Genomic DNA, 72089 nt, shown 5'->3' on the forward strand with positions numbered 1-72089 from the left:
GCCAGTACCATGTTTTTGTTGCTATAGCTCTGTAAAATACGTTGAAATCAGGCATGGGAATGCTGCAGCCTTCCCCCGCCCCCCGCCCCACCTCAGGATTGCTTTTGGCTATCTGAGCTATTTTGTACTTCCAAATGAATTTTGAGATTACTTTATTTTTTCTTTTACTATAAAGAATAGCATTGTAATTTTGATGGAAATTGCATCAATCTAAAGATTTCATTAGTCAAATAGCTATTTTCACAATATTGATTCTTCCAATCCATGTGAATGAGTCACAGTTTTCTAATATCTTTTGCAATTTCTTTTTTAAGGATTTTAAAATTTTTATTTAAAATTTCATTTCATTCTTGAGGGTTTAAAATTTTTCATGTCTTTTGGGCTGGAGAGATGGCTTAGCGGTTAAGCACTTGCCTGTGAAGCCTAAGGACACCGGTTCGAGGCTCGGTTCCCCAGGTCCCACGTTAGCCAGATGCACAAGGGGGCACACGCATCTGAAGTTCGTTTGCAGAGGCTGGAAGCCCTGGTGTGCCTATTCCCTCTCTCTCCCTCTATCTGTCTTTCTCTCTGTGTCTGTTGCTCTCAAATAAATAAATAAATAAATAAATAAATAAATTTTTTAAAAAATTTCATTTCTTTGGTAAGATTTATTACAAAGTTCTTTCTTTTTTGACAAGATTGTCAATGGGGTTGTTTTGGGGATTCCATCCTCAGTATATTTGTTATTGGTAATATAGGATGGTTGCTGATTTCTGTGTGCTAATTTTGTATTATGCCTCTTTGATAAAGTTTTCTGGTGTGCTCTTTAGGATCTTGCATAGAATCATGTTATCTGTAAATGAGGATAATTTAACTTCTTCCTTCCTTATTTGTATTTTTTTTCATTTACTTTTCTTGTCTTACTACTTTAGCTAAGACTTCCAGTACCATATTAAATAAGAGTGGATAAAGTGGATACCCTTGCCTCATTCCTGATTTTTAAGGGAAATGCTTCGTTTTCCTCATTTAGTATAATATTGGCTATAAGTGTACCTTATAAAGTTTTTATTTTGTTGAGATATTTCCTTCTATTCCCAGTTGCTTCAGTTACAAGTTAAAAATATTTTTATTTCTTTATTTGAGAGGGGGGAGTAAGGAAAGGCCAAAGCTTCTTGCCACTGCAAATGAACACCAAACACATGTGCCATGATGTGCATCTGGTTTTATGTGGGTACTGGGGAATTGAACCTGGCCTGGTAGGCTTTGCAAGCAAAGGCCTTTAACTACTGAGTCGTCCCTCTGGCCCTTTAAGACTCTTATAATGAAGGAATTTTGGATCTGATCAGATGCTTTTCTGCATATATTGGAATGATTGTGTTATTCTTTTCTTGAGTCTATTTATATGATTCATTGCAATTATGGATTTGTGTATGTTGAACCACACCAACTGGATCCTTGTAACTGATCTTTCAGATGTGTCCCTGTATTCTGTTTGCAAGTATTTTGTTAAGTATCTGTGTTCACCAGGAAGAATCGTCTGGAATTATTTTTTTGGTTTGTTGCATCTTTATCTGGTTTTGGCATTGGGATATTACTGGCCTTATTAAAGAAGTGTAGTAGTATTCCTTCATTTCCTACTTTATGCAATAGTTCAAGAAGCACTGGTTAAGATTGGTTAACATTAGTTCTTTGAAGATCTGGTAAATTAATCCATCTGGGCCTGGACTTCTTTTAGTTGAGAGATTTTTTTTTTAATTTATTTATTTGAGAGAGAAAGAGAGAAGTAGAGAGAGAGAGAGAATGGGCATACCAGGGCCTCTAGCCACTGCAAACAAACTTCAGACGCCTGCACCATCTTGTGCAGCTGGCTTTCCATGGATAATGGGGAATTGAACCTGGGTCCTTGGCTTGGCAGTCAAAAGCTTTAATTGCTAAACCAGATCTCCAGCCTGAGATTTTTTTTTTAATAATTACATCAAATTCATTGCCTGTAATAGGTATGCTTAAGTGATTTATTTCATCTTGTTTTAATTTTGGTAGAGCATATGTCTCTAGAAATTCATCCATTTTGTTTTAGATTTTCCAATTTACTAGAGTATATGCTTTTAAGAGTTTGTGAATGTCACTGGTATCTGTTTTGTCTCCTTGCTTTCCTTAATTTTATTAATTTAGATTTACTTTATATTTTTTGGTTATTTCCACTATGTGTTCATTGATCTTACTTATCCTTTCCAATAACCAGCCCTGTTTAACTGATTCTGTGCAATATTTTTGTTTATATTTCATTCATTTCTTCACTGATCATGATTCTTTCTTTCTTTCTACTGAGTTTATTTTATTTATTTGAGATTTCTCTGATTTCTTAATAAGTGCTTAGAGCTATAAACTTCCCTCTGAAAACTGCCTTCATTGTGTCCCATAGGCTTGGGTATGCTGTATTTTCATTGTCATTTGATTCCGTGAATATTTTTAATTTTCTTCTTGATTTCTTCAATGGCCTATTCATCATTCAATAGTACATTGTTTAATTTCCATGAGTGTGTGCATACTATATCATCTCATTTGTTGTTGATCTGTTGTTTTTCTTTCCATTGTGATCAGACAGAATACAATTTTAAAAACCTGTTTCAGTTTTCCTATATATGTCAGGATTTGCTTTGTGCGCTAATATATGACCTATTTTTGAGAAAGTTCCAAGTGCTGCTGAGAACAATGTTGTTCTATAGTGTTTGGATGGAGTGTCTGGAGATGTCTATTAGCTTTAATGCAGATTACTGTTTATTTTCCTTGGGATGACCTGCCACTTGGTGATAGCAGGGCATTGAAGTCACCCACTATGATTATGTCAGAGTTAATCTGTGACATCCAGTAGTATTTGTTTTATGAAACTGGGAGCACCAATGTTCAGTTTAAAATTGTAGTATCCTCCTATTACATGGTCCCCATAATTAACATAAAGTGTCCTTCTCTATCTCCTCTCACTAATGTTGGTTTGTAGTTTATCTTGTCACATATTAGAACAACAACACCTGAAGGCTTCCTAACCCCATCGGTTTGAAATTCCATTTTCCATCTTTTTACATTAAGGTAGCATCTGTTTATTCTGACGAGGTGTTTCTTACAAGCAATAACAAAAGAATCCTGCCTTTTAATCCATTCTGCTAGTCTGTGTGTGTGTGTGTGTGTGTGTGTGTGTGTGTGTGTGTGTATTTCATATATATGTTTAATATTTATTTATTTACAAATAGAGAGAAAAATGGAGAGAGACAGAATGGACATGCCAGGGCCTCTTGCAGCTGCAAACAACCTCTAGATATATGCATGCCACTTGGTGCATCTGGCATTACATGGGTATAATGGGGAATAGAACCCTGACTTTCAGGCATTGGAAGCAAGTGCCTTAGCCACAGAGCCATTTACTCAGAACATCTGTGTCTTCTGGTTGAGAAATTGAGGCCATCAATAGAGTTCTTAAAGTTCTACATCAATTTCTGTCATTCCTGTGGATTTTGTAGTGCTCTGTGTTTTTTCTATTCCTCTCTTGCATTAACTATTTTTCAAGCATGGTTTCTTTTCCTGTGGCCTCATGAATGTGCATTACCTTCTCTTAAGTATAGATGATTCCTTCAAGTATGTTCCATAGAGCTGGCTGAGTCATCATGAATAACTTTAGCCTGTTTTTATCATGAAAATTTCTTCTTTACTCTCAAATCATGACAGATAGCTTTTCTAGACATTGTCTGAGAAATCAAGCTGGAAGCCTCCTCCCTGTTAACTAGCTGTCAGGATGCTAGAAAGACTTATGCAGCCTCTTGTGGGAGAAAAATCATCAATGGTCTTAACCAGCAGTAGACCCTGCAAGCTTTACAGATAACCATCCAGGCCAAATATATCAACTGATGCAGGGCTAGCATGTCTGTTATGAGGGAAACCAATTGTTCTATGATTGGACTTCCCATTCCATGGGAAGGAATTCCTGCCTGGTACTGAAAGCTTAATTAAAAGCCTATGACTAGAGAGATCTTAAGTCCTAGAGGAGAAACTAACTACTACTGTTGTCTAACTAAATGGATATATTATGCTCCTCAAACTCCCTCTAAATACTTGTGTTTATGCCCATATATTGATTCTGCTCTCACTTTTGGTTAGAAAAGTTTCTTTTCTCAGCTGGCAATGAGCACTGGAGAGACTTAAAATTTACCAAAGTTCTGAAAAGAAGTGACAATGGGGTGTTCAACATGAGTGATATATCACACCATCCAAGGCTCAGGGGCCATTTTGGAAGAGGCAGCAGAAATAATGCAAGAGCCAAAGGAAGGGGAGGAGTGCTTTTCAATACTGTCTTCAAGACACAAAGTGGCTGATACTACCTACACAAGACCTGCTTAATAGGAGGGGAAATGATGACATCAAAACAGAAGAGAGACTAGTTTGAAAGAAGTGATTCAGGGGAGGTGGCTATTCTAGAGAGGAAAACAGAGGGCGGTAGTAGGGGACTTGCCTTGAAATAAGTTCTGGCTTTCATAGTTTCTGTTGAGAAATCCATTTCTGTTCTGAAGGGCCTGACTTTATAAGTGAGTTCTCTCTTGCTGCTTTCAACATACATTATTTGGCCTGTTGATTTAGTAATTTAATTATGATATTATAATGGGGTGGTTCTTTTCTAGTCTTGTCTCTTTGGTGTTCCAATTACCTCCTGTATCTGTATTTTTATTTCTTTCCATTGAAAATACCTACTAAGCTTTTAGATTGAAATTCTTCTTCTTCTATGCCCAGAGCTCTTAGATTTTAACTGCATAGTGTCTCAAATGTCTTGTACTCCCCACTGTGCCTTTGTATGAATTTATCTTTCTCCTCATTAGAATGTGTCATTTCTTTCACTTTGTCTTTAAGCTCAGCTATTCTATCATTTCCTCAATCCAGTCTGTGGATGAGGCTTGCCTTCTTTGGAGATTTTTTTTTCTTCTTTTTTTATTTTTTAATTTTTATTAACATTTTCCATGATTATAAAAAAGTATCCCATGGTAATTCCCTCCCTCCCCCTCCTGACACTCTCCCCTTTGAAACTCCATTCTCCATCATATTACCTCCCCATCTCAATCATTGTATTTATATGCAATATCAACCTATTAAGTACCCTCTTCCCTTCCTTTCTCTTCCCTTTATATCTTCTTTGGAGATTTTTATTTGAATTTTCATTTCCAGTAGTTTAGATTGGCTTCTCTTCAGTGTTTCTCTTCAGTGAATGTCTCCTTCATATTCTTTATTGACTTTATAAATTTCAGTTGATTTTCTGTGTTCTCTGGGATGCCTTCAGGGCTTTGTTTTCTTGTTTCCATTGTGCGATTTCCTTGAATACACTTATATTTTTCTGAGTTCTCTGGGCATTTTATTTTGTCTCATTCACTCTCCCTGGAGGTGGTTACTGTGCGGTGTTGTGAAGACCCTTCCCTCCCTGCTGACCACCAGCTTGGAGTGACCGGCTCAGTACCGCGCCGAGCAGCGGCCACTTGGAGCCGGTGGCTTCCTGCAGTTCTGTTTGGAGTGCTGGTGTGTGAGGCAGGGGAGGTTGTGGAAAGTCACTGGTGGTGTTCCCAGAGGTCAGCTGTCTTCCTCATCTTTTATTTTTAATTTTCCTGGTCTTGCAAGACTGGTATGTGTTGGGAAAAGCCCTTCCTCACTCAAGAGCTGGGCAGGGACAGTTGTGTGTGAGAAGCACTTCCTGTGGGGGGCCTGCGCCCATCTCAGTGGTTAGTGGCAGCTTCGTCTTGCTTCTCTGTGGAGATCCCACCTGGCTTAAGTTCACATAGTGTGTAATGTCCTGCTGTGGGGGTTTGATTCAGGTGTCCCTCTGGAAACTATGTGCTCTGAATGCTAGGTCCCCAGCTGATGGCAATTTGGGAATTGAATTTTCCTGAAGGCAGAGTATTGTTGGGGGCAGATTTATGGGTGTTATAGCCAGCTTCCTCTTGCAACTATTTGGCATACTCTCCTGTTGCTGTTGGCCAGGAGGTGATGTGCACCCTCTGTTCATGCCATCATTTTTCCCTGCCATCATGGAGCTTCCTTTTGAATCTGTGAGTTAAAAAAATAAAAATAAAAATAAAAACACAAGTTGCTTTTGGTCAGGTGTTTTCTGCCAGCAATATGAACCTCACTGCAACACCTGCCTTCTTCCTTTCCCAGCCATGGTTCAATTCCCCAGGACCCACATAAAGCCAGATGAACAAAATGGCACATGCATCTGGAGTTCATTTACAGTGGCAAGTGGCCCTGGTGTGCCCATACACACACTCTATCTTTTTCTCTCTCTCAAATAAATAAATAAAACAAATATAAATAAATAAAAGTATGTTTCATTGAAATACTTCAAAATGAACACATGGACATATATATATTGAATCAGAAACTTTACCTGAAACAAACTAGGGTTCTATGTGCTACTGTGACTTGGGAGGCTACCTGGTACTTCCAACATGCTGCCTTGATATTTTCAAATGCCACTGAAAATATCTGGCTATTGGTCTGCTGGACACAGCCTTTTAGCTGCTGCCATGGGTCTAAATGAACCTGTCATGGAAGTGATTACCTTTACAGACATCCCCAGGAAGAGTATGGATAAGGCTGTATGTTCATGATTTACCTTTATTCCATAAGGATAAATGCCTCATATATAACTTTTCTTCTAATCCAAATAATTTACATGATGTAAGAGTCCATATTTCCTTAAAAATTGTTTTAAATTTAATTCCATTTTCTGGAAAAATCCAAAACCTTATTATATTTGACCTTTTAGATAACATATCCAGAGGTAATTCTATCTTTTATCTTTAAAAAGCTAAATTGGAGTTAATGTATTAACTATTTTTAAAACTCGTGGGTTAAGTAGATTCTTAAATAAGGCATAGTGCTGAAAAGAGCAAAACCTGTAAGAACCATCTTCAAAAACTAGTTAAGGGGAAAATATCTCTACAAACAATTGTAACATGTCATAAAGTCAAGTAAGTCAGTGTGACATTACCAAAAGCACTTCATTCAAATACATGCTATGATTTCCTATGATAGTCTGTCTCATAGGGAGGAACTTCTTATCTACCCACTTAGCAGTCAGTACTGTGACTGGGTCTCCCATCAGAGTCACAGCTATGTAGCCCATGATAATGTTCTCACATGCCCATCAGCCATGATAGTTACCACCATGAGGGCTGTCATCTCCATGGATGTCTCAATGGAGAGTTTTCATGCCCCCCCCAACCCTGCCCCGTGTGCTTTCATCCAGGACCCAGTGCTTGTATGGCTGCCTCCAGCAGACAACCTCAGCCAGTGTCTACAGGATACTCCCTTCCTAGTCCCCCAAGTCTCTCATGGGAGTTTTTCTGTCATTTTCTTAGAGAAATCCAACATTTGGAAGATTTTCTTCTGCTCTGTCCCCATCCCTGAGCTTTGTGGTCTCTCCTTGCTGGTCTACTTGTCTCTGCTTCTTGTGCTTTGGAGTCCCCTGCCTTCCCTGGCCTGCTACTGCGACCATCGGGGATCCAGAGATGTATGTAATGAACTTTTAAGAGCTATATGGTATTTCAGTGGGATCTTGGATGAGGAAGATGTCTTTACATGAAGACACAGTCCACTTTCTTGAAGAACTCTTTTCTGTTATGTAATCAAATCAATACCCTTCCCCCCCCTCAAAACATGAGTTCTTTCTTTGCTATTGACCTATATTTTTCCTAATATGTAAGATATTGTTCCACTACTATTCTTCGTAATTACTTTTTTTCTTAAAAGAAACTTAAATATGCATATTGATATAAATATTTAAAATATAGTAATTTTAAAAAGTGGCAGGTGATTCATTTGTTTTAAAAAGAAAGAGGTATTTTATATATAGATCACTATACATTCTACATTGTGTGTGTGTGTGTGTGTGTGTGTGTGTGTGTGTGTGGCTGGCATCTCACTCTAGCCCAGGCTGACCTGGAATTCCTACAGTGTCCTCCTACATCAGCTGAATGACAGGCATGAGCCATCACACCTGGCTCAAAACATTATATACTCTTTTACATGGATAGAAGATTTGTGGGAGGCCAGAAATCAGAATACTAATTTTTTGAGTGATAAATGGGAAGAAAGCAGAGGCAAAAGAGGAATTTCCCCTTGAGAGTGGAGGGGTATGGACTCAAAGCAGCAGTCTCCTTCTTCAGCCAAAGACCAGGTGAGGATCAGCTCACTCCGGCATTTCATGTGCCCAGAAATAAAACCACAACCACAACAATGCTCATGGGCTGACTCCTCTTTTTTTTTTTTTTTTTTTTTTTAAGCAGTTAAATTGCTTTAAGTCATACTAAATGCCAGCACTGCTCTAAGAGTTTGGTGTGTGCTGATTACTCGGTTCTCACAATAGCCCTGTGCAGCCAGTACTACTCTTCACAACTTTAGATATAAGTAAACTGAGGCACAGCACAGTTAGATAAACTTTCCCATGACAGAGTCAAAGTGTGACTCCATTTGATCTGGTAATTGAAGACCGTGCTTACGCACCATGCTCAGCTGCACAGCCCGGATGAACCTCGCTTCCTGGACTCCCTTGTGCCCTTCTCAACCACCAGCACTGCTGACAGTACAACCAGTAACCCCACTGTGGAGTGGAGAACCTCACTTTGAAGAAAAGCCAGTATAATCTAAACATAAGTACTCTTTCCTCAGCATCGATCTAAAATTATAATGAGGAGATGAAGAATCACCAAATACTGAGGGAAGAAGCCACCAGTAGAGAAAGCAGAAACCCAGCTGAGTCCATTCCCAAGGGAACAGAATGGATAGATGGAGCAGAGGAAGACACTGTCTAATTCCCATTTTCAGAGATTGCAAGGTGCTGTGTCACACAGATACACAAGTCAGAGTTCTTTTGGGTGCTTCTTACCCCAACACTTTCAAATCCATTTAAATACAGTGAATAAACAGTCACTATTTTCTTTTTTTTCCCCATTTTTCCTGTTACCTATCACAGAAATTTGTTTTAAGCAATTTTCTTACATAATGATGGGGTGGGCAAGTTCCACTACACAGGGTGGGGACTCCGGAAAGAAGATAGTGCAGTCTTGAGAGCAGACGATGTTCTGGGCAGGTGGGATAGGCTTGGTCTTTGCTCAGAACACCTCCAACAGATTAGATGAGGCTGCTCATTTGGAAAATGCTAGCCTGCTTTGTCAAAGTCCACCAATTTGAATGTTTCCTTCACAGCGAAATCTGAATTGGCATTTAACCTGAGAAGCAGGTACCATAACTTAGCCAAGTTGACACACAAAATTAATCATCATAATCTCTTTTCACAATCTTTCATACTTCACTGTAGTCTGCCAAAAGCTTCCTTGTAAATATTAACCCTTCACGGCAGCCTTTGGTCCTCCCCAAGAATGTCCCACAAGGATGGCTTTTGGGCCAATGCTTTTCTCTAGTCCCTGTCATCTCCCTCTAGACAGACACATGTTCAGCTCGCCCTGTAAGTAACCCCCTCCCTCTAACACACTCTGTGGCTACCACTCTTAGGTCTCTTTATCTTCATTCTCAAGTATATTTTAAACTTTACTTACTTTAAAAAATTGTCACATTTTCCCATAATTTGGGATTGTCTGAACTTTGTAGGTTTTCTGTAAATTATCCACATGAAACATGGATTCTTTAAAGTTAAATCTTAGGGGCTGGGATGATTACTCAATGATTAAAGCCTTTACTTACGAAGCCTTTTGGCCCAGGTTCAATTCCCAAGCCTCCCACGTAAAGCTGGATACAAGTTTGGCAAATGTTTGGTGTTCATCACATGCAAATAAATAAAAATTTAAAGATAAATCTTACAATGCCTTTTTAGTACCTTTGTCATGGCATATTTATTCATATGAGGGTATCCTCCATCTTATAGATTCATCTGAAATCCAAGGCACTTAGATGTTCACAGCTTTAATGAAAGGCGTGTTCAACAACCTTAGCTGACATATAGTGAAACACAGCATCTGCTATTGTTTGTCATGGATATTAGGCAAAATCCAAGGTTTACAATGAAGCAAGACATTTTTATGTTAATTTTATCATTTAAAATAAAGAAAAACTGGGCTGGCTCAGTGGTTATATGCTTATACTCATGTATGTATAATTTTGTTTATCTTTTTGGAGGCAGTGTCTCTCGTTGGCCTAAAGCTCACCGATTAGGCTACACTGACTGGCCAGCAAGCCTCAGAAATCCTGTTTCTACCTCCCTAGCACTGGAATCACAAGTGTGTGTCACCACTTGGGTGTTTTCATTTGGGTACTGGGAATTAAACTGAGGGCCTCATGCTTGTGAGACAAGAGCTTTCCCACTGAGTCATGACCCCAGGCTACAGTGTTATTTTTAACTTCCTTTTTGATCTATAATTTGTTCTCTTTTCTTTTTCTGATGTTTTGGTCTAGAGGGAAGGCCATGATTGAATGACCAGAAAGGGAACCAGTCCCAAGTGCAAACTTGATCCACTAAAATGCCACCCCCCCCAAAAAAAAAAAAACCCACAGCTTTATTGCACTCAAATGTCAGAACAGAGAAATGGAAGAATGGCATGGCCAATGGGCCAGAACATGGCATTCAAAAGCTACCTTCATTTTCAGGGCAGGAATGACATGATAGGAAATCTTACAAACAGAGGCCCATCCTAGCTCACTACTGACGAATAAACATGTGCCAATCAGGACTGCCTTCATTTGCATAGTAAGAATTACATTCCAGGAACTTGTGAGCAACATGGGTAATTCAACAAGATCTCTTCCAAAGTGGAGACCATACTTCTGATGCATATAACCCATCACATACACAGGTGACTCTTCTGTTCTGGCCACACCTGCTACTCTCTCTGACGTGTGTTAATCTTGTTTCCTTTCTATTCTAGGCTAAACAGTGAGTTCTTTCACCAGTTTACCAAATCCCCTACCATGTTGCTACACGTTCTCATTAAAGTTCTCTAGTCTTGCCTATCTTTGTAGCTCTTAGAATCAATTTCTGAAACACTAGTTAAGATTTATTGATGAAATTAACTAGATTAACTTTTATACCTTAATAATTTCAGATTATCTCTCCTTTCTGTCACTTTTCTAGTTTGCGGCATTCATTTCTTTAGTTCTCCTCCCTCTATTCTATAGCAAAATCACCTGCCTTTTCCTTTGGTAACTAGTTGATATTCATCCTATAAGCTGGCTTAAGTGTTATTCTCATTTATTTCCCATAATTTGTATTTGCTTTTATTTCTACACATTTTATTTTCATATTTCTAGAGGCATGCTTTTTATTTTTATTTTATCTTTTTATTATTATTTAGTCAGGTAGTTGAGAGAGAAAGAAGAGAATAGATGTACCAGAGCCTGTAGACATTGCAAACGAACTCTAGATGCAGGCACTATCATGTGCATCTGCCTTACGTGGGTACTGGGAAATTGAATCTGGGTCCTCAGCCTTCACAGGCAAGTACCTTAACCAATAGCCATCTCTCCAGCCCTAGATCAGATTCTTAAAGCAACCAAGGGCTTTTTAAAAGTATGTCTTTCATTGCGAATCTTAACTTTCCTGCATTCTGTTCAGGGATCACATCTTGCTGGTACTTTTCTGTCCATTCCATTGTTTCCCATGCCTGGGTGTTGTGCTATGCTGGGTGACCTTCTCATAAACAAAGCTGCAGGAAGACTTGTTCCAACATAAGAATAGAGGAATTTAGCCCACAGATATATTTATTAATAATAGCAATATTTTTATTTGTTTACATGCAGCAAGAGATATACAGAGAGAGAGAGAGAGAGAGAGAGAGAGAGAGAGAGAGAGAGAGAGAGAGAGAGAGGTAGCAGGAGAGAAAGAGAGATAGAAACAGACGATGATAAAGGGCACAAGAGCATCAAGGTCTCTTGACATTACAGGCAAACTCCAGAGGCATGTGCCATCAGTAAAGCATCTAGCTCTACATGGGTACTGGTGAATCAAACTAGGGCCAGAAGGCTTTGCAAGAAAGCACCTTTAACCACCAAGCCATCTCTCCAGGCCCCAATTCCATATTTTCATGTAGCATTCTTCTTTTGGATCTCATGGTTTTGTGTTTCCACTTATGACTCTAAATGACACTTTCAGCTAATTGCCTGGTAGTTTGTGTGTAGTTTCTCTCTCATGGGTAGCAGAATTGACTGGAGCACCATATTACTGGGTGCAGCCTGCTTCCTAGGTGGTTTCCCTTGAAGGTGTGTGGGCACAGAGCAACAGCAGCAGCAGTCCCAGTTGCCTTACAGAGAAGGGCTTTCCTGTGGCTGTCAGCAGTCCTCCTCCCTCCTTGGGTGCTCTCCCTACTGGCTTGTCTTTGGAATGTCTTGTAGACTTTAGCCTTGGATTAGTGCTGCTTTTCTAATTCATTTGTCCCCTTAAATTATCACTCATCTTCGGTAGCATTCCTTTGCTCTGTCCAGGTCTTAGCTTGCTCTATGTTTAGAATTCCAGTGGATCTACTTTTGTGTGTCTTTTTACCATGCATATATGTTGTGTGTTCCTCACTACTTGTCAATCTAAGCTCATTGATGTTTTGTAATATCTCCGCTGAGCCCTGGCTGCCCTAGTTGGCTGGTGGGGACTTTTCTTGCCTGCCAGTGCATGGCTGTGCATGCGCACACGCTGCTGCCAGTGCGAGGATTTGAGTGGGTGTTTGCAGACACTGAGTACAGTTCCCAGCTTATCCTTAAAGCTAGTCATTTGCCGAGGTCATTTTAATCTCTTACTTCAAGCCACAGTATTATTAGCCTGTTCTGAAAAATGTTACATTGACTCTTTTCATAACTTAAATTCTATTTACATTTTCAAATAATAAATTAACATATGACTTTTTTGTAAAAATTCAGCTAATGGCAGCAATCCAACATCATCCTTATCTCTTCCTCCTGTCCAAGTCAGTGTTATCAGCTTTCACTGACTGCTTTCAGGACCCTGTTTGTTTAAATGCTAAATAAAAGCACATTAAAACATAAATGAAATTATGTTAATTTTCTTTGCAAGTGCTTTTTAAAATTTAATAATATCTTAGATCTCAAAAAGCCAGAAGTTGGCAATGCAGCTCAATGGTAGAACAATTGACTAGCATGCAGAGTGCCTGCAACTAGTCCAATCTCCAAACCACAAAATAATTAAGGACAATATAATATTTTAGAAATTTACTTATGATTATAAAATATACCTTATTCTTTTTCATTGCTGCATAATGTATACTATAATTTATCTTCATGTATTAGTTTTGCAGTTACAATATTGTCACAACAAATGCCCTTGTTCATTGACTGGTCCAGTGTTTAATTGAACAAGAACTGATAATTCTGGTTATAAGGTTATGTACATTGAAAATTCCCTACAAAGCACACCTAAATTCATTAAAAAATTATCTTTATCTTAGTTCATGAAATGATTATAGATGTAAAATATGAAATATTTTAAATGTAAAATATGAAAATGCTATAGATGTAAACTTTTTCTCAGGACTCATGAATATGATGATAACTTCCTAAAAATATAAAATATGTGAAACATTATGTATGTTTTGAGGGCCATATGCAATATTATACTTAGAACAGTGGGGTTGGGAAGATGCATCAGCAGTTAGAGGCAATTGCTTTCAAAGCTTGGGTTCAATTCCCAGGCCAGTGACATAAGACATGCAAAATGTGGTGTAACCATCTGGTGTTTGCAATTCCTAGAGGTCCTGGTACACCCATACACACACACACACACGTGCACGCGCGCGCGCGCACACACACACACACACACACACACGTAAATAAATTCATTTATTTTAGCTTTCTTTTGTAGCACTTTGGGCAGAACTGGGAGTAAGCAATTGTTTCTTCAATATTATAGCCTCAACCATATAAACCCATGATACCTGCTGACCATAGTTTCATCCTCTTTGGAAAGATCCATCCTGGTAGAAGGTCTTTTTCTTAACAGAATTGCCCAGCAGAGCCAAATCTGTCTGCTAGCTTACAAGAGGAACTAAATGGAGCAGGAGTAAGGCAAATTTCCAGTAGCCCAAGGGAACCTTACCAGGAGAGAAAAGGCTGACTTCATTTCTGGATCATTCTCTGACATAAATTTCTCAGTCATAAGATATTTCAGGTAATTTTAAATAAAACACAAGAGAGGGCTGGAGAGATGGCTTAGTGGTTAAGCACTTGCCTGTGAAGCCTAAGGATCCCGGTTCGAGGCTCCATTCCCCAGGACCATGTTAGCCAGATGCATAAGGGGGCACACATGTCTGGAGTTTGTTTCTGTGGCTGGAGACCCTGGAACACCCATTCTCACTCTCTCTCTCTCTCTCTCTCTCTGTCACTTTCTCTCTATATAACTCTCAAATAAATAAGTAAAAATGATAAACAAAAAAATAAAAAATAAAACACAAGAGAGCTACATTCCACCTACATTTGATCTTGACAGAGACACGTGTTGTGACATACACACATATACTTTCTATTATATGTACCAGGAATGGATAATCTCCAGGTGGAAATCTGGGAACTTGTTGGATTTCTCAAAACAGAAACTGCAACCGGGTGCGGTGGTGCGTAATTAATCCCAGCACTCAGGAGGCAGAGGTAGGAGGATCACTGTGAGTTCTAGGACACCCTGAGACTACATAGTGAATTTCAGGTCAGCCTGGGCTAGAGTGAGACCCTATCACAAAAAAATGTGTATGTCATGGTGTGTGTGTTTGCACATGCATGCATGCATGCATGCTCACGTGTGTGTGTGTGTGTTTAGCTGGGTTCTGGTAAAACTGAATGGTGAAGAAATGTTCTTTTATAAAATAATTTCAGAAAATCATTGGTATTTTTATGTGATGATCTTTAACTAGCAAATCACCAAAATACATGGACACCCGGGACCACCATCTAAAGAATATACTAGGGTTGTAATTTTAAGATTATAATGCAAGTCCACAAATGTACAGCTAAAAACACAAGCTTTTGACATGAGCCAGAAAAAAAATGAGTGATGTTTTACTTGGTTAGCTATTCTTTCTGAGAGGAGATTAAAGCTGCCTGTGAGATGTCTGTGATTCGTGACTCACTTAATTCATTTAGACATTGCCAGCAGAGCAAGCTATGACAGAGAAGATCCATTTTAACAAGCTCACTTCTGGATGTCCTCATCAGAAAAAAATAATAATAATAACTGAATTGCTGATTTTTATTTTTTTTAAAAAAGCATTCAAGCATTTGAGCACTTGGCTTCATATATCAAATAAACATAAAAATATTTATTACATCATCTTCTTTCTCTGAGTGAATGGGACATACCCCACAGCATTAGATCCAGTGAAGCACTGAAGCATCTCCCTAATATTTGTTTGTTTTAATAATCTGGCTTTGAAATTGTAATCTCAGTGTCTGGTTGGGAGGGAGCATAGTGTGAGCACATGGCTGTCCCTCAGATATCTGACTGTACTGTTGTTGAACATATCTGGAGTTAACTTTCTTCTCCAGGGTCACACAGCAGAAAAGAGACAGCCACTGTCAGAGGGCAGTAAGTATGCAAGATGAAGGAGTAAGATGGTGACTGAAGACTTGTTTTATTCAACCTCAATACTCTCTATAAAAAGAAATCAGCTAAGAACAAAGAATAACATACAATGTGAAAATGCCATCATGAAATCCATTACTCTGTATGCTGACTTAAAAAATGTTATTTGAAATTTTTATTTTATTTACTTATTTTCTTTTGGTTTTCTGAGGTAGGGTCTCACTCTAGCTCAGGCTGACCTGGAATTCACTATGTAGTCACAGGCTGGCCTCGAACTCTTGGCAATCCTCCTACCTCTGCTTCCCAAGTGCTGGGATTAAAGGCATGCGCCACCATACCTGCCTGAATTTTTTTTTTAATCAACATAGTAGTGCACACTTATAATGCCAGCACTCAAGAAGTAGAGGCAGGAGGATCATCAGTTCAAAGTCATACTCAGGTCATAGTGAGTTTGAAGTTAATCTAAGCTACATGAAATCCTGTCTCAAAAAAACAAACAACAACAACAAAAAGCTCGGGCTGAAGAGATGGCTTAGCAATTAAGACACTTACCTGCGAAGCCTAATGACCCAGGTTCAATCTCTCTCCAGATCTCACATAAGCCAGACACACAAAGGTGAGGCAAGCACAAGGTCACACATGCCCACTAGGTGGCCCAAGAGTCTGGAGTTTGATTGCAGTGGCTGAGATCCTGACATGCCAATTCTCTCTCTGTCTGTCTCTCTTGCTCTCTAAAAAATAAAAATAAATCATCTAACATTTAAAGATTAGGAGACTCCACATAATTATCATATGTTTCATATATATATATATATATATATATATATATATATATATATATATATATATATATATATATATAGTTTCTTGAAAATATATAAGAATGGGCTGGAGAGATGGCCCTGGAGTTAGTGTGCTGTACTGCAAAGCCTAATGGCTTGGGTTTGATTCCTCAGTACCCATGCAAAGCCAGATGCACAAGGTGGCTAAAGGCCCTGGTATGCCCATTTGCTCTGCCTCTCTTTTTGCTTATAAATACTACACACACACACACACACACACACACACACACACACACACACACACACCTTACAGGGAGCCTCACTTCTAATCTTCGAGAAGTGAGCTGTATATCTGTCTCGAAGTGCTTACGGTATATGGAGGTGGACTTCCCAAGCTGCCCTCATTGAGACTTTCTGCCTCCACCTACTTCACAGGCTGTGTATCATCCATTAAACTGAAGCTCTCCCGTAGCTGCAGCCATGTAGCAAACCTGACCCACCACGGTCTGGGTTAGCATGAGGGGAGGCTGTTATCATTACAGTTGCATCTAGAATTTAGAATTTTAGATATTTTCTAATGCAAACTTCACAGCGAGATCAGACACTAGGTATTTACAAGTTAGGAAGGTTAAGTTAAAGGAAGTAAAACCAATCAGTTGATGCTAAACAATTACTACACAAAGACTAAAAAATCCATGTTACCATTTTCTCATGGCAGTGGAGAAGTATCCCCTTGACAAAATGAAAAGAATGTTCAAGCCAGAAGACTCTCAGAACTATGAACTAAATGAATGATATCGTTTTTATAATGTTTCTGATTTTGTGGGGGAATACTGTCTCATGGTACAATATTTCAAGCTTTGAAATATAGAGGACTTTTAAACGGAAACTTTTTATTAACTTCCTTATTTGGCAACAGATATAACAGAGACCCAAATTAACAGTGGCCCAATCACATTAGAATTACTTCTCTGTTAACATAATGATCTAGGAATAGGTATTTCACAGCTGGTTTAGTGGGTCCATGTGATCAGGCCTATTTCTCTCACTCTACTACCCTAGAATGATGCTCTCATCCCATGTACAAGGCAGCATTCTACCAAGTGTACAACCCAGGAACAGACTGGAGGTGGGGGAGGAAAACTTACCCTTCCCTTTCAGGATATGATCCTGAAGTTGGGCACATTATTTTCACTTTCATCTCCTTAACGGGATCTTTTAAAAAAATATTTTATTTGTTTATTTGAGAGACAGACAGAGATTGAAAGAGAGACAGAGGTAGATAGATAGAGAATAGGTGCACCAGGACCCCCAGCCATTGCAAAGGAACTACAGATGCATGCACCACCTTGGACGTTTGGCTTATGTGGGTTCTGGGGACTTGAACTTGGGTCCTTAGGTTTTGCAGGCAAGTGCCTTATCTGCAAAGTCATCTGTCTAATCCCTTGAACAGAATCTTAATAAAATAGCCACATATAGGCATAAAGAAGCCTGGGAAGTAGGGCCATTAGCTAAGATGATATACACATAGCTAATATTTTATCATGGAAGGAGGAGGAGGAAACCAAGACTGTGAGGGCACTAACCACTGGGAACACTGCTTAAAGCTTATGAAGGAGTGAGAGCCAATCCACATGGCTTCTTTCTGCTGTGGGTCATACCTACACGCATTATAACTTTTGATTTTCATTATTGATGTCAAAGACTTTAGTCTTCTCAAAAGTCTTCCTATGGGCTGGAGAGATGGCTTAGCGGTTAAGCGCTTGCCTATGAAGCCTAAGGACCCCGGTTCGAGGCTCGGTTCCCCAGGTCCCAGGTTAGCCAGATGCACAAGGGGGCGCACGCGTCTGGAGTTCGTTTGCAGAGGCTGGAAGCCCTGGCACGCCCATTCTCTCTCTCTCCCTCTGTCTTTCTCTCTGTGCCTGTCGCTCTCAAATAAATAAATAAAAAACTTAAAAAAAAAAGTCTTCCTACTTTGATCATCAAATCAAAATATGATTGTGTGAACTGCATGGTTTATGACCATTCAAAAATATTTTTCCTTCTTTCACAATTCTTAAAGAAGGAGAAAATAAAAAGAACAAATCTCCCTAGGAATATACTCAATAGCTGAGGAATATCAACCTATCACGTAGTAAAGAGTTACAAAATTGCATCTAGTTGATTAGGTAAGATAGAAGCAGGCCTCTGTGGGAGAAAAAGTCTGAAGTTTGAGGCATACCTTTTGTTTTTGAGGCAAACCCAAGATACTGGCCTTTTATTATATAAGAGAGAGAGAGTAGGGGCAAGAATTGGCATGCCAGGGCCTCCAGCCATTGCAATCAAACTCCAGATGCTTGTGCCATCTTGTGCGTTTATGTAACCTTCCACACTTGCATCACCTTGTGCATCTGGCTTATGTGGGAGCTGGAGAGTTGAACATGAGTCTTTAGGCTTTACAGGCAAATGCCTTAACCACTAATCCATTTCTTGGGCTGGAGAGATGGCCCTGGAGTTAGTGTGCTGTACTGCAAAGCCTAATGGCCTGGGTTTGATTCCTCAGTACCCATGCAAAGCCAGATGCAGAAGGTGGCTAAAGCCCAAGCCAAGGTATACTTTTTTTGTGAAAGGGTTTTAAGAGAGACTTCTGGACCAATGCAATGGTGATTCATGAAGAAACATAAGAATTCTCAACACCATAGGACAGTGGCTTTGTTGTCTCTGAGGTTTAAAGATCATCCCAAAGGCTAACAAGATGTGTGACTCTATTGCAGCCTGATTTCTCAATCTGGAGAGACACAGACTTTTAGTCCTAGGAAAGGTGGCTGACTATAGTCTAAACTCTCAAAATATCTGCCAAACTCCTAGGTTTATTTATTTTTTGAATTCCAAAAATAGATATCTGTAGCTTTCCTGTAACACCAGATAAGGTGTGATGACTTATTATCAAGGAAAGAGGAATTCACTCCAAGTTTTTGTCACAGGAAAATATATGTCACTCCTTGTTATGGTTTCAATCCAAAATGTCTGCCATAGGCTCACATTTTGAACACTTGTCCACCACCTGGTGGCAGTTTTTGGAGGCTGAAGAACCTTTAGGAGGTAGGGCCTGGCTGGCAAAAATAGGTTGTTGGCAGTAGACCTTTGAAAGTATAGTCCACACCTTGTTGCAGTCTTAGCTATCTGCTTCCTGCACCATATGAACATATCACATGCTCCCACCATCATGAAATAAGGGGCTCCACTATGTCTTCACTGTCCTAAACCTGACAGTGCAGTTAAACTTTTGCTACTTGTTTGCTTGAGGAATCTGGGAACGTTTAGAGATGTAGGCTATAAATGCCCTAGAATGCTTAAAGTAGAGCTCCATGGGCTCTTCTAGCCAGAGTTCAAAAGACCAGATTACAACGTAGATAGTAAAGATGGCACGCATGATATTTCAAATGGGAAGAGGACTTTGTTGGGTATTAGACTAGAGATCATTCACATTACATTTTAGCTGAGAATTCTTTAAAAAGAGAATGATTATGGAGTATTCTACACACACAGGGACACCTTGGCAAGTGTTCACCCAGGTTGAATCATGCTGGTACTGGGGTCACTTTAAAAGGAGAATGCCCATGGGGTGCTCTACTCACACAGGGGCACTTTGGAAAGTGTTCTTCCAGGCTGAGCCACACTGCCGCTGGGGACACTGACCATGATCCAAGGAGACCTGACTATGGCTCAGACTAAGGGCAGGAACTTGCCATTGTACCCATGGTGCTCCTGTTGCAGGCATGCGAAATGCAGGTGTTAAAGAGGAATGGAATCTTCCATCAAAGTTTTGAGAAAAGCCTGTGGGACTATGCTAGTGACAAGGTGCTATGGGTGGGGCTTTCCGAGCCTATCTGAGCTCCCATCATTGGCACCACGTGCTCTGGATGCCAGAGGTAAGGTTATGATATTTAATGTTTGCCACGCTGGATTTCAGTATTGCTTTGGTCCACTTGCTCTGTCCCTGTCCCTCCCTTTTGGGACATAAAATGTCCAAAATAGACTGAAAAGAAGTGTTGGATATGGATGACTGGGGTGATTTGAATATGAACTGACCTCCGTAGCCTTATGTGTTTGTGATTAACCCTTGTACTTAATCCCCACCTGTTGAGGAGGAGGTATGTCCCTCGGGGCGAGCCTTGAGGTTTTTAGTCCAGTCCACTGGGTATTGACAACTCAACTCACTCTGACAACTTCTTCCTCAGCTGATATGAGGAGATATGACACCTGCAGTCTGTTTTTGCCATTCTGTCTCCACTGTGATGAATCTGTCCCCAGAGACTGTAGCCCTCCTTCCAAGCTGCTCTGGCAAGTTGTTTTTTCTCAGGTAGGGAGTGGGCAACTGTGACAATTACTAATAGAATGCTGGTCATTTTACTGAGCTACAGGACTCTTGACAGTGTGACATTTATACCAACATGGACAAATAGTAGAACACAAAAGAGAATCCAGAAGTTGGCATATGTATTCATGAATGTCACATTTTCAACAAAGGGATAAAAGTAATTGAGCAGAGAAAATACTTTCTAAATAAATTATATTGAAATTATTAAACATACTAAAAATGAATTTTGAACTATACCTTGTTTAATATACAAAAATTAATTCAAAGCTGGGCATGGTGGCATGCACCTTTAATCCCAGCACTTGGTAGGCATAGATAGGGAGACTGCCATGAGTTTGAGGCCACCCTGAAACTACATAGTGAATTCTAGGCCAGCCTGGGCTAGAGTGAAACCCTATCTCAAAAAAACAAAACAAAAAAATTAATTCAAAATGGGCCACAGACCTAACTGTTCAAATGTGGGATCCATGAAAGAAGAAGGTGACAGATGAGACTTTGTGAAAATTAAAAACTTAGGTCTTAGGCTAGATACATGACGTAGTGGTTAAGTGGTTAAGGCACTTGCCTGCAAAGCCTAAGAACTCATATTCAAATCTCCAGGTCCCATGTAGCCAGACACATGTGACACAAGCATGAAATGTCACACATGCACACAAAGTAGTACACACATCTGGAGTTTGTTCACAGAAGGATGAAGGTCCTGGTGCACCCATTCTCTCTCTCTCTCTCAGAATTACAATAATAATAAAATAAAATAACTCGGGTCTTCAAGAGATTCCATTGAGTTGTGCATAGTGACACTTGCCTATAATTTTAGCACTCAAAAATCAGATCTGTTCATTTTACTGGGGGTGGAGCTGTTGGAAAGGGCTCCCTGCGAAGGGACATGAGGAGGAAACACTTGGGAGTGATGAAATTGTCTGTTTCCTGATGGTCGTAGGCTGTTTACGTATTCTATTTGACAAAACTTGCAGGACTGTATTACCACCATGAAATCACAGCTTAAAATTAGCTTCCAATGAATAAATTGATAGATCCTTGTATACTAGAAATAAAATTGATTTTAAATGATAAAAAGTCTAAAACACAAATTATTTTCCTTTCCTGCTGGCCCATGGCCCCGCTGTGGTATGGTGCTGCCATGTTGTAATTGCTGCAGCCCAGGTAAGGGAGGGATCTAGCGATTGCAGCTGTGATAGCACCAGTTCTCGTTTGGGTTTTCTGCTCTCAGGCCGTAGCTAAGCCAGGAGACTGGCAGGTAGCCACCTTGACCATTAGGTGTCAGCATACAAATGAGACAGCTGGTGACCAGGACTTTTGCCTCCAAAGTTGATATCTGGAAGCTGAGAACACATCTTCTAGAACTTTCATTTGAGTCACATCTCACAGGAACTTCACACTTGAAAGTCTTCACTCTATAATAGCATCACTGGCTATTGGTGTTGCTCTGGGACAGTCCTTCATTGCTGAGAGTATGATGCCATTTCAGGTCTATTTGAGTGTCTCCTCTGAGGGACCAGCCTTCTGGACCAGGTGGACAATTTCTTCTGTGGACACAGAGTGAGTTCACTGCTTGCATTCTGTGAACAAGTGATTTTATTTTATTTATTTTTGCCTATATTTTCATACATTTCCTTTGTTTATTGCTTTTTATTCTGTTTTTGTGTTTATGGTTACAAAATGGTTAATTCTGGGAACTTTCTTTGTTTCACTTGTCTGCCCCTCTTGGAGGAAAATTACATAGTCCATGAGGGCAAGTTGCCATCAGGCATTGGGAAACTGACCACCTTGTTAGTCCAGCATGACAGCCACAATACAAGCATAGTTTAGGGGAAAGATACAAGAGGTTTTATTTGCTCCAAACACAGAATTTCCAATCTAGCAGATTTAGGAAACTACTTCTAGGCACTGCCTACACAGGTATTATTCTTATAACAACACATATCTAAGTATTAAGTGGCTGAGAGTTAATTGCATGAACATGTAATACAGATATTATATATTATCTTGCATAAGATAAGGAAAATAACTGGAACACAGCTAATGAATCTGACACAGAATTTCCTTGGAACATAATGGTCTACACCATAAAACAAAGAGGTGAGTAAGATCTATCTAACAGAACTCTTCACAGGCACATTCTCCTCATGATGAAGTATCAATGGAAAAGCAGATAAAAGTGATGGATAGGTGCTTCAGTTACATGGAAATCTTCACATTTTAGTAAAAAATGTACAATTGCTTGTATTTGAGGGGCTCTAGGATTCGGAAAAATATGATTAATTCAATTTTGAAACTATTCACTGCAAACAGCTTGTGCCAAACACCATGATAAATGTTTGAGGTAGATCCATGAGCAAAACAACATTTCACAACTTCATGCAGTTGCATCCAGTGTAATTTAGACTCTCCACCATAAAGCATAGCCTCCATGATTGTAGGCTTAAATCACTGCAAAGCAAATCTGACTACAATATTCTCTCTCCATTCCCTTCCACTTGATGCTCTCTCAAATGCATATGGGATATCTACATACTTATTTGCATAGCTTTATAAAAATTAAGGTTGCCAGGTAAAATAAAGTGTTTCTAATTTTACTTTCATATAAACAACTTTTATTATAATATAAGTGATTTTCACACTAAAATGCTCTGTTTATATAAAATTCAAGATTAAATAAATATCCTGCCTGCTGTAACTTTGGATTAAATCTAGCAACTCCAATGTCTGTGTGTGTGCTTGTCTGTCTATCTCCTAGCTATCTGGTGTATGTCATGTCTTCTTAAGCAATTTAACTTCTCAGAGAAACTTCCAAGGTAAGCTCTGTGTAAACTAATCTTCTAAGTAAACATAATGATCAATGATATGAAGTTATTGATATAAGCTAATTAAGTACTAAAAGCAAGCACAAAAACTTATGATTTTCATTTAAAGTGGATAAATTAAGCCATTACCATTGGCAACAGTGGGTTATCACATGAGTTACCTCGGGCTACTGAGAGCTCAAGAAAACCGACCTAGTATTACAGAGGAATTCTAACAAAAGTGGATAAAACCCATAAGCCATAGATTTTAAAAACGGGAAAAAAGCAAACCAAAATCTTCTCTGTTTTACTCTACTAAAATTAATGTCTTCTATGCAAAGAGAGGATTCTAGAAAGTGACTACTGCTACCCACGTTTCTATTCCACCCACCAGCTTCCATATATCTCCATTGTATTGAAGAGCAATGTAATCCAGTGCAGGGCTGGGTGGTTAACAAGGTCCCAGTTCTGGGGTCACACTGGGAGAATGATTTCAGACCATTCCTGGGACTGGGAAGAGCCTGATTCCTGCTTCAGACTGCTCAGGACAAGTGTAAGAAAGAAAAGGCTGGAGAGAGGATAACCTCACAATCTGCATGCAGAGGGACAGGTGATGTATGCCCCTTAACAGACCTGATCTTCCCCACAAGCCAAGAAATCCAGAATGAGTTGGCAAGTCCTCCTATTCCTTCTTCACTGATAACTAGATGATTGATATTGTTTTTGTTAACCTCAAATATCTAATCATCTTGCCTTTGCCTCCAAACTGGAATTCCAGGTATGTGTCACCATATCCTACAGGTTTCTTATACCTGAGGTGGGAAGTTAGAAAAGTTGAGTAGTCTGGAGGGCATCTTTTGATGCCACCTGGCCTTTGCTTCATCAGCTCCTATGATCAACTGTCACCATCTGTCATTCACCACACTGCCACAACTCAGAATGTGCCTTCGACCAGCTCAAGCAAGTCAATGATGTTGAACCCTAGTTTAGGGCCCAGAAGCTGGAGAGTAAGATCAGTCAGGACAAATACACACTCCAAGGGGAACAGAACTGCTCTGAGAGAAGGATGAGGTGCCCAGCATAGGAAGATATACCTATAATCCCTTCTCAGGAGGATAGGCAGGCAGTTCATGTGTTCCAGAGGAGGTTGTATTAGATAGTAAGACCTGTTTTCAAAAATTTAAAAAAAAAAAATCAAAAACAAAAAAACACAAGGAAGCCGGGAATGGTAGTGCATGCCTTTAATCCAAGTACTGGGAAGGCTGAGGTAGGAGGATCACTGTGAGTCCCTGAGATTACATAGTGAATTCCAGGTCAGTGAGGGCTACAATGAGACCCTACCTCAAAACAAAACAAAACAAAACAAAACAAACGAACAACAAAAAAGCCAAAGGAAAAACAACTTAGTATATGATCAAAAAGAATGTCCTAAAAGACTGTGGAATAGATCAAGGGCTAAGGATATACCTTAGTAGAAAAGCATGAATAAGGTTTTGGGGTTGAGCCACAGAACCACTTATAAAAGAGAAAGGAGTGCTGAAGAGCTTAGCAGTTAAGGCACTTGCCTGTGAAGCCTAAGGCCCCAGGTTCAACTCCCCAGAACCCACATAATCCAGACACACAAGAAGAGGCATGCATACAAGGTAGTACACATGTCTGGAGTTTGATTTCAGTGGCTAGAGGCCCTGGCACAGCAATTCTCCATCTCTCTCACAGAAAAATAAAAATAAAAATAAAAAATAACTTTAAAAAGGAAAGAAAGGGCTGGAGAGATGGATTAATAGTTAAGGCTTTTGCCTGCAAAGCCAAAGATCCCGATTCTATTCTCTGGGACCCACGTAAGCTAGATGCACAAGGGAGTGCAAACATCCGGAGTTCGTTTGCAGTGGCTGGAGGCCCTGGCATGCCCATTCTCTCTCTTTCTCCACCTGCCTTTCTCTCTCTCAAATAAACAAATAAATAAAACATGTTTTAAAACAAAGGAAAGGAAGAAAGGGAGGAAAAAAGAAAAAAAGAAAAAAGGAAGGATGAATGTACGAAAGAAAGGAAAAGATGAGAAATTCTGAGAGTAAACATATAAAATCACAATAGAAGTCATAAGGGAACAATAGGAGAATTTAAGGGCTAACTTAGTAGGCACAGCAGGTGGTAGGGATTCGTGGAAACAAGCAGGTTATTAAGTGAAAAGTAGAAGCTCTGCAGGCTGAAAGCTGAGGCAGCCACAAGCTGGAAGAATCCAGTGATGGCATAAAATCAGTGAGAAGAAGACATACTTCAGCCTGTTAAGGTAAATTCTAGAAACCCCAAGATAACAAATTCTAGACAAGTTTCAGGAAGAAACAGCAACTTATCTATTGGAAACAATGATAGCATAGGAAAAAAAATCATCAGAACTGTTTACTGGAACAAATATTATGGGAGGAGTAGAACATAATGTCCACAGTAATGAATGAGCAAATAACACAGTCAATAAGTTCATCAAACCGGCTAAAGCAAGAAAAAATTGAAAAGAAAAAAGAATGCACATTATAAGGTTGGGTAAAAAGGAAGCATATTGATTATCACATTAAAAATAAGTCAGCCATGGTGGTTTAAACCCTGTCTCAAAGCACTTGGGAGGAAGAAGCAAGTGAATCTCTGTGAGTTTGAGGCCAGCCTGGTCGACATAGCAGTCTATACCAGCCAGCAGCCAGGGCTCCATGGCCAGATCCTATCTCCAAAAGAGAACAACAACTAGAGCTGAGGGTAGCTCAGTGGTATATCACTTGCCTACCAAGCATAAGGCCCTAGGTTGGATTCTCAGTGCCACCAAACAAACAAACAAAAGAGCAGGAAAATATTTAGCTGGTCATGGTGGTCCATGACTGTAAACTCAGCTCTTGGGGTAGTATATAGGCCAAAAGATCAGAATTACAAGGTCATCCTCAGCTACATAACATGTTCATATATATACATATATACACAGCCAGCATGAGCTACAGGAGAGCTTTGTATGATGAAAATGATGAAGAAGAAGGAGGAAGAAGAGAAGGGAGAAGAGAAGTTGGAGGAGGAAAATGACTGCATTCTTCACAGATTTCAAACTAATGAAAAACTAAAACTCTACTGCAAACCACTTAGAATAAAGGAGTAAAGAAATCATCTTAAATGGAAGTCTAGGGCTAAGGAGATGGCACGGTGGGTAAAGTGCTGCTGGACCTCCGCTCAGACCCCAGCACCCACATAAAATGCCAAACGTGGAAGTGCACATCTGCAATCCCAGTATTGGGAAAGCACACATAAGGAATGCCTGGGCCTCACTGGTAGCTGGTCTAGCTGAATCAGTGAGCTCCAGGAGCATCAAGAGACCTTGTCTCAAAGAGTAAGGTACAGAGCAATCAAGGAAGACACTTGATGTCAAACTCTGGCCTCCCCACACACATGTACACACATGTGCACCCACCCACATATATACATGTACATCTTACAGATGCAAAATACATAAATAAATAATGAAATAAGGATATCCAGGCATGAGGCTTATACCTATAATTCCTGTACTCAGGAGATTAAGGCAAGAGTACGGAGAGTAGAAGGACAGTCTGGGTGACAGCAAAACCCCATCTCAGAAAATCCCAAATGTTAAAATAAAAGGATAGACAAAAATATCAATTAAATGCAAGCAAAAAAGCAAGGTTGATTAAAATGAAAGGCATTTAGGATTACAGGACCTTATGCAATGATTAAAGGTCCGATATGATTATGATTATTGTGTTTTGGAACACCAAAACTAATCACTGAGATAGCAGACTGAAATGAGGAAACAAAAGTATCCTGAGCATGGCTGGCAAAGAAAGATAGGAGATGGTTTTCTGCAGGCCCACAGATGACAGGAGGAGGCGGGGCAGGAACACAGAAGCAAGGGCCTGCAGTGGCTGTCTCAGGCCTTTGCCTTTAAAGTACAGACAGCACAGAATTCCCCCACAGTGTTGGCCAGTGGTTTCTAAGAACAAGAATGTGAAGAAGTGACAGAAACCTTGTCTGCATCAGTTCCCAAACTCCAACGAAAGTCACATAATATGGCAACAAAAAATATAGACCAAAAGTTATCAGAAATGCAACAACTTGTTGGGTGTGGTGGTACACACCTGAATCCCAGCTCTGGCAGTAAAAAGGAAAGAGGGTCTGAAGTGCAAGGCCAGTTTGGATTACATAGCAAGACTATCAAAAAAGGAGGAAGACAAGGATAGAAGGAAGGAAGGAAGGGAGGGAGGGAGGGAGAGAGGGAGGGAGGAAGGGGGGAAGGGAAGGCGAAATGCAAGGAGGATTTATAAAAATACAATCACAAAAAGGTTTAAATAGTTCTTTTGGAGTTGAATACATCTAGCTGGCAAATCAATAGCTTTTATTTAATATATCCAATAGATAACATATTTTCTCCAATTCATTCATGAAACACATACAAAATCAATCATGTATTTGGCCATAAAGTAAAGCTTAGAAAACTGGAGCTACAAAAAAGGAAATAAAGAAAAAATGTGCAGGTTACATTCCCCAATCATGCTTTGTTAAAGACGAGATATTTCAGCATTTGGAAAGTGATTCCATGAATCACAAAGGGAGAAACAGACACAGCAAACTTTGCCAGAGCAACATCAAGAGGGAGAGCAGAAGCCACCCTCAAAGTGAGCTTACTGCTTCAAAGATGGAAGCCAAAAACAAGGTCAAACAAAACAGAAAATCCTAAAGCCAGTTTTTGAGGCCAATAAAGCAAATAAACTCCCTATGTATGTAATTACAGAGAGAAGGCTCACGCTGGGCACATAGACAGAGCTTCCAAAGGTTTGCACGACTCAAAGTGAAACAAAACCAAGGTACAGGTAGGATCCAAAAGCTTATACTTCTATTGCTACAAATTTTAAAAGACAGAGTAGAAGATACTGGGATGATGATTAAGAACACATTGTGGAAAAGGGCAAAAAGACCAGATGCGTTTAATCTTTCAAAGAACAGATGACTCAAATATGATTTAAACATTTCCAGACCATGGGAAAAATATTCCCTCAGTTCATTTTATGAAGGCAGATTAATTTTAATTCCAAAGAGTGATGTGGTATTAAAAGAATATACAAAACCCATCCTACTTAAGAGTGCAGATATAAATCTCTTAACTAAAATATTAGCAAATAAAATGCAGCTATCTTTCTGTCTTAGGTCTGGTTCCCCAGTAGACATTGAGGCTTATTGAGGCCTGCTCTTGTGATCACCTATGGAATAGCAAATTAAGAGGCCAAGGCCAGCAGCAGGGAGACAAGGAGAGAAGTTCAACAGAAGCTTATAAGCATCCTATCCCTCCAGAGTTGACAAATCGGGGTTGTGAGCTGCTCCTTGACTGGGAAGGGAGCTCAGCTGCAAGCCATAGCAGCCCCAACACTAAGATATCTGGGAAATAAACTTCTCACTGCTGGTGGTCTCTGAGCAGGACACCCTAGCACCTATCAGACTAGTGACTCTAGTTCAAAGGATATAGTATGAATGAACAGAATCTATTCTTGACTGCAAGCATGCTTTGCTATCAGTCTATCTTTCTAATTCTTTATATCAACAAATAAAAAAGTATAAGGACCACATAATTCAGGTTGGAGAAATAGCTCAATGGTAAAGTACTTCCTACCATGTGCAAAAACCCTGGGTTTGAGTCTTAGTACCACAAAATACTAATAATAATTATAATCAGATGCTAAAATATGTTAAATTTCTCAATTTTAGATAGTTCTGATGCATCTGTAGTTTTACATAGTGCAGATATGTGAATATACTGTATATTCTGATTTTAAAGGATCTTTTTCATGGAGCTGGGGAGATTGCTCAGTGGTTAAAGGTACTTGCTTGCAAAGCCTTCCAGCCTGTGTTCATTTTTCTAATACCTACATAAAACCACGCACATAAAATGGCACATATATCTGGAGTTCATTTGCAGCAACAAGAGGTCCTTGCATGCCCATTCTCTCTTTGTCTCTGTCAAATAAATAAAAAAAGTAAATAAATAAATGAAATCTTTTTCTTTCTTTATTGGCTTTCTCTCATAATGTTGGAAGCAAAAAGAGAGGAAGGAAGGAAGAGAGGAAGGGAGGGAGGTAAGGAGGGAGAGAGGGAGGGAGGGAAGGAAGGAAGAAGGAAGAACAAATAACTATAATATCCTGGCTCTAAAGGCAAAGACTGAAGTTTGTCCCATGTTTGTTTCCAGAAGCAGCCTATACTACTAGGTTCCCTTTTGCATATCCATGTATTGGAAATTTAAATTTGATTATACCTGTCTATCTCCACAGCCATTTTCTTGCTCTCCATTTAAGTTGCCACTAATATCCCCTGAAGACACTTGACTTTGGAAGGATAAACATAAAAATGTTTAAAAGGTATCAAATTGAGCATTGCAGAGAAAAGCACACATCTTGGGAGAGGGGTTGACTGTAAGTACAGTCAAATCAGCACCTGGCCATCAAGGCGTTGAGTTATGTCTGCTTGTACTCGACCAGTTAATCCATCATTAGTGATGGGAACCAGTTCACAGCAATCGTGGGCCAAAGCAATCTCTAGAGGCTGTTTTTCCTGACTAAATGTTCTAGAAGATTCTGATTTACTATTTTATGGACTGTTGAGGGTGTTTACTTTCTACTTATAGGCAGAGCTTGCTGAAAATTCAAATAACAGTAGTTTTCTTGCTATTGGCTCAGAACAGGGGACCAATAACATTTGATGCTTAGTGAGTACAAGGTAAGCCATACAGATGCACTTATCTGCAAATAGACTGATGCCCAGTGTGATCTGAGAACTGTGGTTCTGGCAACTGAGACCACTTCTCTGGATAGAACCTGGCTAAGCCATCAGTTTTTCCTCTCTAATTTTATGTTTTCCTTCCTTTTTTATTTTTCGCTTTTTAAGTCTTGGTAATCCTATAAGTTGGCCAATATATATACATATAACATATATGTATATATATAAAAGTTAGCAAGTTATTGATGAACCAGAAGTTTCCCTAGTATTCATAATATGAAAAATAGTGTAAAACACACTGAAAACTGTATCTGGCATATGTAATAGGTTAAACACACTTTTTGTTTCTTGCACTTCTTTTTGTGGAGAAGAAACATCCCATAAGTGGACACATCCCACATATGTCAAGTGGTTGAAGAAGTCATCTGGGTTACCTAGTACACATCTTCTGGCTGAGCTTTTGTGTTCTCTTTCAGTTTCACAGTGTGGAACTCATGGGCCAAAAGACACCTTGTTGTTATAGGATGTTCTTCCATTGATAGCCAGAACATTTCTAAAGAAATGTAAAATAATTCCAAAGTTCAGAAAATCTCTAACTCATTATAAGAAACAGATTTTTTTGGACCTTAAGATAATTAATTTCATATTTTCCATCCATTTGTGTTATTTTCACAAGCTTTTCTTTTCATCTTAATTTTCCATGAATCCTTTGTCAGAAAACTGCAGTTGAACTTAACCACAAAGAAGTGGCTGGATGGTGTATACTCATAGTTTATTTTCTTATTTCTTTTTGTGGAGGCAGTTATTTACTTACTGGGGGAGTGTTTTGTGTCTATTAAGATATCTGTATATATGTGTGTGAGTATGGACGCAAGTTCCACAGTGCATATGTTAGGTCAGAGGACAACCTACAGCTGTCAGTCCTCACCTTCCTTGTGTGTCAGGTTGCTTTTTTGTCAGGCCAGCTGCCCCTGGGCTTTTGGTGGATTCTTCTGTCTCCATCTTCCTTCTTGCTCATTCACAGTGTCTGGATTTTTTGTTGTTGTTGTTGTTTTCTTGAAGTAGGGTCTCACTTTGGCCCAGGCTGACCTGGAATTCACTATGTAGTCTCAGGGTGGCCTCAAACTCACAGTGATCCTCCTACCTCTGCCTTCCAAGTGCTGGGATTAAAGGCATGAGCCACCATGCCCATTTTTTTTTTTTTTTTTTGATCAACATAGGTGTTGGAGATCCAAACTAGAGTACTCATGCTTGCGTAGCAACCTCCTTAGCTTCATTTTATGTATTAATGATTGTTTTGATCCCATTATTAAATCAGAGAGATATATCTTTATTGACCAAAGTCAATTTGGTTAATTTGTCATGGTCAAAGAATTAAAAGCATATTACATTGAATCAATTTTTGCAAGCATGCTTGCCTTTTGTGTATAATTTATTCCTTTAAAAATAAACAATGCAATGCCGGGCATGGTGGCACATGCCTTTAATCCCAGCACTCAGGAGGCAGAGGTAGGAGGAAGATCACTGTGAGTTTGTGGTCACCCTGAGGCTATATAGTGAATTCCAAATCAGCCTAAGCTAGAGTGAGACCCTACCTTGAAAAACCAAAATAAATAAATAAATAAATAAATAAATAAACAATGCCAGCCATGATGGTATACATCTATAATCTCAGCACTTGGGGCAATGTGGCAGAAAGATCACAAGTTCAAGGTTAGCCTGGACCACCTGGTAAGTTTGAGGCCAACCTCAACTACATAGTGAGACCAGAATACAAATAAACAAACAAATCAAAGACAAACAAAATACCTGATAATCTCCATATATTAAGTGGCACTGAATCAATGAACAATTATATAGTTGGAGACTTAGCAATGGTAGTTGGCAATTTCCCAAAGGTAATTTGGTACTAAAGAGGAAGTTTGATTGGTTATTTTGTCACTATAACAAAATGACTTACATAAACAATTTAAAGGGTTTACTTTATATTATGGTTTGAGAATTTTCAGTCCTTGGTAGAATGGCTCATTGTTTCTGGGCTGTGTTGGGGCAGAACACCATGGTGAAAGGGCATGTGGAAAAGCATTGTTCACCTCATGGCAGCAAGGAAGCAGAAGGAAGAAGAGAAAGGGTCTAGAAACCAGATACCCCCTTCAAAGACACACGCCCCATGACCTCCAATCGAACCCACTTCCTAGTTTTCATCACCTCCAACACTGCTATCACATTATGATTCATCAATGGATCAATTCACTAAAGGAAGCCCTCTGGATCCAATCACCTCTCGTGGGTCAGATATACTCCCTCGGGACCAAGCCTTCAACACATGAGCCTTTTAAAAGACAATTCCTATCTAAAGCATAACAGATGTTTACTGTATCATGGGGTCCTAGAAATGATTTTGTGGGTAACATCTTCACATCCATAATGAACTAGAATAAGATAATTGGTAAGTTTATCAGACATGATCACTCTAAATGATCAATGATTTTTATTTCTTTGTCCAAGATGATTATTTTTCTTTCCACTGATACAAATGTCAGCCAATGTTCTTTTCACCCAACCTAGACTACAAATACAGTAATTTCTTCTCCTTGGTAGGGCTAGATGTTTTATATAAGAAACATACAAATGTTGTCTGCTTGGTGTTGGGAATGGGGAGAAGCAAACACAGTTTTACAGATATGTATTTTCACTAAAAGTAGGACTATAGAGGTGACTGAGATTATGTTCATGATGTTGATGTAAAAATGACACTTCCTACACTTGTAGAAGTCAAGATTCCTGGGAAAGAATCACATCCTACTCTGAGATCAGACTAGCTGGATAAAATATAACTAAACTCCAGCAGCTAGAGGAGGAAGGAGGGAATGAAGTATGGTTGATTGCAGCCATACGTGTATCTTTTTGGAAGATCTTTTCTCATTAATACTACAACTTAAGACAGGGTATGGTGTATTACAATTTATACTTATGAGTTATAATAAGTAAGCAAATGCTTCTATGCTTCTGTAGTGAGAAACATATTTATTCAAGATACACCCATGAGGATCTACCATAAGATTGTTGTGTGGCAACAAATCTGTTACTGATCTTCACCCACTTAACACACAAATCCCTGCATGGTTTCCAGGTGCGTATGGTACAGAACTCTGTCTTCTTCATGTGTCATAACAACTGCCCTCTTAAAATCAGAACATACTTGGGACTCTTGCAAGATTAGTCTATTTACGGAATGAGGGATGGGGAGAGTCATTAGACCTTTGCCTGAGATTCTAGCAACTCACTCACTCCTGCCTTCCAACTGCACATAATCCCGCCCTTACATGTGGTCTTGAGGAGTATGCAGTATGTAGGATGTAGAAGGTTTACTTAAAGGAAGAACTCCAATGAAATTACCACCTATCCTGGGGTGGGCTTGTAAATGATACAGCTGTGAGAGTCTCCTATGTTCCTGTGTAACCCCTCCTTTAAGTAACTCAAATAAACTCACTGGTTAGGAGGTTTGGGTGAAACTGTTTCTTTGGTCTGTAACTTCCCTCTCTATCTGAGGTGAACAGAAATAGATTCCTTAGGAAATATTATGAACAGCTATTATCTGTGACCAAATATGTAACAATCAATTCATGGTGGTTTGAATTTAGGCCTTCCCAATAGCCTCGTGTGCTTGACATTGAGCTTCATATCTCCAGCAGGTGGAGCTTCTGGGAAGTAGAGACTTGCTGGAGAGGGTGTGTCTCTGATCGACTTCCGATTTTATAATGTAGCCTCACTTCCCAGTGCTAGCAAGCCCACTCTTGCTGCTCCCTCCAAGCTGAGCTGGCAAGATGTGATGCAGCTATGTTTGCCCTGCAGCCATGAAACTTCCCCTTGAGTAGTAAGCCAAAGTAAACCTTTTCCTTCCATAAGCTGCTCTGCTCAGGTGTTTTGTCCCAGCAGCAGGAAGGTAACTGCTTCAGGGACATGCAGTGATTTTATCTCACAGTTTCAGAATACAGTCAATCATGGCAGGGAAGGCCAAGGTAGAAAAAGGCTGAGTGTGTGTCAAGTTTTGTCAATTGAGAGTGAAGCTTCCCTCCACTTCCACTCTGTTATGTCTGAGTCACTTCTGTGGAAAACCCTTTTTAAAAAGAACAAATTGGGGATGGAGAGATGGCTTAGCAGTTAAGGCACTTCTCTTTGAAGCTAAAGGATCCAGATTCAATTCCCCATTATCCCCATAAGCCAGGTACACAAGTGACACATGCATCTGGAATTCATTTGCAGTGGCTACAGGCCCTGGCAAACCCATTGACTCTCTATCTGCCCCCTTTTTTCTCTCTCTCTCTCTCTCTCTCTCTCTCTCTTTATCTCTCAAATAAATAATAAATAAATAAATGAGACTTTGTCATCTCAAGTTCTGTGGCCAATGCTGTTACCTCACTTGTCAGCTGGCATGCAGAGCATATGGCTCAGTTTGATCTAGTGTGTACAATGTCAGAAAAAGGGAAAGTTAGGAAGTGAACACCTGCAATGATAAACAAAGTAGAAGACAGACTTTAAGCCTGCGTGGAGATATTGGTTAGACTGGCTTGGATTCCACTGCTCCGTTCACTACTTTCTCTTTCCAAGTTTGGATCTGTGCAGTCCCTTAGTGCTCTGCTGTGGACATCCTCTCGCTCAGACTTAGGCTTACCTCCCTTCCCACATGCTCCTCACACAGACCCCACATGCTCCTCACACAGACCAATCAATGTGCCTTACGTACTTAATGCAGCTTCCAGAATGGTCACCCAGAACCCAGTAACCTACCTGTGGTGCTTTGAATAGAAAAGATGGCCCCCAATATATTCAGTTGTTTGTAGTTTGCATCTGCTGGCTACCTGGCTGGAGGCAATGTCACTGGGTGATCTTAAGGTGTGGTGGTGGGTTTCAGATTTCAATCTAAAGATATGCAAAGTGTGCCTAGCTGGAGTTCCTGAAGTGTGCTGTGGCTTTTGACCTTTAGGCTTGTGCTTCTCTTTGTCTACTTGGGCCTGTGAAGGCAGGCCAGCTTCTTCTGCCATTATGGAACTTCCCCTGAATCTGTAAGCTTCAATAAATCTCTTCCTCCATAACTGTGCCTGGTCTGAAAGTTCATCTCAGCGAACCTGAGCTGTCTGCTAAACTACCCAATACTGCACTGCCCCTGGGTGGCCATAGGTTGTCTCACTGGCTAGCAAACAAAAGGCCAATCAGCTAAGAAAGGAACAAAAGTGACAGTTCTTGTGGGGCATGGTGACAGATATGTGTGACCTTGACACTCAGGCAGCTGAGGCAGGAGGATGATGGAGAATTTAAGAACTGGGCTATGGAGTGAGTTCCAGAGCAGCGTTGGCTCCAAAGTGGGGTCCTGTCTCAAAAAAAACTACACAAATGTTTTAAAAGTGATAATTACTATCATCCCCTCAGCACCAACTGTATCTTCTACTGTAGCAACAATCCTTTAGGATGCTTCCATTATCACAGATGAAGAAACCCTAGTAAGGAACTTGTTTTCTTTTCAAAACAAAGACATCCCTTAGCCTGTCAGTCTGGAGCCCTGGGGCACACCTGGGGCCCATTGACACACTGGTCAAAGGGGATCCATCAATCAAACACAGACCTCTTACAAAGTGATCTAGCATTTAGAATGCCACTAGATATTTAGCAAATATTTTCTTTCACGGACTATGGTAAGAAGTAATTTACATTATGGAGGCAATCATTTAATCATTACAATTAGCCAAATTATTACCTATTCAGCTAATTCTCTATAAATTATGTAATTAAACAAATGAACATTATATTATTCTAACTAGTGCCAAATTCTTACTTTGCAATTTCCCATTGAAAAATGCAATTTACAATATGGTACAATATAATTTCCTACAGAAATTAAGTCTCATTTTGTTCTTAATTACAGGATAAATCTCTCCATAACTCCCATGACCTGTACATAACCAATGAAGAATTTGGCCTTTCAGGAAGATGTAATTATACAAGGTAAAACAAAAGCCATCAGTGGAGTTCTTCTAGACATATTAAGTGCTGGCTTTCCACAAAAAAAACAAACAACAACAACAACAACAAAAAACCTTTTCTTAGCTCCCCAGCAAGTGGCCTAAACATCTGTACCTGGAGCTTTTAAACAACTACCAAACAAGCACAAGTGACCTTATGCCCAGAGGTCATGATGGGATTCAGATGTAACTCATCTGCGGTGGGGCCCACTGGATCTTAAATCTCTCCCCAGGTAACACACATGCACAGCCAGGGCTGTGAGTCACTAGGAAGGTATTGCCTTTACTTGTGTGTTGGAGAATTGTTGCAGACACTGAGTCAAGAACATTTCTGTTGTGCACAGGGAACACCATGGCAACATGAAGAGGGTGGCTACAGGAGAACCCAGGGAGCCAAGAGGGTTTCTCTAATTCCCCCTGGTCTTGATCTCTGGGTTCCTGTGTTCCCCAAAGAGAAGAACTCACACACAGGCCCAGTTGTAGATCAAGCAGTCAAATGTTCACTTGGAGCAAGCCAGGAAACAGGCACACACTCTGTAGAAAAGAGCAGGCTGAATCTGGTGGAATGGCTTTGACCCTGGCAGGCCTGAGGCTTATATTTCTCTTCTTCCTGTAGTTCCCTCCCTCTTCTCTCACCTAGAGTGGACACTTCTAGAAAACAGGTGAGCTTCTTCAGAAGCTCATTTACTTAGAATTCACTCTGCTTTTAAGCAGATGTAGAGGATCTAAGCATACGCATAGGGGTTGAATAGCCTCGAGGCTAAACGTTTGCTTTCAAAGGGTACTCGCACTCTACACACGCTGCTCTGAGGGGGCCTTGGGTTGCTTTCATCTGACCAAGTTAGCTTGGACCTTTTTTTTACCAGGTGCCTTACATCCTGTTTTGGGGCCCCTGAGCTGGCCCATTTGGAGTTGAACCCTGTCACTATCTTTTTATCTTGGCCAACAGTGGACTATACCATTTGCTACTACTATCTCATTTCAGGACCTTGTGGTGGCCCATCTGTAGAGGCCTGTTGGTCAGTCCCTGCCAGACCTAACCTCCTGCCCAACAGCTCTATGGGCTTATCCACTACACAGTTGAAGTCTGCAGTGTGAAAAAGGATAGCTTTGGTTATAGACCAAGTCTCCAGCACCAAGTCAGGGACTTGCAAATGGTCAGTCATTTAAGTAGATAACTTACCTGTTGTAAGACAGTGCATCTGGCATCTGAAAGCAAATGTATGCGCCTAGTAAAATCGTGGGGCACACCACTATGAGTTCAGAGCAGTTACTTAAGAACTTAGAGCTGAGACTGGTAGTGCAGTCCTGTCATCTCAGCTAATGATCACAGGTCTAAGACCTACCTGAGCTAGAGAGGGCAGTCTGGACAATTTTGTGAGATCTTGCCTCAAAATAATAAAAATTTAAAACTGAGGGTGGAGGTATAGTGCATAGTGGTTAGCTAGCATGCCTGAAGACCTAGGTCCAACCTCAGTACTGTAACTGGCAAAGAATCTTCCATGGCATGGTGTCCATGCTCTTTATGTCTTGAACAAGTAAGTTATTCAGAAAACAACATTAAGGATATAGATTTATCAAAAGCGGAAGTGTAAGAAAGAGATAATGAGAAAAAGGAAGGACTGAAGAGATGGCTCAGCACTGCTGGCCTGAGTTTCAATTCCCCAGTACCCATATAAAGCTAGATGTATAAACTGTCACATGCATCTGGAATTTGTTAGCAATATCAAGAGGCTCTGGAATGCCCATACTTTCTCTTTCAAAAATAAATAAATGAATGAATAAATATATATATATATATATATATATATAATAACTAAATATATATATTCATCAATTAATTTTTTTTCTTTTTTCTCAATTTTTATTAACATTTTCCATGATTATAAAAACTATCCCATGGTAATACCTTCCTCCCCACACTTTCCCCTTTGAAATTCCATTCTCCATCATATCCCCTCTCTATCTCAATCAGTCTCTCTTTTATTTTGATGTCATGATCTTTTCCTCTTCTTATGATGCTCAATAAATATATTTTTAAAAAACAAAGAAATTAGGAAGAATCAAAGAAAACTTTAGTACATGAAGCTTTTTAAAAATATTCTTACCAATTCTCAGAGGAAAGAATACTAATAGAATGGCTGTCTTACAGGATTTCATTCCTAGGACAAAAATCACAGCCTTTGGCTCTCCTAAGGAGCATCACTTTGATTCAAGTGGTATATTTAATGAGTTAATACACGAGATTTTTCTTGATTTCCCCTAAGTTCTCATAGAGTAAAAAACACTTGAATAAAAATTTCTGTAGTGGGGTGGGGGGCTGCAGAGATGGCTTAGCTGTTAAGGCGTTTGCCTGTGAAGCTTAAAGTCAAAGATTCCATTCCTCAGGACCTACGTAAGCCAGAAGTACAAGGTGGCACATTTGTCTGGAGTTCATTTGCCATGGATACAGGCTCCGGTGTGCCCATTCTCTCTCTCTCCCCCTTCTCACTCTCCCCATGTCATAAATAAATAAATAAAATACTAAAAGAATTCTGGGCCCAGATAAAGCTGTTAGTAGATACATACCCATAATTCAGAACACTATTAAGGCAATACAGAAAGACAGGAAAATCAAGAAGGCACTAGAAGGAAAAGAGACCCTCACCACCAGGATCTGGTTTAAGTCTCCTGTAGCTGACAATCAAGAATTTCAACCCATGTGACCAACTCAGCTGCAAAGGCACATCTTTCCTTTTCTGAGAATATTTTAAACAATAATGTTCAAACAACTAATGAGCTGGGCTTATGCATGTGAATTTTAGATTTAGCCTTATTCCTTACTCATTAACCTAACTCTTTAAACCTGTACTTTTCTGAAATAAAAATAAATAAATAAACCACACCTTACTAACAAGATGATGACCATGTTTACAGTCAGAGCATACACCTTGCACTCCAAGTGACCTATATATAGATGAGAATTAACATATAGTTAAGAATTTATCTTATCTATGTAATATAAATAATATTTTCTCTATCTTATAAAGAAATAAGAAATCTTTGGCCCTTAAAAAATTATTTATTTGAAAGAGAGAGAAAGAGGAAATGGGCACGTCAGGGCCTCCAGCCACTGCAAACGAACTCCAGACACATGTGCCACCTTGTGCATCTGGCTTTATGGGTCCTGGGGAATCAAACCTGGGTCCTTTAGCTTTAAGGCAAGCACCTTAACCTCTAAGCAATCTCTTCAACCCTCTTTTGGACTTTTTAAACCTATTTTCATACTATCAACATTTATTTCTTATTGCAAATCTGTATAATATACCTCATAACCTAGAAGGACTTATACTCAAATATTCTTAGAATTTTAATAAATCCTAACTGGGATAGTCCAAATGCTTACCAATGACTGAAAGGCTAGATTAAGGCAGTATATATGCATAATGAGTATCACTGTGCAACAGAAACAATGGAGCAATACAGGTGACCACACACATCTATCTACCTTTGGTATGACTCTAGCTGGAGCAGCCCTACAACTGCCCCTTGCCTTGAGTGTGCACTGTCCTTCAACGTCACCCTATTAGCACCCATGTTTAAATCTAAGCCTGTGCTATCTTTTTCTTACTAAACCCCATATTTCCTTTTCTCAGTAAATCTTTTCTTTAATAAACTCCACTGTTGCTTCACTTTAACTCATGCTAAAATTCACTTCTGCAGCAACAGGCAAAATCAGGTTGTACCTGAGTGGAGATCTCGGCAAAGAACTTCATAGGCTGCATAGCTGGCACCATCAAGCTGTGTCTCCAACTACTGGTGACGTGATGATCCCAGTACATTCATTTCAGCACACACATACATGCTTGGCACCTACCAGGCCCTGAATAAAATACTTCCACCATCACGAGACTCAGTGCTAAATGGTTTCTAATCCAGGGAACTCCCAATCTAGTGATGTCCTCATACTTTTTGACACTGGTTGGAAAAAGAATGAAAGAGCCTTGGCTAGAGATCAGTTCAGTTCTGTGTGGTAACAGCATGCATGGAAGCTGGTCTTCAGCGCTGACAACATTCCTATGAGGGAAGCTCAATGGTCACAAAATTCCACACACTAAACCACTCATTCCAGATGTCATGTATATACCAAGGGTAAGAAAACACTTCAAAGGAGCCCTGTGTGTGTTAGTTCATAACATAAACAAAGACAACAAACTTTATTGAGACATATCTGATACACTGTTTCAGCTTTAAGTATACAATTTCATAAGTTTGATACACCCACAAAACCATCTCCACCTAGCAGTATCCTCTTGTACCTGGTATTAGAATATGTCACCCCAACAAAGGTCACTTTGAAGTTTTCTTTTAAGCTGAAAGCACTTGAGAAACACAACATATAGGAAGTTTATCTGACCATCCGTTCTCTACCTAAAATCAGGTAATAAAATTTCCCACAAGAAAAGCCCTTCCCTGTACCAGGAAGACAACAATCATATCACTGGGAGTCAAACACTAAAATAAGAAATAAACTTTACCTTCCATTAGTTTCCCCCACACCTTAGTCACTGTCCTATAATTGACTGCCCCTGGCCTAAGACCCTATAGCTTGTCACATGTTCATAATAAATTGCTTTTCATTTAAAGGTGTATGTCTGAGATTCATGGCTTTTTAAAAACAATATTTTTATTTATATATTTATTTGAGAAAGAGGCAGATAGAGAGAGAGAGAATGGGTGTATCAGGGCCTCTAGCCACTACAAATAAACTCCAGACACATGTGTGACCTTGTACATTGGACTTAAGTTGGTACTAGAGAATTGAACCTGGGACCTTAGGCTTAGCAGGCAAGCACTAAAGCATGCATCAAGCCATCTCTACAGCCCAATTCAGAACTATTTTGAGTCTTCACTTCCCTTTTGAAGATTCTGTGTGTGTGTGTTAAAATATTAAAGAGAAGTTTGATATTTTTATTCCAACAATTTGTTTTGTATGTTTAGTTTAATTCGTAGGCCCATCCTAGAATCTCAGAGGACAGAAGAAAGGACCCCTGCTGGCCTTTGAAATCCTTCCCTCCCTCCTCTTTCCTTCTGAAGCAACTTCTCCCCTGTTTGCTGCCAGGATGGATTCTCTTAAACTTTTTAAGAATTTACTATAACTAGAATAAAAATAATATGATATGTCCTATTTTTATCTGGAGTTTTCAATAACATATTCATTTTGAGATTCACTAATGTTGTTGCATGGATAAATAGTTCATTTCCTTTTATTTTGTTGCTGAGTGGTGGCTCATTGTACACATGGGTCCTTATTTGTTTACTATTCATCTGCTAATAAATATTCTGGATATTGCAAATAAACCTGCTATAAGTGCCATGTATACAACTTTCTGTGAAGCATGTTTCCTTTTCTCTTGGATAAATAAGAAAAGAATGACTGTGGGTCTGCTGTAGACACAGGTTTCACTTTTTAAAGAAGCTGCCACACCATTTTCCGAGGTGATTATACCATCTTATATTCCCATCTGTGAAGTGTGAGTTTTCTGTTTCCTCCAAGTGTTCTCCAACACCTGATGATGTGGTCAGCCTTTTACACTTCAGCCATCTGAAGAGGTGGTGTCACCATCCACGATGGTTTGATCAGCACTTCCTTCATGACTATTGATGATGAATATATTTTCATGCACTTAGTTGACCATCTCTTCTTTTTTTGGCAAAACACCTCTTCAAATTTTTTACCCATTTTTAAAATCAAGTTGTTTTATTAATAAGTTTTGGAGTGCCTAAAATATTTTCTGAATGCAGCTCTTAATCAAGAATATGGTTTACTATTCCCCAGTTTGTGGATTATATTTTTTAATTCTATTAATGGTGTATTTCAAAGAACAAAAGGTTGAAATTCTGGTTGTCTAATTTAGCTTTTTTTAAAGATAAAGTCTATGTTATTCTCAAGGTGTTCTCAAATGACTGAGCTCAAGGCATTCTCCTAGATTTGTCTCCTGAGTAGCTAGGGTCACAGTTATACACCATTTCACCTAAGTAGCTTGGTCTACTTTTTACTTTATGGATGATAATTTTGGTGTCATGCAATGTTTGTTTTGTTTTGTAGTTTTATTATAAGTCTTGAAATCAAGTAGTGTTAATTTTCCACTCTCATTCTTTTTTTTTAAAAAAAATGTTTTTATCCAAGTCAAAATGATTATCAACAACAACAACGACAACAAATGCTACCAAGGATGTGGGGGGGAAAGGAACTCACTGCTGGTGGGACTGAAAACTAGCAAAACCAGTGTGGAAATCAGTGTGGAGGTTCCTCAATAAACTGAACTACCATCTGTTAACATGCCCCAGAGGTACCTGCCCATCCATGTTTGATGCTTCAATGTTCACAACAGCTAAGAATGTAGATAACCTAGATACCCATCAATAGATGAATACATAAACAAATGTGGTACATATACACAGTGCAGTTTAATTCAGCCAGAAAGAAGAATAAAATTATGGAATTCACAGGAAATAATTAATGGAACCAGAAATCACCATGTTAAGTGAAATAAACTGAACTCAGCATGTTCTCCTATGTGGAACCTAGATCTGTGTGTGTGTGTGTGTGTGTGTGTGTGTGTGTGTGTGTGTGTGTGACATAAGGGTAGAAGAGGGACTGTTTGGGAGGAGAAGGAAGGCTGGAAAGGGGGAGTGGGGTGGGCAGCCAAGGGTAGTGAGCAGCACATGTTTGCAAGGTATGATGATTATACACTGTGATATGTGTGTGTGCATGTGTATGAAAGGTAATAATAAATGCATTATAGTTTAAATTTTTAATTAAAATATCAATACACAGAATAAAATATTTTGGCAGTTTGAAATGTATTAGCTCCTAGGCAGGAACTTTTAGGGCCAAGCTCCTATAACTTACCGGCAAAATAATGTTCCTGTCACTTTGAATAGCTCTCTTTTCAAAGCTGTTTTTGTTTTCTGTTTGGTTTTGTTGTTGTGGTGGTGGTGGTGGTGGTTGACACAAGGTCTCACTATATAGCCTAGGCTAGCATCAATTTATAATCCACCTGCTCAGCTTTCCAAGTGCACATACATGTGTATGTGCCACGCACACATCAAACATGCCATACCGCACATACTGTACACACACATACACATGCAAAAAACCCTGAACAATACAAGTGATGTATGAAGAAAGATTACCTTAAACAATGAATGCTCAGTAACCTGCCTACCTCTGCAGGTGATGGCAATTTCTTCCTATATGAACATGCATGATTCCCCAATCAATGTTCTTGGCATTCTTGTTTGTAGTACTTAGGGAATTACCCCAGCCATTATTCTTATACAAGTAAAACATTTTTTTCACCTTTTATCTCCTAATCATGCTTATTGGCTATGTATTTTGCAAGCAACAACCCACTGCCTTTGGTTCCAGGCCCTTTACATTGATTCTAGTACATTCATCTTTTCTAACTTAGATATTTAGGACTATCAATTTCCACCTAAAGTATTACTTTAAAGGCATCCCAGATATTTTGATATGACATGTTTTTATTTCCAATCTTCCTCATGTTCCTTTCTATTTTTCAACCAATAGATATTAAGAAGTGTTGATGGCATTCAAATATTTATAGATTTTTCTGGTATTGACTTCCACATTAATTCCATTGTGGTTAGAAAACATGCTTTGTGTGGCCTGAAGACATTCTAAATTACTGATGTGTTTTTGTGACCTGGTGTATGATCTCCCTTGATAAATGTTCATGTGAGACATGGGAAGAATAGATACTTTGTTTATGTTGGAAGCTGTGATGTGTGCATGCATCAGTTGTGTCCATATATTGTTAGATTATGAGATCAGTTATAAAAACTGATAAAGATTTTTCTCCTTCCATTTCTTTTTAACAGCTTTTCCCCTTTGATGAAATGTTTATTTATAAATTTCTCCTATTGGCAAAGGCATAAATTATTCTTAACGGATAAATTGTACACTAGAGTTGGAGGTTGGTGTCAGAGCTGACTCTTTAGCCCACACAGAGAAAGCAAGCTGTGGGTCCCTTTAATCTGGAAAAATATTACTAATTCTAGGTCCTTATCAATATTTGTTGATTTGACATTCCATCAATTTTTGTCCATCTGTTAGAAAGTCAAGCTTGTGATACAGCTAAAGTTGGAGCAATCAAAATACCATATCCAGGTTAAGTTCACTTCAGTAGATTATAGCTATATATTGTAGGATTACTGAAATTGTTTCCCTTTCCTAAGAACTTATACCAGTTATGTCACAATTCATTTCCTCATTCTACATCTGAGAAAACTATAGCACAGAGAGATTAAATCATGTATTAAAGACTCAAGCAATCACTCTCCAGAACAACACAAATTCAGTCCACTGTTCTGTGTACTTATATAATATTGAGGAGGCTCTCCACATTCCATGTCAGGGCTGACCAATTCTTGAGCACCTCTGGTCCAGATGTGTCTAGACAGAAAGACCTGAGTGCATCATGTCAACACCTCCCAATTTGTTCCTTCCCTGATACAGAAAAAGTACTCCAGACCATTCTTTCACCAACACCCCTCTCTAGCCTTTTCTCACTGAATTCTGCCCAGCTTTCTGGAATGGCCATGTGAACTCAAACTGACCCTAAGGCTTTGCCCCAGCATGACATCAAGAAACAGTTTCAGTTAACTTCCCCTTGGTTCCAGACACGAAGGCCCCTGCTCAAGAAGCATCAAGTTCATATCCAACTCCAGGCCTGGCTGCACCTCATCCCCATTTCATGTCTGCCTTGCTCTCCCAGAAATACCAGAAATAGAACCTGGAACACTACAATGACAGGATTAACTACCTCCAAAGGCATCTCTTTTGGAAGTTAGGCTTACTGGAAAATCAGTTGGAATATGAAGTGTATGTCTGTCTTTGAGCACTTTCTTTCTGTTGGTCCTATTCTTCACCTTGGGCTAAGGAAGTCAATTCCTCTTCCACATGGCAATGCTCCAAGAATGTGAAGAACCCATATGAATTTTTTTTCTATTCAGTATAGTACTCTGTATTAGTTATTTCTTATTGTTGTAACCAAATATCTGACAAGAAGCAACCAAAGAAGAAAGGAAGGGAGGGAGGGAGGGAAAAAAAGAGGGAGGGAGGGAAAAAAGAAGGAAGAAGGGCTTATTTTTTCTTATAGCTCCAGATTACAGTCCATCATGGAAGGGGAGGTGTGGCAGCAGGAGTTTGAGGCAGCTGGTCACAGTCAGGCCACAATGAGGAGGCAGAGAGCCATGAGCGTTGCTGCTCAGCCAACCCTCTCCCCTTTTTATCCAGTCCAGAACCCCAGCCCAGGGAATGAAGCTATGCACAGTTAAGGTAGGTCTTCCCACCTCAACTAACATAATCACGACAATTCCTCACATACATGGCCAGAGATTCCTTTCCTAGATGATTCTAGTTCAAGTTGACAATCAGTAAAAAAACCATTACACACTCCTTGCTATTTGTTCCCACTTCAAGAGCCTGCTCCATTTTGCCTATATAGTAGGGGTAGCCAATGTTAGAATCTGTAGGGTAATGTTGCAATCAGCTCCACATTGCTGGGAATAACATCCAACCAGACATAGTTTATGGAAGGAATGGACTTATTTTAACTTTCAAATCCAGGGGAAGTTACATCAATGACAGAAGACACTGGATCCCCTTCACAGATGTGAGCAGAGAGAAACCACTGACAGCCAGAACCACAAGCAAGCACAAAACACCAGAGCTCAAAGTGCTCTCTCCTCACCTTTAGGCTGGAATGCAGATCTTCCCCAGCCATACCTTAGGGATGAACTCCAGGAATTGCCCCCAGTGGCATCTCATCTAGCCAGGTGGCTGGAGACCCAAGTTACAAATTTAATTTTAATAAAACACCTGACTCTGCTGGGGCCATACAGTTACACTACCACATTGAAACTACCACAACTGGGAACTGAGGGCTGAAGGTCCAAGGTGTATTCCATATAGGGCAGCAACTTCCCAAATCCAAATGGTGTTGTAAATAGTAGTTGGGAATGGGGCCAGATTCTCCAGGTTTTCAGGAAAACCTGAAAATCAAAATCATGTGAAATTTCATGGTTTTTCTTTCTTACACTATTATACAAAATAAAAAATGTGACATATTATGCCTTTGGCTCTTTTTTACCCAAGGATCAAGCAAATTTGGTCATCAATTTGAGATGTCTGATACACAGCATTGTAAAAGTGAAGCAGGGCTGGAGAGATGGCTCAGTGGGTAAGCACCTGAGGCCATGGGAGTTTAATTCCCCAGGGTCACATAAACAGCTGGGCATGCCCACATGTATCGATGACCCAAGTCCTGCAGGAAACATGCAGTGGAGAGAATTGCTGGGGTTCATGAAGATTGCAGCTTCACATTCAGAGAGAGAGAGACTGCCTCTCAAGAAAATAGGAGGATTTTCTGCAGATATCTACGCATACAGCACATACACCACCACACAAACTATACCCACACACATGTTCATGCACACACATGTGCAAAGCCTGAGAACAAAAAACAAACTCAAGGTGAAGTCTAAGCAGTGCAGAACAGGGTAAATTTTAACTAGCAGTTCTCAGCCCATCTGCAGTGGACTGGTGCATCAGAATCTCAATAGAAGTCTACTCAGAATCTTGGGAGAAGGGGCTCTGCAATGTATATTGTAAAAACCACTAATCCACTAACTAACTAACTAATCCACTAACTAACTAACTAATCCACTAACTAATCCACTAAACCACATAATCATTAATGTGATTGTAACATCCTGCCCTCAGTTAAAAATCATTATTGTACAGAAGTTCCTCTCATCTATAGAGATATGGCCCCCAATCCCTGGTGGATACCTGAACTCGAGAATAATACTAAGCCCTTATATATACTTTTTGTTTTCCTATACGCATTTATCTATGCTCAAGTTTATAAATTAGTCACAATAAGAGATTAGCAACAATAGCAAATAATAAAATAAAACAACTACTGGAGTATACTGTAATAAAAATTATGTGAATGTGGTCTTTCATGTCTTGCACTGTCTTATGGAATTTTTCTCCTCTCACCTACATGAAGGACTTAATGGCTCTCTTTGGCAGCTCTGTATAGCTAATATCACTACTTTGTGACCTGGGCCATTATTAAGTAGAATAAGTGTTATGTGAGCAGAAGGACTGGGATATTGCAACTATTTGAGAACTGAGACAGCTACTTAGTGAGTCCTGGGCAGGTAAAGGAGGTCTCATGGGTATTATGGACAAAGGAAGGACTCAAGTCCTAGGCAGGTACAATGGGACAGTACAAACCTTCATAACATTACTGAGAATAACAAATAATTTAAAACTAACTATGAGGGGCTGGAGAGATTGCACAGTAGTTAAGGTGCTTGCCTTCGAAGCATAATGACCTGGGTTCAATTTCCCAGTACCAATATAATGCCACATACACAAGATAGCACATGCATCTGGAGTTCATTTGCAGAGGCTAAAGAACATGGTACACTCATTCCTTCTGTCTCTCTTTCTCTCTCTGCTTGCAAATAAATCAATTCATTAATTTAAAAATAAAACTAACAATAAATGATTTACTCTGGAATCTTCCATTTGATTTTTTGGGGTCACAGTTTATCACCAGCATATTAACCATGCACTGTAAAAGTGAGGACGGGGGAGACTACAGGTGTTTCCAATCCTTGACAAAACTAGTCAATGTCTCTGAATCCTTTGATTAACCACACTGACCTTGGACTTCCCTATCTGTCCTTGTAAAATGCAGGCTGAGCATGGATCTGTCAATATATCTTGTTATCTATATTCCCTAGACATCACTCTAGTCTGCCTTTAGCAATAATCTTATCAAGACAGAAAACCCCTCCGTTCTTGATTCTTGATGTTCTTTCTTAGTAATTTTCAACCTAACCACCCCACCCTGTCTTAATTTGCCTTGCTGAAGTAGAGTTTTCTCTGCAAGACTCCATTGTAATGGTCCCAATATCGTATTTTCACAACCCCTTCCATAAATAAAATCTGCCTCATTGTCTTTAAGAAGTGTTATCTTCTTTTCTTTAACATTCTCAATTCTAGGTACTTGTTCCTATGTATTAGGATCACTGGGAATGTGTGTGTATATGTGTGCATGTAATGGGCATGTTTGTGCCATGGCACACATGTGCAGGTCAAAGGACAACATTAAGGTGTTACTTCTACCTTCCACCTTGTTTGAGACAGGGTCTTTCTTGTTGTTTTGCCACAGGGAAGGCCAGTCTGGCTGGCCCACAAGCTTTAGGATTCTCCCAACTCTGTCTCCCATTGCTGCAGGTATATCTGGATCATGCATGTGCCCTGCTTGCATCACATAGGTTGCATTACATAGGTTCTGGAGATTGGAATTCTGATCATCAGACTTGCACTAAAATTGCTTTCAACAACTGGGCCACCTTCCCAGTCATTAAATATGTTTTTAAGCACACTGATACCTATGTGTCATCACACACATTGATTTAATTTGAGGTAGAATGTAGCTTGACTGGGCATGGTAACAACTCTTCAGTCTGAGAACCACTATTCAAGTACTAGGTTCCACTCAATAAAATCATTCTAAAGTGATCTCACCTCCTTCTAGCAGCCACTCCATGACATCGACTCATAGTAAGGAATCACCAACTAGCTCATCTGCATTTTTTCTTTCTGCAATCAACTGCTAAACCAAAATACCCCCAAGCTGCACTTATGTGATAGAAAGATTAACCTTTTAAAAAATTATTAAACAGAATATGTGGCTCCAGTCAGTCAAGATTTTCTCATATCTTCACAGCTTCATATGATGCATTTTTTATTCCTCTCACTTTCACATAATTCAAACATTTACAGAGATTTCCAGAGCATGGTGGCACATGCTTATATAATCCCAGCTCTAAGGAGAATGAGTCAGAAATCTTAAATTGTATGCCAGCCTGAGATACATAGCAAGATCTTGTCTCAAAAAAAAAAAAAAAAAAAAAACAAGAGACATCTTCTATCTGAGACGTTTGTTGAACTGATGGAGACACTCGCTTTTCTCTAGGAGGGTCCTTGCTGCACAGTGGCGTTTGCATCTAGATATCCTCACATTTCTCTCAGCTTTCTCCCATCTGTTTACCCAGGCCATATGTGTCCACTCTTCATAAGCCATTTATGAAGAATAAGTCCTCCTCCTGCCTTTGTACAGTTCCTTCCTTTCTTGGAGATTATTCATCATCTTCATGTCACTCACACAATAGTCTGAGCTTACAAAACTGTTTTGGGGACCTGGGGAGATGGCTCAGTGGAAACAGTACTTGCTGTACAAATGTGAGTACCTGAATTTAGATTACCCAGAACTGATGTAAAGCCAGGTTCGCTAGTGCTAGCATCTGTAACCAGCATGCTTAGGGCAAGAAGAACAGTGGAGAGGCAGGAGTTTCACCTGGAAGCTCACAAACAGGGTACATAAGAGCCCCAGCCTCAAACTGCTAAGCAGGAAGAACTGAGATACCCAAGGTGTCCTCTGACCTCCAGGTGAGCCATGGCACATATGTGCACACACTCACATGAACATGCACACACACACACACACACACACATACACATTACAAACAAAACCTTTATTTACAAAACTAAGCAAGGGATTGTCTTTGGCCTGCGGAGGATAGTTTGGCCACTCTGGATCTAAGAAGCTTCTAAACAGACTTAAAAAAATCATTTCACTGGAGGTATAGCTCAGTGCTAGGGTGAATGCTTAGCAGATATTGGGCCTTGAATCCGTTAACAGCACCTCAGGGGGAAAATCCACATCTTTCTTTCAGAGAGTGGCCATGTGCTGTTATTATAACTCTAACATCCCCTGAGAAATTCCAGCACATTTTGCAATACTACCATCAATGTGTGGGAAACAGACATTGCCATCGCCGCTAATAAGGAAGAGAGGCAAAGCTCTGCAGTGTGCTGAAGAGCAGACACCGACCTCACCAGAAGTTAGAGTCATCACTGAGGATATGATGGAATCCATGATCACTATACCAAATCCAGGCTAGTATAAGACCCCCAGACTGGTCTTAGTCCTGGCCAGCAGTGGTGAAGCCCTGCATCAGCTGGACAGCTGAAGAAGATTCTTGCCATGCTGCGCTGCGCCACCTCTTGGGCCTGCATACACTAGGCAGGCCCATACATGGAGTCCACTGGCCATCTCAGTCACATGGACAATATGTCTGAGAGGAGAGAAATCTTTAGGCCTTGCTTATTATTAACTAGTAAATGGTGTGTATTGTGCAAACTCACCTATATTCCACTTCTTTTTTTTTTAATTTATTTTTATTTATTTATTTGAGAGCGACAGACACAGAGAGAAAGACAGATAGAGGAGAGAGAGAGAATGGGCGCGCCAGGGCTTCCAGCCTCTGCAAACGAACTCCAGACGCGTGCGCCCCCTTGTGCATCTGGCTAACATGGGACCTGGGGAACCGAGCCTCGAACCGGGGTCCTTAGGCTTCACAGGCAAGCGCCTAACTGCTAAGCTATCTCTCCAGCCCTATATTCCACTTCTTAAAGGTAGGGATGGGACTGACCAAGACCCAATTTCCTGGTAGGTACTTCCACTGTTCATGCATATTAGGACAGCAGCATGACTAAAGCATTGATCACAGAACAGTGTGATGCTGTGATCGGAGCTGGAGAACCATTTAGGGTATTTAGATTATTCCTCTTTGAGCTTCCCTTTCCCTTGTGAATGAGTATCTCCTCCCTCCCTACCCTGTTCCATGGAAGACAGAAAACAGGTTTGAAATGTTTGGATTTTTCTAAGTAATCTTTTCTTTCTTCCTTTCTTTCCCTCTTTCTTTCTTTCTGACTGTTTGAAACATTGAAACAAGGTCTTGAAGCCTCAGCTAGCCTCAAAGTGACTGGAATCTACCTCAGCCTCCCTAGTGCTAGGAGTACAGGCATGAGTCACCACATATGACTTGACAAACACCATTTCTTGCTGGAAGTCTTTCTCTCTAGCACCTGACTCAATGCCTGGTAGGAGCCAATAAACATTTATTGAGTACATGAATAAACAAATGCATGGATCCTTCCTTGTTTTGTTTCTTTCAATGCATGTGGGAGAACTGGCATGACTGGAATGATTTATGTAACTGGAAGTCTTGAAACTAGGGTCTAATGCTGGGAGAGCAATGAACAAATTGCCCCCACTACATCTTTTAAAAGTTTTGACCAGATTTTTCTTTGTTGTGTCAAGGATTGAATCCACAGAGAGCAAGCACTCTATCACTGAGCTATATCACAGGCCCTGAATCTTGAAAGAGCCCTTAAAAATTACTGGGCCATAAGCCAGTCTTATGGTAGTAGAATTATTTTCAATGCAAAAAATTAATGGAAAGGCAAAGAAGAAAAAAATATACAAATTATATACTTTTGATTCTATAATTTTTAAAACTGTTTAAAAACATTTATTTATTTAATTGCAATCAGAGCAAGAGAGGGAGAAGGGTAGTACCAGGGCCTCTTGCCACAGCATATGAACTCCAGATGCATGTGCCATTTTGTGCATTTGGCTTTATGTGGGCATTGGGGAATTGAACCCAGGCCTTCAGGCTTTGCTAGTAAGTGTCTTTAACCACTGGGCAATCTCCCCAGCCCCCTAAATTTATAATTTTTAGCCAAAATAAATAAAAAGTATTAGTAAATGCATCATAGATACATACAGAAACACATACATGAACACACACACACATTTATATCATGGTTAAGATGGCCAATGGGCTGGGTTGTGGTAGTGTACACCTTTAATCCCAGCACTTGGGAGTCAGAGATAGGAGGATTGCCAGGAGTTTGAGGCCACCCTGAGACTACATAGTGAATTCAAAGTAAGCTTGGGCTGGTGAAACCCTACCTAAAAAAAAAAAAAAAAAGAGGTCAATTGACCTAGAGGTTAAATAGGCAGGATTTGAAGACAGTTTATCTCTTTGTTTGCTTCATGATCTTGTGTGGTTAGTCTATCTGAGGCTGAGTTGAGTTTCCTCACCTGTAAGATGGTGATGATCATCAAATAACCTCATGGCTCTTTTGTGAGGATCCAATGAGAGAATGTATGCAGAGGGCTTGGCACTGTGCAGATGCAGCACAACTGTTAGTATTATGCATTAGGTTTAGATAATGAATCAGTTGTTATTGCAGGAACCCTGACTTCTCAGGCATCTGAAGTCCACATACTGGAAAATACTGCTAGAGTCTGTAGGAACCAGGACAGATGTGCTTTTACAAGGAATAATGGAGAGCTGTCGTGTTGCTGAAGGAGCTTGAGCTTGGGACTTAGACCACTCCAGCAGTGCGGCCTCCCTCAGAGCTGGCTGGCAGCTGGAGCAGTTCCAGGAAATCCCTGTCACCAGAAACAAAGAAGACTACCACTGGCTGGACTGGTCCCTGGAAGCTGGGCTCTGCTGCTGATGAGCAGCAGGGGCCTGTCTCTCAACTCCTCATAATGACACACAGAATGGGGAAGGAGACTCTAGGATTCAGAGGTGTCAACTCCTACTTTCCATCATATATGGTCTCTTGTTTGAGAAGAATAGCATCAGCCCCAACTCTAAACTCCACTAGAGAGAGAAATGACACACTACTGTGTCAGGGTACAGTCACTGAGTGTACTCAGTACTCACTCCAATCAAAAATATTGAGACCGGCTGGAGAGATGGCTTAGCAGTTAAGGTGCTTGCCTAAGGACCCAGGTTTGATTCCCCAGCACTCACATAAGCCAGATGCTTAAGTTGGTGCATGCATCTGGAATTTGTTTGCAGTGGCTAGAGGCTCTGGCACACCCACTCATTTCATTCTCCTCTCTCTCTCATAAATAAATAGAATAAAATATTTAGGAATATTTTATTTTAATTTATTTCACAGAGAGAATGGGCATGGCAGAGCCTCTAGCCAATGCAAACAAACTCCAGACACTAACATAAGCCACTATGTACATCTGGCTTACGTAGGTTCTGGGGAGTTGAACCTAGGTCCTTAGGCTTTGTAGGCAAATGCCTTAACCAAGGCATCTCTCCAGCCCAAAAATTATTTTTTAAAAAATTGGAGACCGGAAATTAATTACTTAATTATCTAATTAATAATAGTGACTAAGTCAGTTTAAGGGCTTGATGTAGAATCTGGTCCTAGAGTGTCTAAAGAGTTATTCAAGTCTTCTATCTGGGGTTGTTGCAAGACTTTAAAATGCTTTGTAAAACTAGTAATTATGGCGTTAGTGTGTGTGTACCCACACACACCCACAGCATCACTTTCATTAGAATACCTCAGCAACAGATAACACGAACCTATTAGGTAACGTTAATATAAAAAATTTCCACACCAGATAAAGAACAGAGTTTTTCAGTTCAAATCACAGATACAGCAACAAATTGCTTTTCTCTGAGGTTCAATTTTTCAATTTTTCATGTGTATTGAGGTGATAAAAGCAGTTCTTAAAGAGTTCAGAAAAATAGTATCAAAACTTGTATGGAACCACAAAAGGCCTCAGATAGCCAAAAATGTACTCAAAAAAGGAACACCTCTATTGGGATCACCATACCTGATTTCAAGTTGTACTATAAGGCCAAAGTAATAAAAACAGCATGGTACTGGAAAAAAGAAAAAAAGGCACATCAATCAATGGAACAGAATTGAGAATCCAGGTATGAGCTGGAGTAACTACAGCTACCTGATCTTTGACAAAGGGGCCCAAAGCGCTCACTGGAGCAAAGACAGACTCTTCAGCAAATAGTGCTGGAGAAACTGGCTAACCACAGGTAGCAGATTGAATTTGGCTTCCCTCTTCTCACTTTGCACAAAAATCAATCCCAAATGGATCAAAGAGTTCAATATAAGACTTGAAACTCTAAATTGACTAGAAATGAAGGTAGGAAGAATACTCCAAGATATAGGCATTGGGAAAAACCTTCTGAACAAGACTCCCATTGTACAAGGAATTAGGTAAACATTCAACAACTGAGGACTCATGAAAATAAAAAGCTATTGTGCAGATAAGAAAACCAATAATAGAGTCAGTAGAGAACCTACTAAATGAGAGAAAATCTTCACCAGATATTCTTCTGACAGAAATTTAATATCTAGAACTACAGAGAACTTAAAAACAAAAACAATTTTTAAAAACTCAAGCACCCCACTCAAAAAAAAAAAAAGGGCATGGAATTGAACAGAGAGTTCTCAAAGGAAGAAATACAAATGGTCATTAAATACCTAAAGAGATGTTCAACATCTCTACTCATCAGGGAAATGCAAATTAAAATGACTATGAGAGTCCATCTCACTCCAGTCAGAATGGCAACCATCAATAAATAAATAAATAAATCAAATAACAACAATTGCTGCCACAGCTGTGGGGAAAGAGAAACCCTCATCCACTGCTTGTAGGAGTACAGCTTGTACAGCCACTATAGAAGGAGATGAAGGGCTACTTGGCAACAAGTTGACAGTCAGCAAAAAGAAAGAAAAGAAAAGAAGAAGGAAGAAAATGGAAAGGCCTAGAGTGCAGAGGAACAGAGGAAGTGGGGATGGGTGTGGGGGGATACACAAAACTAATGGCAACATGAATCAATTCCTTCTAAACCTTCTTCCTGGATACTATTCAACAAGACATTACCTTCAATAATAGAGCCCATAAAAGGTAGAGAAATCATAACCCTAAAAGTGTGGGCTGTGGCTGGTAATTCTCAGGGCCAGAATTAGGTTTCCTCTCACACAGAAGACTATTGGTCAGGGAGATATGAGATCCCAAAAATAATACAGGCCGTTGCCAAAATGCCTGGTTACCTGTAAGAGCTGTAAGGTGAGTCCCTATTGCTGAAGACACCACAGCCTGTGGCCACAGGACATGGAGTGCTCATGCTGGAACTGAGAGGGAATCTAGTTCCTGCCTAGCTATCCCTCATAGTGCTGCAAAGCGCTTTGAGAGGGGCTGGAGAATAACATTTGCCAACAGATTGATTAAGCAGGAGATCCTTCTAGTTACAAAATTAGCCAGCCAAGCAAGTAGCATACAAGTTTACAGTAGTGGCACACAGCTGATGTAGGTAACCAACTGCTCACAGATTGGATATGAAACCCGTTCAGTGGGGGTAAACTCATATCTTGCTCTGAGAACCAAGCCAGCTTCCCCAGAAGAGGAAATTATTAAGCTTCCAGAGAGAACCTCTACTGCTCTCTAACTAACAAGAATGGATATACATATCAATATACCTCTTTAATAACCAGGCTTATCCTCCTTTTATTCAAACTGTTCTCATCTTTGGTTGGAGAATCTGTTCTATCTTACAGATAGTGGAGAATACAGGGGAGGACCAGGATACATCAATACGGCAAGAATAGAGAGAGCAGACTGTCTATAGGAGATGGATTTCCTCCACCTTGTCTTTCCTGGGCCCAGAAGTCATTACAGAGGTAGAGATGACATGAATATTGCTCTCATGGCTAGCCTGAAAGCCAGTCCCAGAGAAACAATAATAGACACTGGTCACTCAAACCTCATAAAAACAGAGATACAGGGCTGGAGAGATGGCTTAGTGGTTAAGCACTTGCCTGTGAAGCCTAAGGACTCCAGTTCGAGGCTTGATTCCCCAGGACCCACATTAGCCAAATGCACAAGTGGGCGCATACATCTGGAGTTCGTTTGCAGTGGCTGGAAGCCCTAGCGCACCCATTCTCTCTCGCTCTCTCTCTCTCTGCCTCTTTATCTCTCTGTCTGTTGCTCTCAAATAAATAAATAAAAATAAACCAAAAAAAAAAAAAAACAAAGATACAGAAACTACAGAGAAAGCAACACTAAATCAGATCCCTATCTTGCCTGCCAAGGCTCAGAAAACATTGCAGAAAAGGGGAACAGAAAGACTGTAAGAGCCACAGGATGGGTGGGAATAGGCACTGTGCCCCATCTCCAGACTGACTGAGGCCTCTTGGTCCCCACAATGAATACCAATAACCCCACCGAAGACCTTCAGCAGAACTGGGGTGGGGGGGGCCTAGGAGTACAACCTTTTTATTAAAAATAAATAAATAATAATAAAATTAACACAGAGAAAAATCAACTCCTACCAAACCAGAGAGCCAGAGCCTCAGAGGCCCCCAACACCTCAGCACTGAAGCGGACCAAAAATGAACCCAAAATGGCTCAGGGAAATCTTGCGGAAGAGGGGGCAGAAAGAATGTCAGAGTCACATGTGAGGTCATGATATGCAGAGTCATTTATCTTACCCATAACTGTGGGCTAACTCCACAATGCATGACCCATTTACATCAACAAGGAGGGGCCATTGGGAGGGGGTAGGTCACGGATGAGCCTAAACAATGGTACCAAACTGCCTGTATTTGCTGAAAAGAAAACTAATAAATAAATAAATAAATAAATAAATAAATAAATAAATAAAAGAAGCAGTCTTCACAGGTAGTTTTAGTGCTTTCTTCTGTTTTCTGTGGTAAGACCTGAGCCCTGTGACCATGACCAGGTCATACATAGGTGGGAAGGAAAGGCTTGGCCTCCCCGTCTCATGCTTTCTGCTTTTGGGCTATTCTGATTTCCCCTTATTGCTGTTCTTCCACAAGAATTTTCAATTATCAGTGCCTATCACCAATTCTTCTCCCTTTCCCACTCAACTCTAGTAACTTTCTGAGAAATTAAAATTCTGATACAAACTCTGTCTCCAAACCCTTAGAGAGGTCATATTCTCCAATAGGTTGGAACCACCTGCCTTCATTTAGCATTTTCAGCACATGACCATCCTCAGCCAACTTTGCATTCAAGTGTCCAAATAAGTTTTTTTTCCTGAATTTCTTAAAAAGAAAACATTTCTTAAATGTCTTTACTTTGTAAATTTTCAGTGTTTTCTTCAAGATTTCACTACCAGTGACTGGGTATAGGGAATGGAAAGGTACTGCTTATTCCCCCCCCCCAATAGTCCTACATATCAAAATCATATCATAAAGCTGTATTAGAACCCATATTCATTTTTCCTTAAAAAGTCAGAAGAACTGTCAGTTAGAAGTAGATGACCCATATTTAGAATGGAATTAAAAATTAGAATTATGGACTGGAGAGATGGCTTAGCAATTAAGATGCTTGCCTATGAAGCCTGAGGACCCATGTTTGATTCCCCAGTACCCACATAAGCCAAATGCACAAGGTGGTATATGAATCTGGAGTTCATTTTCAGTGGGTGGAGGCCTGGCATGCCCATTTTCTCCATCTGTCTCTCTCTCTCTCTCTCTCTCATAAATAAATAAAAATGAAATATTTTAAACATTGGAATTATGGGGCTGGATGGATGTTTCAGTGGATAAGGTGCTTGTCTGCAAAGCCAAAGGACCCAGGTTCAATCCTAGGATCCATGTAAGTCAGATGCACAAGATGGCACATGCTTCCAGAGTTTGTTTGCAGCAGCGGAATCCCCTGGCATGCCCATTCTCTCTCTCCCTCTCTGCCTCTCTCTCTCTCTCTGTCTCTGTCTCTCTTTCTTTCTCTCTCTCAAATAAATAAAATAAAAATTGCATAATTTCTTTAAATTGGAGTTATGACAATAGATTAACATCAGAATCTTGTAGCATAAGGAATACTTCCATTATCCACTGTAGCTCTATGTTTGAGAAGCCAGTGAGGAGGTGTCAGTGGCTGGTGGCCAGAAACACTGACGGCATGTCACTCACACAGGTGCTGCTGCAAGGCTGCTTATAAGAGCAGGTGCGTACTATAGTCAGTGTGGCTTGTCCCTGGAGTGTGCTGGAAGTCTTCCCAGAGTAGCCTGTTTCATAGCTTGTCACACAAAAGAAGACAGGATTTGAATTCAAATGAGCTTCTAGCATGAGGTTCTTTTATTCAATTCCAGAATCGTATGAAGGAAGTGTTAGCATTCTGTTAGTGTTTGGTGAACTTTTAAAATCTAATAGCTGAATTTTAAAGTGTAATATTGAATAGACTTTCTGATGTAAATGTTTAAGCCTTTAGGAAATAAGATAGTATTTAAATGAATTCTTAAACCAAATACAAAGTGGGCATTTAGGCTATATAATTTAATTTTAATATTTTTTGTCCACATGTACACACACTTTTGATATTTAAAGTTAATGTGGGTTTTGCTCATATATTGCTTATGAAATTGAAATGGTTTTAGATGCAGCCACAGGTATAACTTGTGTAAAGTAACATTATTCTACAATGCAGATACCTGGTTAAAGTGTCTACAACTGTCACAAGAAAGTTAAGAAGGACACTTCTTGATGATTCCTTTATTTTTATTTTTATTTTTATTTTATTTATTTGAGAGTGACAGACACAGAGAGAAAGACAGATAGAGGGAGAGAGAGAGAATGGGTGCGCCAGGGCTTCCAGCCTCTGCAAACAAACTCCAGACGCGTGCGCCCCCTTGTGCATCTGGCTAACGTGGGATCTGGGGAACCGAGCCTCGAACCAGGGTCCTTAGGCTTCACAGGCAAGCGCTTAACCGCTAAGCCATCTCTCCAGCCCTGATTCCTTTATTTTAAAAAATGTGCCATTCAAATTCAGCCTCCTATATATGTGCTCTCTCAATACATTCTTCACTTGGTATCATTTTTGAAATTTTTCTATAAAAGTTTATACATGTTCTAGATATTACACTAGTAGTCTGACCTCAGTAATACACAAGTAACATAAAATTTAAAATAGGAATAAACTACACAAGAACTACCAAAATGTTAACTAAAGAAAAATAAAAACATTAGTAGTCAATATGTCTTCCACTTTCTCTATGAACTCCTCTTAGTGGACAACAAATCACCATAGGTTGGGTGGTTAGTAAAGAATAGAAACTTAGTTCTCATAGTGCTAGAGGCCAGGAACATGTCAGATGTCAGTGTGGTCAGAGCCCAAGGTGAGCCCTCTCTTAGGCTGCAGACTGTTTCCTTCTCATTACAACCCCACAGGGCAAAAGGCAGAGGCAGAAGTGAAGCTTTCTCATGCATGTGAAAAAGGCACTAATTCATTGTGAGGGGTCCATCCTCAGGAAGTCACCTGATCTTAATCACCTCATAAACCTCATAGCCTCAGAGTACCACACACCATCACCTCTGGGGAAACACATTCAGTCCTTGTTTTTTCAATAAAATTACCTGCCATGGCATGTTATTAAAGTAACAGGCATAGACTAATACAGTAGGAGAACCTAAAAGAAGTACTCAGGTAAATCACGAACAACCAATGCCCCAAGGGCTTTCAAACCTTGCAAAATCTGTAAGAGAAATGAAAGGACTTCCTTAGGCTATGAAACCAAAGCAAAGAGAGATAAAATGAGTTGAGTAGGCAATGCTTAACTTACATCTCACTGCTGTTATTCCTTTGAATCGTAAACTAAAAATAACTTCCATAAATGGTTTTGTGGGAATTAACTGAATCATAGACATAAAGACCCTTGCACCAAATAACTTTGCAAAGTGTCAGTTGACCTCACACACTTTCTCTTGTCTTCTTAGGGTTTGGCCATGGAACCCTCATCTGAATAAGCGAAAGTACTCAAAATGTCAAATAGAGTCCGGGATGATGACTAAAACGGCAGCTCACAAAGCCTCTGTCAGTGTCCTATTCACTTTCAAAGGTCACTAGATCTTCTATTTATTTATTAATTTCTTCATTATGTTTTTACTGTTGCTGTCATTTTGAAATGAGTTTTGTTGCCTAACCCAGTCTGACCTCAAACTCACTGTGCAACTCAGACTGGCCTTGAACTCAAAATCCTCCTGCCTGAGCTTCCTGAATACTAGGATTATACATCTGCACCACCATACCTAGTTTAGGTTTTCTTTATTATACCATGAAAATGTTGACATTTTCTCTTCCTTCTTCCTCCATTTTCATGACTTCCCCAACACTACTTCTGGCTGTTCTAACGACTGTAGGCAGTGACCTCCTCCTGTCCAGTTCCACTGACACTGTGGAGTGCGTGGTGCTCCCCTCGTCTGCTTCTGCTGCTGCTCTTCCCTGCTTCGCCTCTCTCCTTCTAGTGCTCCCCAGTGCTCCGACTGGTTTTCATTACACCCTCTTGACTTTCTTCCAACCCAGCTCTACTGCTGCTTTTGCAAATGTCTGCACCTATGTCAACATTCTGACTGTTTGTCCAGCCTCCAGCCTATAAATGCAACTGCCAAATGAATGGCTTCACTTGACTATCCCAAAGACATACTCTCAAGCACCACCAAGTCTATCATGTCTCTCTACAGATGCCTCATCTTAGCACTTGTCATGCTGAATTGTTGGGTTTGTATATCTATTGTCATTATCTCATTGCATTACAGGACTGTTTTATATTCAACTTGGAAACTTATAGCTCCCTGAAAAGCAGTAGCATACAGTAGGCATCTACTAAATCGAGTGAGCTAGTAGAAGTGTCCTAACACTGGTAAAGTGGACCTCGGATGGAACACTGCCACTTGTCTGAATTACATTTTGGCTACTGAGTTACTTTAACTTTCTGATGACTGCTGGGTGCTGGGTGGTTTCCTCAGGACACATGGTCCTGCTTGCTATGCTTCACGTACGTTGAGATTTCCACATGTAGCTAAATGATCATATTTTTATCAGCCTCTGGGATGGAACTGGCCTCAGAGAACCTCTATGGAAACCACAGGTTGGAGGAGTTGGGTAAGAGTCCCCTTATCTCTGCCCACATCTCACATTCACTATTCAACATCTCTGTTTAAATATCCATTCTATTGCCATAGTTCTATAAGCTTACAAAATGAGAAGGTTTATTAACCTCAAAATGGAAATGAGAAGGTTGACTTTTTATTTGAGTTGTTGTAGAATGAAGTCTTTTTGGCTTTTCCTTAAAAAAATATTTTACTTATTTACTTGAGAGAGAAAAGGGCAGAGAGAGAGAGAGGGTGGGGGAGACAGACAGAATGAGAATGCTAAGGCCTCTAGCGACTAAAAACATTAGATGCATGCACCACCTTGTGCATCTGGCTTATGTTGTTGGTATTGGAGAATTGAACCTGGGTCCTTAGGCTTTGCAGGCAAGTGCTTTAACTGCTAAGCCATTTCTCCAGCCCTCTTTTGACTTTTCTATTAAACTTTTTTTTCTATTTTTCTATTAAACTTTAAAACTAATCTGCATAACTGACCTTTCTATTAAAATCAGGATTTGGAGGTTGCCCTGGATATTTGCCTTGTACAAGCATCTTTTACTCAACTTCTTTTATTCTAGAAATATTGGTAATTGAGGCATTCTGAGTAACTGAACACCCTAGTTAAGCAATCTAGTTATATTGCTTAAATATTTCTCAATAGCATCCTTGACATTGGAAGAAAACAAAAGATTTTATAATATTTTTGGTGGGTGAAGAGACACTTGTAAAGTATTGTGAACAATTTAAACTGGCGCAAGCTAATTAGATCCTTCAGTGGGCCTTTCAAACTAACAAAAACACATCCATGTCTCTCTTGTCAACTTCTCGTTGCCTCACTGCGATGATCCTCAAGCTCCCACCACTCTCTTCACACCACTGCTGTAACCACTAACTTCACCTACACCTCATTACATCCCTCAAACAAGGGCAACCTTGACATATATATCCTTTGAGAGAAGAAACCACAGAAGCCCTTAGAAACTTCCTCACCTTCCTGATGCCAAATATATCACCCTCCACCCAGCCTTTGTACCCTATTCTGGTAAAATAGAAGGACAGTCCCTCTGTTGTTAGGCGAGTCACTCCATCTGTGTGGCAGGTTCTCCATCCCTTTCCTTCTCAGAATTCCCAGATGGAGATGATCTATTCTATCACTTGTGGATTCACACCCCCATACTGGAATTTCCCAATAAGTTTTTAGACATCAGCAAGACTTCCATTAAAAAACTACTTTTAGTAGCCTGTAGGAGTGGATAATGTACCTGGAAACCATAGATTGTTAAAAGAAATTTTCAGTGTAAGGAATAAGATACTTTCCAGCAAGTTGGTACAGAAAGTCCACCCAAAACATTACAGGCTATTGCTAATGTTGTTAGCTGCCCACAAGAACTATATGGTAAGACCCTATTGCTGAAGACTCCACATGGATGAGCTGTAGGACACTGAGAAATCAAGCTGGAGCTGAGCTGGAAGCCACCTCCCTGATGGCTAGCTGTCATCATGCTGGAAAGTGCTATAAAGGCTTTTGAGGGAGAAAAGTCATTGATGGTCTTAACTAGAAGTGGACCCTGAAAGTTTTATAGCTGGACAGCTGGGACAAATATATCAACTAATAAAATGTTGGTATGTCTATTATGGGGAAACCAACTGCTCTCTGATTGGACTTGGGGCCTGCTCCATGGGAGGGAATTCCTGCCTGGTTCTGAAAACCTAATGAAGCCTATGATTGGGGAGGACATAAGCCCAAAGGCTAAATGGATATATTATACACCTAAATTGCACTCTCAATATTTATGTTTATACCCATATGTTAATGTTGCTCTCACTATTGGTTAAAAAAAGCTTCCTTTTCAGATGGCAATGACCACTAGGGAGATTCAAAGCTCACCAAAGTGCTAATAAGAAGTGACAGTGGTGTATTCAGCACCAAGTGAGACATTTATATCACACTTTCCAAGGCTCAGGGACCACTGTGGAAGAGATGGTGGAAAGAATGTAAGAGCCAAAGGAAAATGAGGAGTGCTTTGCAATACTGTCTTCCAGACACAAAGTGGCCTTGATATCCATGCTTTCACAGTGGCTGATGCTACCTACACAAGACCTACATAATAGGAGGCGAAAATGACATCATAATAGAAAACAGAGTAGTTGAAAAGAGGGGCTGGAGGTATGGATTAGCAGTTAAGGCATTTGCCTACAAAGCCAAAGGACCCAGGTTCGATTCCCCAGGACCCACATTAGCCAGATGCACAAGGGGGTACATGCATCTAGAGTTCATTTGCAGTGGCTGGAGGCCCTGGCACACCCATTCTCTCTCTCTCTCTCTCTCTCTCTCTCTCTCTCTCTCTCTCTCTCTCTCTGTCTGTCTTTCTCCCTCTATCTCTCTCTTTCTCTCTAGATCCCTCCCTCTTTGTCTGTTAAATAAATAAAAATAAATTCTTTTTTTAAAAAAAGAGGACTCAACAGGAGAGAGGATGGAGGAGAAAAGGAAGGATTTGTAGGAGAGAATTGTGGCCATGGTATACTATCTATATATATGGAGGTTGTCAATAAAAAGTTTTTTTAAAAAAATAAAAAACACTTCTCTCAATCCCACTGGCCCACTGAAGATGTGCCACTTTCACAACCTCTGCACAGCCATATTCTGCAGCAGAGCTGTCTCCTGCAGTCACACTCACTAGTCGCCTCACCACTCCACTTAAAGAAAGGCCACTTATGTGCTCTTGATGCTGACAGGTGCTTCCAAGTGGCTTCCATTATCACCTACATGCTAAGAATTCACAGCTTATTTGTCAGAAGTGACCCCCAACTTCCCACATTTGAGTCATGGTGCTAACATTTGATACTTCTATTCTTCAGGGAACTCTCTGACCTCCATACCTTGGTTTCCTTATGCTAAAAAATATGTGTGTGGTAATAACTAATCTCACAGGCCTGAAGCTGTGAGATGCATTAGTTCTCACATACATATATGAAGAGGATAGAGCCTACAATTGCTATTGCATTTCCAGTCCACATGTCTATTCTGAATTCATAACCCTCACATGGAGCTTTATGATGGACAGTTCTGTTTGAACGTATGCAAAGAACTGCCTTAGTTTCCTTTTGCTGCTGCACCCAATTAAAAACTTGTGATTTACAAGAACTTAGAAATTAGATATTCATCACAGACCTGAATGGAATTGAATCAAAGTTCTAGAAGGACTGATCTGCTTTCTGGAGGTTCAAGGAGAAAATCTGTCCCTGCTTTGTCCAGCAACTAGAAGCCATTTCTGGGTTTACAAACCCCTCTTCATCTTCTGTTGCTTCTCTTTCTCTGACTCTTCTGTCTCATGTGTGTGTGTGTTGTGTTGTGTTGTGTTGTGTGGAGTTGTATTATGCAATGTGTGGTGTATGCACCTGTGTGTACAGATTAGCACCCCATGAATATGCATGTGGAGGCCAGCAGATAAGGTCAGTTGTCCTCTGATCACTCATCTGCCTATTTCCTTGAGACAGGATATCTCCTTCAATCCAGAGCTGCTGTCATTCAGTGAGCCTCAGCAATTCTCTGGTCTCTGCCCCTGTGAACTAGTGTTACAGACATGTGTGGCCATGCCCATATTTTTACATGGGTTTTGCAAAGTTGAATTTGGTGGTCTCTAGACCAAGAGGCTGTCAAGCCAAAAGGACAAGCTCTCTTTGCCACCAAGCCATCTACTCAGCCCCTATGTGGTGGTTTGAATGAAATGTCTCCAGTAAGCTCATGTGTTTTGAATACTTTGTCCCTAGCTGGTTACAATTTGGGTGAGTTGTGGATCACTGTGAGAGGAGGGGAGTCCCTGGGGGCAGACACTGAGGTTTATTGGTCCGGCTCACTGAGTGCTCAGAGCTAGCTCACTCTTGCTTAATTGTGTTGATGTGAGCCAGCATCCTAGTCACGCCATGCTTTCCCCGTCACGATGAAACTTTCCCTTGAAACTGTGAGCTGAAATAAACCTTCCTTCCATCAGCTGTTTCTGGAGAGGTGTTTTGTCCCAGCAATAAGATGTCACTGAAACACCTTCTCTTCTAATTTTTAGGAATAACTTGAAAATTAATTAGTATACCATAAATCCACTATTTTAAAGTATAAAATGAAGTGGTTGCCAATATATTTGCAAAGCTACACAAATATCATTACAATCTAATTTGAGGATATTTCTGTCATTGCAAAAGGATATACCCCTACCACTTGGCCTTCACTCTTTATTTTTATTTATTAATATGCAAGAAGAAAGGAAGAGAGAGAAAGAGATACAGAGAAAATGTGTACATCTGGGGCTGTAGCCACTGCAAATAAACTCCAGATGTATGCATCATCTTGTGCATCTGGCTTTCTTTGGGCACTGAGGAATCAAACTCAGGTTGTTAAGTTTTATAGGCAAGCACATTAAACACTGATCCATCTCTCCAGCCCTCAGTCCTCATTTTTGTTCTCACAACCCTTGACAACCACAATTCTACTTTCTGTCCCTATTGTTTTGCTAATTTGGGACACTTCATATCCATGATGCACCATGAGTAGTTTTCTGTAACTATCTTCTGCCACTTAGCATAATGCTTTCAAAGTTCATCTGTGTGGTCGTATAAGTCAGTACAAGCTTGTTTTTTATTGCTGTATCATTGTTTAGAGAATATATACTATGTGCTCATGAGTTCAGGACCCATAATAAATTATCTCCACTTTATACTATTATAAATGATGCTACTATAAACATTAGTGCATAGGTCTTTGTGTGAACATACTTACAATTTTCTTGTATATGGACTGCAGCCATTATTTTCTCATTGCTATGAACAAATTCAACCAGAAGAAACTTAGAGAAGAAAAGACTTTATTTTGACTACAGTTCTAAAGGACAGAGTCCACTGGGTGTGGACTTTAATCGTAGCACTCCGGAGGCAGAGGTAGGAGGAGCGCCGTGAGTTCGAGGCCACCCTGAGACAACATAGTTAATTCCAGGTCAGCCTGGGCCAGAGTAAGACCCTACCTTGAAAATCAAAAACAAAAACAAAAACAAACAAACAAAGGACAGAGTCCATCACCACAGGGAAGATACGGCAGAAGTGGGAAGCCAGTGGTCACATTGGCAGTCCTGAACCAGAGGAAACAGAAAGTGGAGCCAGGCTGTAATCTCAAGGCTCAACACTAGTGACACACTTCCTCCAGCAAGGTTTTACCTTCTAAAGGTTTCACAACCTTCCAAACAATGCCACTAGCTGAGGACCAATTTTTTAAAACATATGACTCTATGGAGGACATTTTTTAGTCTAACCATGACATGGACCTAGTAGTAAGTTCATGAAATCTTACTCAACTTTTTTCAAGGACTGCCAAATGTTTCCCAAAGTGAATGAGCCACTTCACCTTCTCACTAGTACTGTATCAAAATTACAGTTTCTGTGTGGCTCTGGCTCTGGCAGCAGCAGCAGCGGCTCCAGCAGTGGTGGATCCAGCAGCAGCAGCTACAGCAGCAGCAGCAGCAGTGGAACCAGCAGTGGCAGCTCCAGCAGCAGTGGTGCCGATATGCAGGGCCAGAGCTGCCAGGCTTGGTTTGCCCTACAGGAAAAGCCAGTGCCCAGCTCCAGAAAACAGAACAGTGGTCCAGCGACCCAGTCAGCCTACTTGAACCCACAGGGCACCAAAGAAGGACGCAAGCAGAGCACAGCATATCTGAGACCAAAATCATCCAAAAAGGTAACTGGGATTGCACCAGTTACCTTTGCACCAGGAAGGGTCTCACTTGGTCACAAGCTCACCTGGAATCCTCAACAGACCAGAAATCTTAACCTCTTTGTTGATAGAGGATCTGGTTGTTATCACACCTACTCTTGCATAAATACTTGGTGATGTTTTGATTGAATGTATACATTGTTTAGTTAAATTTTAGAATCTATCTGTATTTTGTTCCACTCAGCCTACTTGAATACTCCCATAGCAAGCAAACCCAACCCTAGGAACAATTTTGTAGATACTCTGAGAGTGCTAAGAGCCACACCTAACATCTTAAACTCCATCCCTGAAGATATATAACATCAGATCAATTGATACAGCTAAGAATACCCAGCTAACTAGAAAATGAAAGCATTAACTTAATCCAAGATGCAAAAATATATACATTATAACACAAGAAACACCAGAAATCAAGACAATATAAATCCACCAAAAAGTATTAATGCATCAGAAATGACCTCCAGTAAGAATGAGTTAGAGGAAATGCCTCAGAAAGATTTCAAAAGAATGATTGTAAATATATTCAAAGAAGTCAAAGAAGAAATCAAAGGAATCAAAGAAGACACAGGACACCAATTTAATGAAATAAAGAAGTCAATACAAGACATAAATAAGGAAATAGAAATAATATAGAAAAACCAGTCAGAATTATGCAACGAGCATAAGCAATGAAGAACACAGTTAATGAAATGAAAAACTCTGTAGAAAATCTCACCAGTAGAATGGATGAAGGAGAGGACAGAATATCTGAGCTAGACCAGGTGGCAGATCTAATACAGTCCAACAAAGAGAAAGACAAACTAATAGAAAAGTATGAATGGGAATTGCAAGATATTCGGGACACTATGAAAAGATCAAACATAAGAATTCAGGGCATAGTAGAAGCAGAAGAATTTCACTCCAAAGGCATAGTAGGCATCCTCAACAAAATCATAGACAAAAACTTCCCCCAAATTGGGAAAGAGGTGCCAATGCAGATACAGGAAACCTTTAGAACCCCAGCCAGACAAAACCTGGAAAGAACCTTTCCTCACCATTTTATAATCAAACTACCAAACACACAATCCGAAGAAAAAATATTGAAAGCAGTTGGAGAGAAAACTCAAGTTACCTACAAAGGCAAGCCCATCAGGATTACAGCAGATTATTCAACACAAACTTTAAAAGCCAGAAGAGCTTGGAGTGACATATTCCAAGTTCTGAAAGATAACAACTGTCAACCAAGGTTACTTTATCCTGCAAAGCTATCCGTTCAAATAGACTGAGAAATAAGGACATTACATGACAAAAGCAGGCTAAAAGAGTATTTGAAGACAAAACCAGTTCTACAGAAAATACTTGAAAGAATCCACCATGCCGAAGAGAAGGAAATGCACACATATAAGGAACCTGGAAAAAACAAACAATACTCAAATGCTACTTAACACAAGAGAGCAAAGGTAGAACTGGAACCACAAAAAAAGAATGGCAAACATAAATACACACCTTTCAATAATATCTCTTAATATCAATGGCCTAAATGCCACAACCAAAAGACATACGTTTGTAGACTGGGTTAAAAAGCAGGATCCTCCAATTTGTTGTCTCCAAGAAACTCGCCTTTCTACAAAGGGTGGACATTATCTTAGGGTGAAAGGTTGGAAAATTGTGTTTCAAGCAAATGGGCCTAGTAAACAAGCAGGGGTTGCTATACTAATATCTGACAAGGTAGACTGCAGTCCAATATTAGTCAAGAAAGATAAGGAAGGTCACTTTATATTGATTAAGGGCACACTCCAACAGGAGGACATTACAATCCTAAACATATATGCACCTAACATGGGGGCCCCCAAAATCACCAAACAAATGCTATTAGAACTAAAGTCATAGATAACAACAAACACAGTGGTAGTGGGTGACTTCATCACCCCACTCTCATCCATTGACAGGTCATCCCAGGAAAAAATGAACAGAGAGGCATCTGGACCAAATGAAGTCATAGAAAGAATGGACCTAAGAGATATATATGGGACATTTCATCCAAATGCTGCAGAAAATGCATTATTTTCAGCAGCACATGGAACAGTCTCTAAAATATACCATATATTAGGACACAAAGCAAATCTTAACAAATATAGGAAAAGTGAAATAATTCCTTGCATTCTATCTGACCACAATGGAATTAAACTACAAATCAATAGCAAGAAAGGCTATAGAGCATACACAAAATCATGGAAACTATACACTACACTACTAAATGATGAATGGTTCAATGAAGAAATCAAGAAGGAAATCAAAAAATTCATAGAGTCAAACGATAATGAGAACACAATATACCAAAATCTCTGGAACACAATGAAGGCAGTCGTAAGAGGTAATTTATAGCTTTAAGTGACTATATTAAGAAATTAGAAAGGTCACCAGTAAACAACCTAATGTTTCACCTTAAAACCTTGGAAAAAGAAGAACAAAGAAAACCAAAAATCAGTAGATGGGAAGAAATGATAAAGATTAGGGGAGAAATAAATGAAATAGAAACAAACAAACAAACAAACAACAACAAAAAAAAAAAAAACCAATCCAAAGAATCAATGAAACAAAGAGTTGGTTCTTTGAAAGGATAAACAAGATTGATAAACCCTTAGCAAATCTGACCAAAAGAAAGAGAGAACAGACACAAATTAATAAAATTAGAGATGAAACAGGCAACATCACAACAAATACAAGAGAAATTCAAAAAATCATAGGGACATACTATAAAAACATATACTCCACTAAGCATAAAAATCTGAAAGAAAGGGATGATTTCCTTGATTTATATGACCTACCTAAATTAAATCAAGATGAGGTTAATCACTTAAATAGACTTATAACAAGTATGGAGATCCAAGCAGTTATCAAAAATCTCCCAAATAAAAAAAGTCCAGGTTGAGATGGATTCACTGTGAATTTTACCAGACCTTCAGGGAAGAACTAACACCATTGCTTCTTAAGCTTTTCCACAAAATAGAAAAAGAAAGAATCCTACCAAACTCCTTGTACGAAGCCAACATCACCCTGATACAAAAACCAGGCAAAGATAGAACAAATAAAAAAAAATTACAGACCAATCTCCCTCATGAACCTAGATGCAAAAATTCTCAACAATAGATTGGCAAACAGAATACAAGAATATATCAGAAAGATCATTCACCTGGACCAAGTAGGCTTTATACGAGAGATGCAGGGATGGTTCAACACATGCAAATCAATAAATGTAATACATTATATAAATGGACTCAAAGACAAAAATCATATGATCATCTCATTAGATGCAGAAAAAGCACTTGACAAAGTCCAACATCCCTTCATGATAAAAGTCCTACAGAGACTAGGAATAGAAAGATCATGTCTCAATATGATAAAGGCTATTTATGACAAGCCTATAGCCAACATATTACTAAATGGGGAAAAACTGGGAGCTTTTCCACTAAAATCAGGAGCAAGACAAGGGTTCTGCTGTCCCCACTTTTATTTAATATAGTACTGGAAGTCTTAGCCATAGCAATAAGGCAAGAGACACACATAAAAGGGGTACAAGTTGGAAAGGAAGAAATCAAGTTATCATTATTTGCAGATGACATGATTCTATATTTAAACAACCCTAAAGACTACCAGCAAACTGTTAGAGCTGATAAACACCCACAGCCATGTAACAGGATACAAGATAAATACACAGAAATCAGTAGCATTCCTATGTACTAACAACAAAACACACAGAGAATGAAATCAGAGAATCACTCTCATTCACAATTGCATCAAAGAAAATAAAGTACCTTGGAATAAACCTAACCAAGATAGTAATGGATCTCTACAATGAAAACTATAAAATACTCAAGTGAGAAATTGCAGAAGACACTAGGAAATGGAAAAACATCCCTGGTTCCTGGATCAGAAGAATCAACATTGTGAAAATGGCAATCTTACCAAAAGCAATCTATACATTTAATGCAATCCCCATCAAAATTCCAATGGCATTCTTCACAGAAATAGAAAAAACAATCCAAAAATTCATTTGGAATCACAAAAAAACCTCGAATATCTAAAATAATACTGAGCAATAAAAATAAGGCTGGTGGTATCACCATACCTGATTTTAACTTATACTACAAAGCCATAGTAACAAAAACAGCATGGTACTGGCACAAAAGCAGACATGTAGATCAATGGAACAGAATAGAGGACCCAGATGTAAGTTCAGGTAGCTATAGCCACCTTATATTCAATAAAAATGCCAAAAATACTCATTGAAGAAAAGACAGCCTCTTCAACGAGTGCTGCTGGGAAAACTGGATATTTATCTGTAGAAAGATGAAAATAGATTCTTCTCTCTCTCCATGCACAAGAATTAAGTCAAAATGGATTAAAGACCTTAACATCAGACCTGAAACTCTGAAACTGCTAGAGGAAAAAGTGGGGGAAACTCTTCAACATATCGGTCTTGGCAAAGACTTTCTGAATATAACCCCAATTGCTCAGGCAATAAAGTTACAGATTAACCACTGGGACCTCATGAAATTACAAAGATTTTGTACAGCAAAGGACACTGTGAATAAAGTAAAGAGGCATCCTACAGAATGGGAAAAAATCTTTGCTAGCTATACATCTGATAGATGATTAATATCTGGGATATACAAAGAACTCAAAAATTAAATAATAAGAAATCAAACAGGCCAATTAAAAATGGGCTATGAAACTAAATAGAGAGTTCTCAAAAGAAGAAATATGAATGGCATATAAGCATTTAAAGAAATGTTCTACATTTGTAGTCATCAGGGAAATGCAGATTAAAACTACATTGAGATTCCATCTCACTCCTATCTGATTGGCTACCATCATGAAAACAAATGATCATAAATGCTGGTGAGGATGTGGGAAAAGAGGAACCCTTCTACACTGTTGGTGGGAATGCATTCTGGTCCAGCCATTGTAGAAATCAGTGTGAAGATTCCTAAGACAACTAAAAATTGATCTACCATATGACCCAGCTACAGGCACTTCTAGGTATATATACTAAGGACTCATCTCATTTCCTTAGAAGTATGTGCTCTACCATGTTTATTGCTGCTCAATTCACAATAGCTGGGAAATGGAACCAGCCTAGATGTCCCTCAACTGATGAATGGATAATGAAGATGTGGCACATTTATACAATGGAGTTCTACTCAGCGGTAAAGAAAAATGAAGTTATGAAATTTTCAGGATAATGGATGGATCTGGAAAGGATTATACTAAGTGAGTTCTCCCAGGCCCAGAAAGCCAAGCGTTGCATGTTCTCTCTCATATGTGGATCCTAGCTACAGATGACTGGGCTTCTGTGTGAGAAGGAAAAAACTCAGTAGCAGAGGCCAGTAAGCTAGAAAAGAGATATAAAGGGAAGAGAAAGGAAGGG

This window comes from Jaculus jaculus, chromosome 10 (assembly GCF_020740685.1).
Source record: "Jaculus jaculus isolate mJacJac1 chromosome 10, mJacJac1.mat.Y.cur, whole genome shotgun sequence".
In the NCBI taxonomy this organism is placed as follows: domain Eukaryota; kingdom Metazoa; phylum Chordata; class Mammalia; order Rodentia; family Dipodidae; genus Jaculus; species Jaculus jaculus.